This window comes from Eleutherodactylus coqui, chromosome 2 (assembly GCF_035609145.1).
Source record: "Eleutherodactylus coqui strain aEleCoq1 chromosome 2, aEleCoq1.hap1, whole genome shotgun sequence".
Lineage (NCBI taxonomy): Eukaryota > Metazoa > Chordata > Amphibia > Anura > Eleutherodactylidae > Eleutherodactylus > Eleutherodactylus coqui.
The window spans coordinates 266260290-266327442 of record NC_089838.1 but is presented as its reverse complement, the minus strand read 5'-3'; the positions used below and the strand labels follow the sequence as shown (position 1 = coordinate 266327442).

The 67153-nt window shown below is 45.1% G+C and overlaps 1 protein-coding gene across 7 annotated transcripts; it reads right to left on the bottom strand.

The window, feature by feature from the left end:
* Positions 1-23822: 23822 nt before the first annotated feature.
* KIF23 (kinesin family member 23) lies at positions 23823-60479 on the bottom strand. Of its 7 annotated transcripts, none has more exons than XM_066592958.1 (24): positions 60367-60479; positions 50863-50932; positions 48926-49054; positions 48211-48316; positions 43173-43309; positions 42664-42779; positions 42420-42590; positions 38455-38487; positions 38110-38222; positions 37765-37886; positions 35510-35612; positions 35336-35415; positions 33884-34003; positions 33641-33800; positions 33361-33528; positions 33112-33269; positions 32851-33024; positions 29817-29999; positions 29012-29278; positions 25873-26106; positions 25477-25568; positions 25268-25349; positions 24779-24849; positions 23823-24431 (listed from the first exon to the last, which is right to left on the bottom strand). In XM_066592958.1, exons 1-24 carry the CDS (start codon positions 60378-60380, stop codon positions 24416-24418), a joined length of 2919 nt encoding a protein of 972 aa, XP_066449055.1. In that variant the 5' UTR covers positions 60381-60479; the 3' UTR covers positions 23823-24415. The 7 variants fall into 7 exon arrangements, with proteins under 7 accessions (XP_066449055.1, XP_066449058.1, XP_066449059.1 ...); XM_066592961.1 differs by having other exon boundaries at positions 29853-29999; XM_066592962.1 differs by lacking the exon at positions 29012-29278.
* Positions 60480-67153: the final 6674 nt, after the last annotated feature.

Here is a 67153-nt window from a genome sequence, read left to right as displayed (position 1 = left end):
GTTCGGGTTTTCGTTATTCGGAACGAACTTCCCGCGATGTTCGAGGGTTCGTTTCGAACAACGAACCCCATTGAAGTCAATGGGCGACCAGAGCATTTTTGTATTTCGCCGATGCTCGCTAAGGTTTTCATGTGTGAAAATCTGGGCAATTCAAGAAAGTGATGGGAATGACACAGAAACGGATAGGGCAGGCGAGGGGCTACATGTTGGGCTGCATCTCAAGTTCCCAGGTCCCACTATTAAGCCACAATACCGGCAAGAGTGGGCCCCCCCCCCCCCCTCCCAACAACTTTTACTTCTGAAAAGCCCTCATTAGCATGGCATACCTTTGCTAAGCACCACACTAGCTACAACAAAGCACAATCACTGCCTGGATGACACTCCGCTGCCACTTCTCCTGGGTTACATGCTGACCAACCGCCCCCCCTCCCCCCCACAGCGCACACCAAAGTGTCCCTGCGCAGCCTTCAGCTGCCCTCATGCCACGCCACACTCATGTCTATTTAGAAGTGCGTCTGCCATGAGGAGGAACCGCAGGCACACACTGCAGAGGGTTGGCATGGCTAGGCAGCGGCCCTCTTTAAAAGGGGCGGGGCGATAGCCCACAATGCTGTACAGAAGCAATGAGAAATAGAATCCTGTGCCACCGCCATCAGGAGCTGCACACGTGGGCATAGCAATGGGGAACCTATGTGCCACACACTATTCATTCTGTCAAGGTGTCTGCATGCCCCAGTCAGACTGGTAATATGTACCTTAACAGTAACCGCGTTGGTGGTAATGTGGTGGTGACTGCGGACCTAGTAGCACGGTTGTATTTTGTTGGTTTTCGAAATGCGGCCAGGATTAAGTGGGCCGTGGCGGGGGGATGGTGTGGGGGCTCTCGTTGTGTCGGTAAAGGTGAAATTCTTGGACTGCCACCAGACGAACCAATGCAAAGACATTTGCCAAGAATGTTTTCCCTGTTGGAGGAGGAGGGGGATGTTTTTGAGGCACTACGTGTCCTCTCCACGTGTCCGTGGTTATATGCACCTTTACAGTAACCGCGTTGGTGGGAAATGGCCTCGCCGCCATCATGTCTTTGGGAAGCCTCTGTTTCCACACCCCAGAGACATACCATTAGCAGCGGTATAGGCAGAGGCCAGAATTCGTAACATTTCAGCCGTAGCATTAGGACAGGCCCCACTAACATATCACTAGCAGCATTATAGGAGGAGCGCAGTCTTCGTTCCATGTCAGCAATAGTAGCACTCAAGACAGGCCCCAGTAACAATTCCGAAGCAGCAGTATAGCGGGAGCGCAGTCTTCGTTCCATGTCAGCAATAGTAGCACTCAAGACAGGCCCCAGTAACAATTCCGAAGCAGCAGTATAGCGGGAGCGCAGTCTTAGTTCCATTTCAGTAGCCTTAGTATAGCCAAGGCCCAAGTTACATTTATGTAGCTAAAGTGTAGGCCAACCCCACACACCTTTCTGTACCATGAGTGCAGGCGAAGAACATACAAATTGCTATGATTACACTGTAGGTGAGGGCCCCAAAAATTTGGTGTACCAACAGTACTAATGTACCTCAGTAAAAATTGGCCATGCCCAACCAAGATGGCAGGTGAATCGCTTTGGTTAATGTGGCTTAAGTGGTAACTAGGCCTGGAGGCAGCCCAGTGTAATGAAAAATTGGTTCAAGTTAAAGTTCCAACGCTTTTAAGCGCATTGAAACTTATAAAAATTGTTCAGAAAAATTATTTGAGTGAGCCTTGTGGCCCTAAGAAAAATTGCCCGTTCAGCGTGATTACGTGAGGTTTCAGGAGGAGGAGCAGGAGGAGTAGGAGGAATATTAGACACAGATTGATGAAGCAGAAATGTCCCCGTTTTGGATGGTGAGAGAGAACGTAGCTTCCATCCGCGGGTGCAGCCTACGTATTGCTTACGTATCGCTGCTGTCCGCTGGTGGAGAACAGAAGTCTGGGGAAATCCAGCCTTTGTTCATCTTGATGAGTGTTAGCCTGTCGGCACTGTTGGTTGACAAGCGGCTACGCTTATCTGTGATGATTACCCCAGCCGCACTAAACACCCTCTCCGACAAGACGCTAGCCGCAGGACAAGCAAGCACCTCCAGGGCATACAGCGCTAGTTCAGGCCACGTGTCCAGCTTCGACACCCAGTAGTTGTAGGGGGCAGAGGCGTCACCGAGGATGGTCGTGCGATCCGCTACGTACTCCCTCACCATCCTTTTACAGTGCTCCCGCCGACTCAGCCGTGACTGGGGAGCGGTGACACAGTCTTGGTGGGGAGCCATAAAGCTGGCCAGGCCCTTAAAGACTGTTGCACTGCCTGGGATGTACATGCTGCTCGATCTACGCACATCCCCTGCTACCTTGCCCTCGGTACTGCGCCTTCTGCCACTAGCGCTGTCGGCTGGGAATTTTACCATCAGCTTGTCCGCAAGGGTCCTGTGGTATAGCAACACTCTCGAACCCCTTTCCTCTTCGGGAATCAGAGTGGGCAGGTTCTCCTTATACCGTGGATCGAGCAGTGTGTACACCCAGTAATCCGTCGTGGCCAGAATGCGTGCAACGCGAGGGTCACGAGAAAGGCATCCTAACATGAAGTCAGCCATGTGTGCCAGGGTACCTGTACGCAACACATGGCTGTCTTCACTAGGAAGATCACTTTCAGGATCCTCCTCCTCCTCAGGCCATACACGCTGAAAGGATGACAGGCAATCAGCCGGTGTACCGTCAGCAGCGGGCCAAGCTGTCTCTTCCCCCTCCTCCTCATCCTCCTCATGCTCCTCCTCCTCCTCCTGTACGCGCTGAGAAATAGACAGGAGGGTGCCCTGACTATCCAGCGGCATACTGTCTTCCCCCGCCCCCGTTTCCGAGCGCAAAGCAGCTGCCTTTATGGTTTGCAGGGAATTTCTCAAGATGCATAGCAGAGGAATGGTGACGCTAATGATTGTAGCATCGCCGCTCACCACCTGGGTAGACTCCTCAAAATTACCAAGGACATGGCAGATGTCTGCCAACTAGGCCCACTCTTCTGAAAGGAATTGAGGAGGCTGACTCCCACTGCGCCGCCCATGTTGGAGTTGGTATTCGACTATAGCTCTACGCTGTTCATAGAGCCTGGCCAACATGTGGAGCGTAGAGTTCCACCGTGTGGGCACGTCGCACAGCAGTCGGTGCACTGGCAGCTTAAAGTGATGTTGCAGGGTGGCAGCGTCCGTGTGGGACTTGCGGAAATGTGCGCAGAGCCGGCGTGCCTTTACGAGCAGGTCTGACAAGCGTGGGTAGCTTTTCAGAAAGCGCTGAACCACCAAATTAAAGACGTGGGCCAGGCATGGCACGTGCGTGAGGCTGCCGAGCTGCAGAGCCGCCACCAGGTTACGGCCGTTGTCACACACGACCATGCCCGGTTGGAGGCTCAGCGGCGCAAGCCAGCGGTCGGTCTGCTGTGTCAGACCCTGCAGCAGTTCGTGGGCCGTGTGCCTCTTATCTCCTAAGCTGAGTAGTTTCAGCACGGCCTGCTGACGCTTGCCCACCGCTGTGCTGCCACACCGCGCGACACCGACTGCTGGCGACATGCTGCTGCTAACACATCTTGATTGCGAGACGGAGGAGGAGGAGGAGGAGGAGGAGGGTGCTTTAGTGGAGGAAGCATACACCTCCGCAGATACCACCACCGAGCTGGGGCCCGCAATTCTGGGGGTGGGTAGGACGTGAGCGGTCCCGGGCTCTGACTCTGTCCCAGCCTCCACTAAATTCACCCAATGTGCCGTCAGGGAGATGTAGTGGCCCTGCCCGCCTGTGCTTGTCCACGTGTCCGTAGTTAAGTGGACCGTGGCAGTAACTGCATTGGTGAGGGCGCGTACAATGGTGCGGGAGACGTGGTCGTGCAGGGCTGGGACGGCACATCGGGAAAAGTAGTGGCGACTGGGAACTGAGTAGCGCGGGGCCGCCGCCTCCATGATACTTTTGAAGGACTCCGTTTCCACAACCCTATACGGCAGCATCTCAAGGCTGATGAATTTTGCTATGCGGACGGTTAACGTTTGAGCGTGTGGGTGCGTGGCGGCGTGCTTGCGCTCCAACATTTGCGCAAGCGACGGCTGGACGGTGCGCTGAACTACACTGCTGGATGGGGCCGAGGACAGCGGAGGTGAGGGTGTGGGTGCAGGCCAGGAGACGGTAGTGCCTGTGTCCTGAGAGGGGGGTTGCATCTCAGTGGCAGGTTGGGGCACAGGGGGAGAGGCAGGGGTGCAAACCGGAGGCGCTGAACGGTCTTCGTCCCACCTTGTGGGGTGCTTGGCCATCATATGTCTGCGCATGGTGGTGGTGGTGGTGAGGCTGTTGGTGTTGGCTCCCCGGCTGAGCTTTGCGCGACAAAGGTTGCACACCACTGTTCGTCGGTCGTCAGGCGTCTCTGTGAAAAACTGCCAGACCTTAGAGCACCTCGGCCTCTGCAGGGTGGCATGGCGCGAGGGGGCGCTTTGGGAAACAGTTGGTGGATTATTCGGTCTGGCCCTGCCTCTACCCCTGGCCACCGCACTGCCTCTTGCAACCTGCCCTGCTGATGCCCTTGACTCCCCCTCTGAAGACCTGTCCTCCTGAGTAAGCGTTGCACACCAGGTGGGGTCAGTCACCTCATCGTCCTGCTGCTCTTCCTCCGAATCCTCTGTGCTCTGCTCCCTCGGACTTACTGCCCTTACTACTACCTCACTGTAAGACAACTGTGTCTGATCGTCATCGTCCTCCTCACCCACAGAAAGTTGTTGAGACAGTTGGCGGAAGTCCCCAGCCTCTTCCCCCGGACCCCGGGAACTTTCGAATGGTTGGGCATCAGTGACGATAAACTCCTCTGGTGGGAGAGGAACCGCTGCTGCCCAATCTAAGCAGGGGCCCGAGAACAGTTCCTGGGAGTGTTCCCGCTCCTGAGCAGGTGTCATTGTAGTGGAGTGAGGAGGCTGGGAGGAAGGAGGAGCAGCAGACAGAGGATTCGGATTTGCAGCAGTGGACGGCGCAGAACTGCGGGTGGACGATAGGTTGCTCGAAGCACTTTCTGCCATCCAGGACAGGACCTGCTCACACTGCTCATTTTCTAATAACCGTCTCCCGCGTGGACCCATTAATTGGGCGATGAATGTGGGGACGCCAGAAACGTGCCTCTCTCCTAATCGCGCAGCAGTCGGCTGCGACACACCTGGATCAGGAGCTCGGCCTGTGCCCACACCCTGACTTGGCCCTCCGCGTCCTCGGCCGCGTCCACGTCCTCTAGGCCTACCCCTACCCCTCAGCATGCTGTATTACCAGTGATTTGATTTCACAGGCAGGAAATAAATTGGCGCAAGACTGCAGGCCAAATATAATTTTTTCCCTTTTTTGAAAACGAAAGGCCCCACTGCCTCTAGTGAATGTATAATCTAAGTTTAATAACTGTGCTGTTTTCCTGCTAATGTGTCACAGAACGTGAGGGTAGCAGAGTTATTAACTGTGGCAGAGCAGGTATTTTTTTTCCCAATTAAGGAAAGCAAATGGCGAAGCCAGCAGTAAACCGTAGCTGGGTGCGTCTGATTTTTAAAGGTTGCACATGCAGCCGACACGTGTCCACCGCCCTTAGGACGGACAGAGGCAGGACAAATAGAATTATTTTCCGTTTTTTTGCACCAAAAGGCAGCACTGCGTATATTCAATGAATAATAACTGTGTTGTGGCCCTGCCTACACAATTCTTTCCCTGCAGTATCAATGGAGGGTGCAATGCTCTGCAGAGGCGATTTTGAGAAGTAAAAAAAAATGCAGCACAGCTAACAGCAGCCAGCACAGTACTGCACACGGTTAAATATGGCCCTAGAAAGGACCGTTGAGGTTCTTGAAGGCTACACTCACTCCTAACACTCTCCCTGCCTATGCAGCACTTCTGTCCCTAATGCTGGGTGCAACGCTCTGCAGAGCCGATTTTGAGGGGAAAAAAATTGCCACTGCTAACAGCAGCCAATACACAGCTATCAGTGGCCCTAATAAGGACCTTTGGGGGGTCTTGAAGCCTACACTAACTACCAATTCTTTCCCTACAGCAGCTCCGGTACAAACAGCACTGTCCCTCATCTAACTCACACGGCATCTGAGGCGAGCCGCGGGAGGGGCCGACTTTTATATTCGGCGGACACCTGATCTTCCCAGCCACTCACTGCAGGGGGGTGGTATAGGGCTTGAACGTCACAGGGGGAAGTTGTAATGCCTTCCCTGTCTTTCAATTGGCCAGAAAAGCGCGCTAACGTCTCAGGGAAGGAAGTGAAAGTAACCCGAACACCGCATGGTGTTCGTTACGAATAACGAACATCACGAACACCCTAATATTCGCACGAATATCAAGCTCGGAAGAACACGTTCGCTCATCTCTAGCTAGCAATTTTCCTTTTACAGACGGCCTGCTTCATGCATTGCCAATGCTGCAGTGATCACAGGACTGTCTTTCCCTTTGCAGTGAGGAAGGAGGGGGAAGTGTTACGTGAACCAGCAAATTTGTAGAAACATTGACTGGGATCTGTAACATGACAATCATAACTTCGTACTCATGAATCAGGAAGGAGGCGAGATCTGCAGTACAAACTGCTGAGTGGTAAGGAGAGGTTCAAAAAGATCCTGCACAATGAGGCCCTTAGGAGAACATCAGTAAATGCATCCGTAATCTTTTCTACGTTTGGCTCGAAATGAGCGTTCAAAAATGGCAAGACAGCTCAGCACATCTAGATCATGCCAGTAAATTCCCACATTCTCCTGTGTGAGCAGAGCCAGTAGAGTGTGCAAGGAAGAGCCACTGGGCTGGATCCCAGGTTCTTCAAAAAATAGTTTTGTTCCAGCACTTAAAAACAAGTAATTTCTATTCAATCCAGAATCAAAACATGAATACATGTTATAGCGTTCTAAAATGTAAAGGAGCTACGCGTTTCGGCTGTGATATGCCTTACTCATAGTATATACTTGTAACATGAACAACATGTACAAAAGAACTTGGTCACCTGATGGATCCACCCTCATTAATATTAAATCAGAGCAAAAATTGAGCTGTTTAGAAAAACAGGTCTGTGAAATCATTATCCAGCAACCCTTGTGTCTTTTCTAAAAATCACTTGCCTAAAAACCAAGCGACTGTCGGTCTGTTTTAAATAGGCAGTCTTTTATCTATCAACGACGCCCTGTTTGCTCTGAATGGAGTTGGCCGGCCGGATGAGATCTCCAGCGCACTCCGCCTCCTTTACAATTAGTGCTTAAAAAAAGACGAACGATGATCGTAAAAGTACCTTTTTAGACCTCTTCACCAATTCCAAAATTTATCCTATTTTTGTTATATTGTGATCATTGTGTCAGAAGTTCTTGGCGTAAGCTGGTAGACACAACCTTCTGTACATGCTTACAGCTCAGACAGAACACAAGTTCCAATAGTAGTAAACCAGAAAAGTCCGGCACATCCTTAAATCAATAACGTCCTTTATTGCATCCTATTAAAACTGGTACAAAATTGTACACAATGCTGCAAACAAAGGCCGCTATGTCCCAAAACGCGTAGGGGGGGTGTTGCTGTAATATGGATGCTATTCTGTACCGGTTTTAATAGGCTGCAATAAAGGAAGAATTTCATTGATTTTTGGATGTTCCTGCTTTACTACTATTGATTGGGATGATCACTGACAGCTGTTTCATGTACTCCTGACATTTCATGGCTGGATCGTGGGTCAAAGCAGCATGTGGTGAGCTCCCTCTGCTTTATTTCACAAGTTCCAATATTTTTATAGACTATACTTCAAATACACTGAACATTAATAAAATGTCTACTTTCTGAACTGTTCTTGCTAAAACTATGGCCAAAAGTATGTGAACACCTGACTCCCACCTACTGGATATGAGCTTGTTTGACTTCCTATTAATACCCATGGTTTCGGAATAGGAAGTTGGGCCCCATTTTGCAGCTAAGCGGCTGCAAAATGGGTCCCAACGCTCTTTGCTTTTTCTAATCCTTGTAGATTCTGAGTCCTCCAAGTGAATAAACTGGATGCAATGGTGCATCCAAGATAGTGGCCCCAATCCATCCAGTAAATAACTCAGACAAATAGGCAGTGGACATCAGCATTCCAAGTTGGCAGAAACATAGCAGCAACATTTCATTGTTGCTACTTTGGGTGTAGGTACTAGCCTGGCAATAATTGCTGCCAACCTGGAATGCTGATGTCCATTGCCTATTCTGTCTGAGAAGGCTTTCCACAAGATCAGGCACACTCAAAAATCTTTTGTCTGGGTGTAAAGCTCAGACACCGATGTGGGAAGACTCACAATCTGCTTCCCATTTCATTCTGAAGTGCGATAGGGTTGAGTTCTGGGCTCTAGGCAGCCATTCAAATTCATAAATACAAGTCTTTTTGGATCCCGCTTTGTGCACAGGAGTACAGTCGTGTTGGGAGAGCGAAAGGTCTTCCCTGAACTGTTGCCACAACATCAGAATTCTACAGTTTTCTTCTATCTTGTCAGCCTTAGTGGGTGGGGTCCTAGTTCCTTCTGTACCAGTTCGTCATTCATTTACACAGGCTATCTCACCAAATCAACACTTACCTATAAGATGGGTGATAAATGATTGCTGACCTTTGGAACCCCCATAGATCATGAAAAGTGTGCACCCGCTGGAGCAATCGTGTGCATGCATGACCACCGCTGTGGTAGCTTCTATGGGGCTGATGGAGATGGCTGACCACCGTGCTTGGCTATTTCCGAAGACTGTGAATGGAGCCGTCCTCGTTCACGCAATCCACCCTTCCATTCACCCAGTCAACTCTGAGTGCACCATTTTTGCAATCCCTGGAGGTCGCACCAATCAATGATTTATCACCTACCCTCTTGGGCCGGCTTCACACAGGCGTAAGCTCATTTACGCTGAGTACTTGCTCGATGGGTGTTGTGGTTTTGCACATGCCTGTGCATGTTTTACTGGATTGTGTGCGCATGTTGTGTGCAAAAAAACACAAGCATATTCCCTTTGAGTTAAATTAGCTTATTATGTGCTAGGTTTGTGCGCAATACACACAAAAATACAACATGCGGTGTATGTTTTGCATGAACGATATGGGTGCACGAAAATACACGTGAATGAACCCATTGAAAACAATGGGTTCTAACACTGCAATGCTCACCTATTGCTGTGTGCTCCTTAAATGACCTGACCCTGATGCTCTGTCTCTGGATGCAGTGGTTTGACCTTTTTCTTGGTCATCCTGTAGTGCAAACTGCCCCACTGTAAGCCGGCTTTTCATGACAATGCTTCAAACCAGCCCCATTCTTTATCTGACCCAGACCACAATGAAGACTTCTTCAAGTGTACTCTCCTCATTCTGCCACTACCCTTATTACTCTGTAGGGGACACTCAGGAGCATTAAGTCCAGTCCTCTCACCATAATCCATCCATTCCTTCACTGTGCCTACTGCAAAATGCCCCTTTTTCACACAACAGTAATAGAACCTCTGCAACCCCCACAATAATAAAAGCCCGTGTTATATCCTGACTATACTGTTTAAAGCCCCATCTGCCACTCCTTGTCTAATGAGCTGGTCTTGTATACATCACGGTGCAGGTGACGTTCTGGCGGTGTGCAGCCACAGTCTGGGCTGTTGTACCCTTCTTGCTTGTTCTGATGCAGGAGAGGAGAGTACAGGGGCGCTTGTCTGTGGATGCTCACCACCAGCACATTGCTTACAGGACCCGGTCATTATGTAGGCAGTACAGCGGCAGGCTGGGCTTATAAAAGTATAAAACAGTTTGCAGACTACCTTTCGTGACTCCCCCATCTTATCTCCAGATTTTCAATGGTGCTCCCGTTCAGACGTTGCAAACACAGTTGAAAGTGGTGCACCTGCCACTGCCAGGAGTCCCAGTGAAGGTGCACGGTTTGATAAGTGGTCATGGTCTTAAGGACTGTAGTTGGGAAACCCTTTGCTATAGACACTGTCATATTGCGCACGCTATACACAGAGAATAGAACTCCTTGTTCAATGGGTTCATTCACATTTTTGTATTTTGTGTGCATTTTGGTCGGTCAAAATCGAGCATGCTCTAGTTTTCTGCAATATTTGCGCACCAAAGGTCCCAATAGAAGTCAATGGGGATGTGCAATACACAAGGAGATGCGTGAAGCATAACTGTGCAGGAAAACCCATTACTTATCTATTTAAATCTGTGCATCTACATTGGTGCAAAAAGTACAGTAAAATACACTGAGCGCTAAAAAGCATCAATCATTCTGCAAAAACTCTACACTCATGCTTGTGGCAATACACATATGCTTAGGTCATGACTTGGGCCCCCTTTACATACATACATACATACATATATATATGTATATGTATAAACGCCTGTTGGTTTAGTTCAGGTTTCCTGTAATCAAGAAGAAATGTGATTTAAACCCAAATAAAGCGTTTCTTGGATTTCGTGTAGCTTAACGTGCCTAAGAGCTCCTTCACTCGACCGTGTTTGTGTGCGCAAAACAGAGTATAGAACCTATTGATTTCAATGTTTTAGATCTAATAGTAATGAGCGCACTTCATGCGTGCGAAAAAAAAGTAGGACCTGCACTATTTTCCAGCATTTTCCGCAGCCAAGGCCCCCTATAAGGCTATGGGAGGTGCGCAAATACGCAAGTAAAAGCCTGAAACACTGCGCAAAACATGGTAAAAAGAACATGTCTGGACTTAGGGTAATTAACCTTTTGTTCTATGGAAAGGGTGCGTCACTCACGTGTGTGAACTGGCCCTGTGTGCGCAGACACGCGTGCAAATGTACCTCACCCAACCTCCTTCATGCACAAATAAGTTGAGCTGTGGCAAGCATTTTTGCGCATACTCTTGTGCGAAGGAGCCCTAAAACTGAGCAAGTACATAGTCTGCAGTCCGCTGCTTGGGTGCTGAGCTTCTAGGACAAGCTGCGGTCATGTGTGTTGCATCTGCAGAATGTTGTCTTATTTTATACTTCCAATAAAGACTATTTCTGGGTGCTCACAGCTACTGTTCTGTACAGTCCTGGCATAAAATAAGTGCTCCTGTACTGGCATTCTCTGGCCCGTTGCAGCACGGCTTTTATTAACTCTCCTCTCTGGACTATATAGCACTGATTGAAACCTGAGAATGGAAAGATGTCATGCTGTTAGTGAAAAGTGCTGGCAGTATGTGTGTCTGTGCCAGGAGCTGCCAGTGGAAATAACTGGGCTAAGTAGAGAAGCTCAGGTCCAGACTGGAGCCTTGCACCATAATTAGCTAAGACCCATTCTAGCGCTGAGCCGACGGTGGAATGAGCAGCATCTGACCCCTGATTCTTCGTCTATCCAGTAGCAGTAATTAGCTGCCCTCAGCTCATCTAGCTGTCTGCATTACCTCCGAGCATAGCAGCGGGCACATGTGAGGGCACAGACGGCTGCCCTAGGCACTAATCTTGTCAATATTCAGAGGGTTTGACCTGCCATTGACAAGGCTGGGAGCATCTAACTTGTATAAGGCCTGTGTCCTAAGCTACCAATTATATGGATATTTCTCTCCCGGTCTGACTTCTGTTTTCCCATGCTAAATATGACATCAATTAGCCTGTTAAATTGTCAAAAGCTCAGTTCAAAGAATGAGTTCATCTCTCGAAAAAGTAGCGTGTAGGATTTAATTGGAGGTGGTAATGCGCCAGGTTATTTGGGGGTGCCGAGGCAGAAGTCACACCCAGCGCCTGCGATCCAAGAGGGCATCTAGACTTTTCTGCCAGATACGCAAACAAAACTGAAATGGATCAAAGGAAGGAAGGGGGGGGGGGGGGGGCGGTCTAGATTGTGCATTTAGGGTCCAGGAGCTTCAGGTTATGCCTCTATAGGCTATGTGTCTTGTCGTCTCTTTAACCCCTTAAGGACATGGCTTGTTTTAGCCGTAGGAGGTTAACAATTTTTAGGGGATTTTCATCTACAATTTTCAAAATCCGTGACTTTTATTTACTTTTCGGTTAACATGGTCGTACGGGGGCTTGCTTTGCGCATGACGAGTTGTAGTTTTTATTGATACCATTTTTTGGATACATATAATGTGTTGCAAAACTTTGTGTGTGTGTTTTTTTTTACTTCCTGCCCTCTCAAAAAAAAAAAAAAAAAAAAAAAAAAAAGAATGGATTAATTTCGTTCAATTTTTTTTTGATCTTCTATAGTGTTAATCATGCAATATAAGGCCACTCTCACACATGCATTCAGAAAACGCCGCTGGAAATTGCAGCATTTTTACCATGATTTTGAGCTGCATTTGTGAACGCATGTCACAGCGTCTGACAGCACTTTTTAATGCACCACATCATTCTGATGGGTGATGAGGTGCGTTAAAAAGCGCAATAATAGAACAGAAAGCACTGGAAAATCGCCTTCGAGCTCAGATCTGCGACCCCCCCCCCCCCCCATTTAAACCAATGGGAGCGTTCTACCACGGCTAGCGCAGTACTCAGGACGCCACGCTAATTGCAGTAAAAATCGGTACGTGTGAGAGTGGCCTTAATTACATGATAATTATTTTCTACGGGCTGCTACGATTACAACAATGCCAAATTTATATATTTTTAGATTTTTTTCCCCACTCTTGCACAAGAAAAACTTTTTTTTTTATCGCTGCATTCAGTCCAATAACTTTTTTATTTTTCCATTGACTGAGCTCTGGGGGGGGGGGGGGGGGTAGCCTTTTTTTTGCAGGACAGGCTGTAATTTTTTATTGGTACCATACTGAGGTACATATGGCTTTTCTGATCCCTTTTATTGCATTTTTGGGGGGTGGAATGAGCAAAATAAGCATTTTGGTTCAGGTTTTATTTTTACAATTTTTTAGTTGTGCAGGATAAATAGGGTGTTATATTTATTGTACAGGTTGTTGGATATGATACCAAATTATCCGTGTTTTTTTCTTTTCTTTTTTTTAAATACAAAAATGGGAAACTGTGCAACAAATGGGTTTTTATGTTAAAAAAATCTAAATAAATAAATTGTATGCCCTGTAGGGGGACTTGAACCAGAAAAGCTATGTTCACTGATAATGCAGTGCAGTATTTCGCTATTGTAAGCAATAATGCATTGCAGTACAAAACACATGGCATCCAGTTGCCATTGCAAACCATTGTCCCTTTGCGATTACATAGCGGAGGGCCGATGAGGTCACAGAGGGAGCATGCTGCCTCTGTGAACACTTTACATGCCCCAATCTACGTTGATTGCAGCATGTAAGAGGTTAACCACGCAGATCGCTGTTGCAGCAGAAGGACAACTGTCCGTCACAGCCGGCTCCCACCACAGGATGGCGTGGGCTCACTTCTGCATCAAGGACATACTTACATCCTGTGGTGTTGAGGAGCTATTCCCACAGACCGGTCACATCACATTTGTCAAAACCAGCATTTCCCAACTCCAGTCCTCAGGGACCCCAACAGGTCATGTTTTCAGGATCTCCTATAGTAAGAACACCTGTGACAATGTCTGAGGCACCGACAATAATTACATCACCTGTGCAACACTAAGGAAATCCTGAAAACATGACCTGTTGGGGTCCCCGAGGACTGGAGTTGGGAACACTATTCTTAACATCTAATTAAAGTGTGTTCGTATTACTGCTGCCCAGCCAGCGCTAAGCTTGGTGCATATTGCATCTACCCACTATGGGATAAGCTCCCAACATGTATGTAAATTGCAGCCACAGACCCCTATTCACCCTTCCGAGGCCAAGACACTGTCCTTATAGCCCCTACCAGGCTCTTATGTTCAGCTGTATAAGAAAGTGCAGTCCTTGTGAGTGATGCAACGTGTCGGAGCCTTCTGTTAGGGGTACACTAGACCTTGTGGGCATGTACGTCTACTGGAAGGCATAAACACGGAGTATACGGAGCATTTGCTGCACACGTCTGCCTTTGACCTTCATTGTAAAGAGATATATCTGTTTACTAGACTCTGGCTGTTTACACATGGCCAAGGTGCACCCATAAAAATCAGGTGCAAAGAGCCTTGGAGAGCACACGGGAACCGTCCTGCGCTCACTGTTGGTCAGAGAGCACCACTGCTGTATGTCCTTTCTTGTGAGTGAAAACAGGTGAGAATAGGACATGCAACAATTTTTGGGGGGACTGTATTAAAAATCAGCCATAAAAATAGTCACATAGGCTGGTAGCTGGTGTAGTATGGGGCTGTGGAATACACGGACAGCACATGGCCCAAAAAGACAGCTGTCTGAGCGAGCCCTTCTGGGCCTTTTGCATAGCCCTATAATCAGGCAAGAATGTTCCCCCAAATATTCTTGTGCCCAATCATCAGGCCATGTAAAAGGGCGAACCTTCAGCCAACAATCAACTAGTTTGTGTGAGTATATAAATGCTCGCTGATCGGCCGGACATTTGTCGGTGAAAATAGGGAGATGGCAACGGACCAGTGACAGTTCTATTGGGATGAACGATCGTATCAGCAACGATCCGTCCCATAATGCAGTCTAAATCACTGTATATAGAGAACCAGTAGACAAGCGCAAATTGCAAACCTTAGGAAGCCTTAGTTCAGGTTTACACGCGCGTACGAGCATTTGCGCCACGTTTTTGTACGCACAACTGCATTTTTTATTTACTGCACTTTTTTGCACAGTAAAAATAGCCAATCACTTTCAAGAGTTCCAAATGTTCCGCAAGAAAGTAGAAGATGCTGCATGGCTTTTTGTGCAAACGGAATGTGTATGAGTGCGTGTGCACAAACCCATTAAAATTAATGGGTTCTACTCCCTGTGTATTCATAGAATCATAGAATGCTGGAGTTGGAAGGGACCTCCAGGGTCATCAGGTCCAAGCCCTGCTCAGTGCAGGATTTTCTAAATCATCCCACACAGATGTCTGTCCAGCCTTTGTTTGGACACTTCTATTGAAGGAGAACTCACCACCTCCCGTGGCAACCTGTTCCACTCATTGATCACCCTCACTGTCAGGAAAGTTTTTTCTAATATCTAATCTGTGTCTCCTCCCTTTCAGTTTCATCCCATTGCTTCTAGTCTTTCCTTGTGCAAATATTTTCGTGCACAAATACGCCCATGTGAACCCGGCCTTAGGCTTTTTAATGCTGACAAGATACAGGATCTGGATGTTTTAAGCTATTAAATAAATACTGAAAAGGCACCATTGACCATAGGAAGCTTTGGGTATGGCACTGGATGTAGCCAATCAGCATTGAGCCTCAATTCTTCCAAGGCAAGTTCAGAACTAAAACTCGAGCTCTGATTGGTTCTTATAAGTAACAAGCGCAGTTTTTCTGTTATGGTGCCTAAAGATGCTCTGGTTTATTTGTTCTAACCACATGTGGGTCACCGCTAATTACCAGCAGAACTCTGGACTTGCTAATTAAAGGGTTGTCCGGTTACATACTGATGTTTTAAAATTAAGTCCAAATTAGTTAAAACAATAAAGAAAGGGGTACTTACTAGAGATGAGCGAGCGTACTCGCTAAGGCAAATTACTCGAGCCAGTATTGCCATTTTCGAGTACATGCCCGCTTGTACCAAAAGATTCGGGAGGTGGCGGGGAGGAACGGGGTGAAGATCTCTCTCGCCCCTGCTCCCCCATGCTCACTCCCGCAATTCACCGCTCACCCCAACCGGCCCCTGAATCCTTTGGCACGAGCGGGCATGTACTTGAAAATGGCAATATTCGCTCGAGTAATTTGCCTTAGGGAGTCCGCTCGCTCATCTCTAGTACTTGCCCATCGTCAGTGCCTGCGATCCAGTGCTGTAGACCCACGATTCTCCTGACATTTGTTGACAGTGGAAGTCAGGTGACCACCATCTGCCAATCAGAGTCTGTAGCGTCATTGTTCCGAACCCTTTGGGGAGAATTGTATGCACAGCAGCAACTAGAGACCATCAAAGTCTATTGGTGTCTTGCAAACGTCTTTCAAGGCAAGGAGAAAAATTGCACAGCCCGAGTATGGTCCGGATAAAGACCAAAATAATCATCTTGATAAAGACCTATTTTTTGTCAGAGCGAAACGTCGCTGGTTTTGTCTATGGAGGAATACTGAATTGAGTTTTATTTCATCTTATGCTGCCTGGACCCTATATTTCATTTTGATTGTTCCGAACGCTTGGCATCATGGTGCACAAGATGTGAATGCTGATACCAGGTGACCTGGTGTGACACAGCGGCATCTGGTTGGCAGGGGGTGGTCACATCTGGAGACTCACAGGGCTGCAGCGCTGGATTAATTTTGAAATGTGTATGTAACCAGAGAACCCCTGCAAGTCCAGATGCCACTCAGCAATTAGTGGTGATCCACTTGTGGTTACAGTAGACCCCCACATGGGCACCTTAGACAGTTTTGATAAATGAGACCTATTGTATGGATTATACATATGATGTGAATTTCAACAGCAAGGTGAGCATGCACAAGAGCTCATTTATCAATGATGGCTCCGTATATACAATGTTTATAAGGGCCAGTGGCCACCATGAGTGGGTGGGTATCGGATGCCTGTATTTACCACATCGCTGTGCCATACCCTAACTGACACCAGTGAAGATCAATTTACTAGAGTTTCTCAATTATTAGGTGATAAGGTGGTTCCTGATAGTATAGCACCAACATATACTGCTGCTCTGTACAGTAATTGTGAGCGCTAATGATTGGTGATCTAATTTACCTTGCTCAACCGCTCAATAAGATTTTGGATTGCGGGAGGAAAAGCATTCAACCACAGCAAGAACATACAAAGTGCATACAGGAGTTGTCCTCCACTAGCTTCTGTCCGTCTTAAAGAGGAGCTACTCAATGTTGCTTATGGTTGAGTGGTTTATAGACACAAGCACTACTGTATAAGGGCTCTTAGGGTTATCATGGGCCTGGTCCAGCTGGAGTCCAGGACTCGGGAGACTCACAAGATCTGGGGCTGGCACTGCCCCGCAGCATGGCTACACTATTGGTTCTGTCGTTGATAAACCTGTCACATGGCTTTAACATTGTGGACGAAGTTCTCCTCAGCATATGGGAGACTAGAATCAACATAATGAAAAAAGCTTTTATTAACAGAACAATGGTGCAAATGGTTCTTGTTCTTACAGGGTCAACGCCACAGATTATCTACGGCCACATGTGGGCACAAGACTGATACTGCCCTGTGATTAGCAAGCTGCCACTCTTTCCCAAGTATACAGAAGTAACAGCATTTCCCTGCATGGCCACCAGAGGTCATCCTCTACCCTTGCAGTACTGCATGCAGCAAAATAATAATTAATGTTCCCACCAAGGCGACAAAAACAGGAGAGGAGAAGCGGGATCCCAGTTACTAGTGCTGACCATTAGGTCTGCAAACGCTTCATAGTGTAGAACCTCAGTATAAGGGCTCCTTCAGATGACCATGCGCAATTACGCATGCTTCAGTGCAATGTATTTGTTGGATGAGGTAGATTTGTGCACATATTGGCGCATAGTACTGTACTTTTTGCATACGCAGGGCCAGTTCCCATGCTTGCACAACACCCCCCAACCCCTCCGCCCTAATTTAAAGACTATTCAGCCTAATGAGTTCCAGATGTTTTCTGTTTTTCACAGACTTGTGCAGCGTATTGTGCATTTGCGCACCTCCTATAGACTTCTATGCTGCGCAATACGCAGAAAGACAGAGCAGGTCCCATTTTTCCCACATGTGCAAAATGCGCATGATACACGTTAATGAGAACTAACCCATTGACATACATGGGTGCTGCTCTCTGCGTGCGTATATTTTACATGCACAAATACGGTTGCATGAAGGAGCCCTAAGGCTGTATTTACACAGGCGATCTCCATGCACCGATTCTGCGCGTCGCGAGACGGACAGAACTCACAGATGACTAGAACACATTTTCAATGGTTTCATTTACATGAGTCATTTTTCACGCGCGCCGATAGTGAAAGAACAAAAATCGCATCATGTTCTATTTTTGGGCGCTTATTGGAACAATTTGCTATTTTTCTCATGTAGATGATAAACACAAGTAAATTTGATGCATATAATGGATTTTTAATGAAAAATGCATCACACACGCTTACAAATCGCACGTAAAATTGAAGGTAAATGTGTGCGATAGAAGTCTGATTGTCTCGGGATATCATCGGCAGTCATCCTTATAAATACAGCCTAGGTAGGTCTGCACAGCCAGTCCAGGACCAAGGAAGACGAGGCTGCGAGGAGCCAGGGGGCTATTATCATACCAGTAGACATTAGCAGGGGGGCTGGTCATGAATTTGGACCTGTCTGTGACAGTGATGTATTTCAAGCTCCTAGTGTTGAGTTCAGCTCAGAATACCCTCCTTTGATCATAAACCATTTTTAACCTCAGCATCTCCCTCGCTACTGCTGATCCGGCCACCCATGGAGCAGCAGCAACGTGGCTCTGGCTGAGAATATCCGTGCTACAACAAACTTGTCTGGAGCAAAAAAAAACCTAGAAAATGTATTTCTTATGGAAGAATACCACCTAGATTCAGATCAGAATACTAGCGTAGTACCTCTGTTAATACTTTGCTTACCTCCTACTGATCCCAAGTTGCGGCTCTGAGACATCAGGATACGCTCACACTATGCAAATTTGCTGCAGAAGTTTCTGCGGCTGAAAACTCTGTTCTGTAGATCTGGATAGGGCCGTGTCTCCACCTCGTGCTCGTTAGAAACGCCATTCAGCTAGAGGTGACAGATTTATTGTGGGCATCTACTAATGCAGGCTGTATTCTTAACTATCAGCTGTGCTTAGAAGCCATTGAAAATGTTTAAAGGGGTCATCCAGGACTAACATATTGATGGCCCGCCTTGAGAATAGATCAATATCAGATTGGCGGTAGGTCACCGCTCAGAACTACCTCTAACACTACTCAACAGCATTTTCACATCTGGTGTGCGATATATCAATTCTGATGGATTATTGGGTGTAGAACCCAAATTTACCTTTAAAAATGATGCATCACGTAAGATTTTTGTCATTTAGAATTTTTTTTAAAAAGGTTTTTGTGTTTGTGCCCATTTTCTTGTAAATTATTTATATAAAATTAAATCAGTGACTATGCTGAGTGGGAGCAGAAGTCCCAGCCCTTTCCAGGATAACCCAAACATGTTCAATGGGGGTTACAGTCCAGTGAGTTGTGGGGCAAGGCAGTGTTCCTCCAACCACTCCCTAGTGATCTGAGCTCAATGACATGGAGGGTTCTCCTGTTGATAGATGGCAGTGTAGTTGGGGGAAGACTTCCTGAAGTTATGTGTACAGATGGTGAGCTAACCAGTCCTTGTAGTGTTCACCATTCAAGGATTGTGGTGTGGTATGATCAATGGTCCTAGTCCATGCCAGAACACTTCCCAGACCATGGCACCGCCACCATTGGCCTGTTGAACCCCAACAGTGAACCAACGGGATATAGCTTCATTCTGTTTATGGCATATGCAGACCCGGCCATCGGTATGGTTCAGCAGGAAACAGAACTCACCGCTCCAGACAATATTCTACCATATGTCCAAGGTCCATTGACCTCTTTGCTGGGCCCATACAAGGTGGTGTTGGCGGGTCATCCTAGTCAGTCTTTAGCTACTGAACACCAGTTGCCACAAGGTACGCCTTATGGTCATTGTGGAAATCTGTCCTTCCTGCTGTGTCAGTTGGTTCACTGTGGCACATAATTGCCAAATTATCATCCAATGCTTGCCTCTAGAATAAACCACACATGGCCTGCTGACGTGTAATCTTCTACTGGATGTCTGTCCATGCTTTAACCAGTCTCAGTATACGCTTCATACCATTGTTCAGGAACAGCCAACAAGTGCGTCACTTCCAGAAACACTGGCGCCAACAATCTGCCCCCGGTCAAGTTTTTTTTAAGTCACCACATTTACCCATGACTGCCAGATGTTGCCTTCTGCTGTGCAGAGGAGGAGAGGTCAGCACATGGTCTGAGAGCCCATCAGGTAGTACTGCATTACTTATCAGATGTTATGTGCCAGCCGTTCCTACTGTGGGGATCGTTTAGGGTATAAAATGTATATAAGACGATCCTTTAACGGATATCTAGTGCTGCTAATCTGGGTTGGGGGGGGGGGGGGGGGGGGGATGAGGCAAGTTTCCTCAAATGGCCACGAGATTCTTGAGAGCCTTACAAAAAAATTGTTGGCGTCTCAGGTACATGATCATATCAATCATTATTACGTTTGTACACCCCATTAAACGTTTTTCTCTTTTCTTTAAAACGATTTAAACATTCATGTCAGGAAATGGCAGCGGGTGTGATCAAACATTTATATTCTAGTGAGCATTTGTTTTCTATTTCATGTCTTAGGGTATCGCTGTGCAAAAAGAAAATTTACATCTACATACAAGTGATGAACAATATATAGTAGAGATTAGCAAGCATACTCGCTAAGGACAATTACTCGAGCAAGCATTGCCCTTAGCGAGTATCTGCCCACTCGGAAGAAAAGATTCGGCTGCCGGCGCAGGGGAGCCGCGAGTTGCAGGAGTGAGCAGGAAGGGGGGGGGGGGTGCGAGTGATCTCCCCTCCGTCCCCCCCCCCCCCCCCCCCCCTCTCCACTGGCAGCAGAAGCTTTTCTTCCGAGCGGGCAGGTACTCACTAAGGACAATGCTCGCTCGAGTAATTGCCCTTAGAGAGTATGCTCGCTCATCTCTAATATATACCCATGTAGCTGACAAAGTCTGGCTACCCAAGCTTGAAGGGATGTTTGAGAGCGCTTGAGTTTTCATTGGCTCCACCAACAAGTTGTAACAAAATTGTGAGACACCATCAGCGTGAGAGAGGGGACCTTCACATAAAATAGATCGCATTTTGTTTTAGGTTCCATGTTCTGATTTGCAGCAGCTTCCACAGGAAACCAATGAGGTTGTGCTGTAGTCATCCAGCAATTATGTTACAATTCATGTGATATCATGGAGCGGATTGTCTCAGCGCTCCCCAGTAAAGCATAGGTTCATAATGTCCTGCTGGGTTTGTTAGTGGAAAAGAATTCTGCCACAGATGTAAATGACAGAAGTTGTTGGGGGAGTGTAGAACTGGAAAAATGCCAAGAACCTAGGTCATGGGTCCATAATCAAGGCTGGTCTTTAATCCCTCCATTCTAGTCATGGGGGAACATCCTTGTGTGAGAACAGTAATACCTTGTGAATAACATTTTTCATGGAAACCAGTCAGGCTGAACTAGATGAACATTGTCTCCCTTCAGCCCAACATACTAGGTCACACCTTTAAGCCTCCTTCACACGGGTGACAGTCGCATGATTTTGTACCGTTGCTACAAATCACATGTGTGTGAAGCCCATGGTTTCCTATGGGTTCCTTCACACGAGAGGTTTTGTAGCATGCTACAAAATGACACACAAACCTCGCAGGTCCGGCGATATTCCCACGACACGTGAGGTTTTGTAGCCCATGTTTCCCTATGGAGCCTTCCTTTGTTGCATTGCACAAAAGCGCGGTTTGCATGCGATGCAAAATGCTACTGTCAAAGCTATAATCTAAGCCCTAACTGACACTGACACACACACACAGTCAGCCCCAGAGAGTGTGGAAGAGGTGATGTATACTTTTTTTCTCCTTTAGTTACAGATAAAAAAAACAAACAAACAAACAAAAAAATAAACACACACAAAAATCCTTGCACGTGATGCTACGAAATCGTACAATTTTGTAGAGTCACATGCAACTTTGTAGCGCTCCAAAATCGCAGTATTGCTGCGAGAAAAATCGCAGCGATATCGCACGTTGCAGCGATGAAGTCGCTGCGATTTTCTCGCAGGGATGTCGTGTCGCCCGTGTAAAGGAGGCCTTATGGGAATGAACGCATGCAGCCTGTAGAAAAGAGTCAGACTGAGCTCCAACTTCCACTGGTGACAGCATGGGAACAGGGAGTCCAGGCAAGCCTAAAAATTAGAAGCCTGGACTCCTCGTTCCATGTCTTACAAGAACCATAGCATACTTTATGCTGCTTATAGAACAGACCCTCTGAACAGAAAAATCCATGGCATTTACAATAGCAGTGACGTGGATGAGATTTAAAAAAAAAAAAAAAACAAACAAAAACTCGCCCAGCAGCTGCAGAAAAAATTAAAACTTAAAAAAAAAAAAAATCCACTGTGGAAATCGACCAGCGGAGCGGATTTTGGATCCGCAACACGTCATTTATAGCAGTGGATTTTCAGTGCAGATTTAACCTCTTGAAATTAGGGGGTAAAGTCCACACCAAATGGTGTGGTTTATAAGGCAGGTTTTCTGAAGCAAGTTTGTCTCACATGTGTTTCAATAGCCTTAAAGGGGTTGTCCCGCGCCGAAACGTTTTTTTTTTTTGTTTTTTGTTTAACCCCCCCCCTCCCCCCCCGTTCGGCGCGAGACAACCCCGATGCAGGGGTTAAAAAAACAAACCGCTCAGCGCTTACCTGAATCCCGGCGGTCCGGCGTCTTCATACTAACCTGCTGAAGATGGCCGCCGGGGTCTGCTCCCTCCGTGGACCGCAGCTCTTCTGTGCAGTCCATTGCCGATTCCAGCCTCCTGATTGGCTGGAATCGGCACGTGACGGGGCGGAGCTACACGGAGCCGGCATTCTGCACGAGCGGCTCCATTGAAGAGAGCAGAAGACCAGGACTGCGCAAGTGCGGCTAATTTGGCCATCGGAGGGCGAAAATTAGTCGGCTCCATGGGAACGAGGACGCCAGCAACGGAGCAGGTAAGTAAAAAACTTTTTATAACTTCTGTATGGCTCATAATTAATGCACAATGTACATTACAAAGTGCATTAATATGGCCATACAGAAGTGTATAGACCCACTTGCTGCCGCGGGACAACCCCTTTAAGTCTTTTGAAAAGTAGATCCACCAAAATGCATTTAAAAACACATAGAAAACACATATAAAGCCCTCTTAAGAATTCTACATGTTCTTGCATGCTTATAAACAAAGCTTGCGGTTCCAGGCATTCATTGCTCCGGTTATAGCTCCCTCTACTGGTTTTGTGATATAATTACATACAGCTAACTTGAATTGTCTGCAATACATTGGAAAATGTATTTCCTGCAGACTGAATCTTGCCAGATTCCTGTAGTGTAAGGACGTATTCCTACTATGCTGTGGGTTTCTGTCTGGCTGTTACATCACAGCATTGTGACAGAACCATTCACCATTAGTGAAAAGGACACTATGGTGTCAGTTTGACAGGGCTTCCGTTTCAATGATATTTGAAGTCTATTCTCCAAATATAACAGAAACCCTGTCAAAACACTAAAGTAGTCTGTTTGACTAAAGGCTCCCTTACACAAGCATTTAATGCATAATACGTATGCAGGTTTTGCGTGCGGATTACGTGGTAACAAACTTTACATTACTTTCAACAATACCGCATACACAGCGTGCAAGAACGCATGCATGTATACACGCCAAGATACTGTATGGGGATTTGTCAGAATGCAGCAGGACAGTGTATTGTGTACTGCTGGGTTCTCCCCTTGCTGGTAAACCCTTGTGTGAGAGCCCTTATGACAGTAAATAGTTGTGTTAATTGCCTATCACAATGCCGTTTTTGAAACTGCGATGGAACCACCGGGCGGAATCCCACAGCATAGTGAAAAGCGCTGTGTGAACGCTCTCTAACCATTAACAGATGATATGGTGTTGCTTCAGAACACATACAGAATATTCCCAGTTTCTCCAAACGTGGAGCTGGAAGCTTTGAAGAAATGACAAATATTTGTGTGCGTGTCTAACGGGTCTGAGCAGCGCAGGAAGATTCTGAGCCAGAAAGGTTTTTATGAAAATCACTGAACGTTTATTAAATCCCTATTACCAGCCTGTACAATGAATACACACTGGTTTCTAGCTCCCACTGACGTTAGTAATCCTGTACAATACATGGAACATATTAAATAGACAGTGTTTCTGAATGAACAGCTTTGGTAAAGTGCATGTTCGCTACTTAGACAGTAGCATTTCTTCTAAATAAGAGTACATAGAAAAATATATAAAGATAATAAAATCCCTTTCATGACCAGTTAAGAAATGTGTATACAGTCTAGGTCAAAAATGCCAAAGCTATAGACGCTTCGATTACAGCTCACGAAAGGTTGCATAAAACCCATGAAGCAAAACGGGATTTAAAAAAAGAAAAAAAAACCCACACAAAAAAATAAAAATAAAAAAAAAACCCCACAAAAAAAAATACAAACACAAGACCGTTTGCCAGGTAGTAAGTTCAGGGTGGGCAGACAGGATAACAGCTTCAAGTTGTTCACAGATCAGCTTGTGATAAGATATTTCCTGTATCATTTATGTACAGTCAGAGGCCTGACCACCCGGGTGTCTTGGAGCTGAATAGTGTCCATTAACCTTTACCAGGCACTCATGGTTTTCTGCGCCTGGAAATGAGAGAAATGATGAGAAACAAAAGCCATGTGCAACTTTCACCTGCAATATGAGAGACTAACAGACAGAAGTCCCTGTACTTAAAGAGTAACTGCAATCTTCAAAAACGTTTGACATGTGAAAACTTTGCTGGGAGTCCCACGCGGCTGAGACTCCCTGCCACTGCAATGCATCGATTACTCACAAACCTTCAGCACATCGTCAATAGAGGTATGTATAGACTGCTGGAGCAATCATTTGGTCAATGCTAGAGAGTGACTATGTGCTTCAATTTCTCAGACATCTTTTTGTGTACTACAGGGTGTTAAAATGCAGGAAACGAGAGAGAATGGCTACTTACTTAGGAATTGCATGATGTTGGTACCCAGGTCCAAAGTTGGATCCAGCTTTCATTTCCATGGCAACAGAACACTACAATAGAGGAAGTTGTTACTGGCATTAAAGGGTTATTCCCATCAGAGCCAAGCAGGTTGTATTACACCATGTCAGTACCCCATTTCATTGCGCTACACCATTTCCTTAACTCCTATGGAAATTACAGAGAACACACAATACACCCTCAGCCATTTCTGTGTTTTTGCTCATCTTTGGCTGCTGCAGTTAGGCCAGAAGGGGTCAGTCTTTGATATAGATATGGGTCCCACAGCTATCAGACTTTTATTGAATTCCCCATGAATATGCCATAAAAGTCAGAAATGGAAATAACTCTTTAAAATGTATATGAGTAAACAGGAAGGCATTAGCGCTATTAAGCATCACACACTGAAGTACCACTGTTAAGATCAATACTGCAGATTATAACTAAAAAGTTAGAGAGTCATATACATACTCTGGTTTCCACATCCGTCCACTCAGAATCCGTGTTGTTAACCTGTTGGGGCTGATTCAATTCAGCAGATCTGCGCTTGCGGCTATGAGACCGGAATTAAATTAAATAATTTTTTAAAAAGTCATCACCTCACAGCAAGATGTGTCTGTAGTATTTACATATTTAGGGCCTATAAAGTTTAGAGGAGATGTTAAAATTCTGAAACCCACCTGCTGCTGCCTGGAGGGGATTCTTGTCGGAGTGTTTCAACGTCAGTAAATTGGACAGACTGACCTCCCCCTCGCGTCCGGTAGACATCACCCTGAAATGTTGAACCAACCAACCATAAATACAAAGACATACAACACAAGATACACCATCTTGTGCGCACCAAAGTGTGACAATAGAGAACATTTCATACATATGAAGTACATATATTACACGGGTCCTTCGTTTTGCACCCTAAAATTTAGGCAGGACAGTGCATGTGTACCACAGTGCGCTTTGGCAGCAATAGGCATATTTTGGTACAATTTGCAAACCCAGCTGTTTAGTGTACAGACAACGAAGTAAAAGTTTCCCACTCACCCCTTATTTTGCTCCCCTTCTCCCTTTCAGATGGTTACCTTAATGATTTTAGTTTCCATCTCCCCATCAGAGGCCAGCTGCTGGTGTGTCAGCATGTACTTATCACACTTTGACAGCGCCTTTTCGCTGGCGACAGATACTTTGATGGAGTTGGGGACATGAGGCTGCATGATCATCTCCGTCTCCACACTACCGGATGGCTTATGGTCTACCCATCTCTCTGCCCCCGCCGAGTGAGAGCGGCGGTGTCTGGAGTGCACTGGGGGAACGTTCTAAGCAAGACCAAATCAAGACAAAGAATCATTTACCAAATTATTCAAAGAGCAAAAGACAGAAGCAGTCAACAGACCTGATAGACCCCCGCAGACAACTCTATAGGAAAGAACGATACAGTTCTCCAGCAGTTTACAGACAAGTGTAGGATGTATTCACTCAGTTTGCACTGCAAGGCTTCAGCTCCTCAACAGAACACAAATACATAGCGCTGTGTGTAGCTGTAAAGGTAGTTCCAATGTCAGCAATGCTCACCTGATACCGCTATGATATACAGCGCTGTATGGGCATGTGTCATTTTTTTTCAGACTAAGACGCACCCAACTATAATAAACGATGAGCGGTGATCTGAACGACGAGTGTAAACAGCAGCCGTTCAATACTGAATGGAGAGGGCTGGGGAGAGCAAGGAGTGAAATCTTCTCCAGCCTCCTCACTGCGAGCCAAGAATACTTGCTCCTGTGCGACAGCATGGGGGCGAGTAAATGCGAGGACGAGTGTCGGGTATAGTTTGCTCGACAGTCGTCCGGTGTAAAAAAGGGGCTTAACACCAGAGGGAGTTTTGGAGGCAGCTGAATGCAATTATGTATAGATCTCAATAAAAGCAGCATGCAGCAAGCTCCCAATGTCCCTCCGGTGGTAGCCAAAAAAAACCAAAAAACAGTACTTGCGCTTTAAAATTTATGGGGAAACCGTTTAAAACACCTCCATGTCCAAAGCTGGCCTTACCCATTACGATCAAGTGGCACAGAGCAGTGTACAGCTTAAAAAGTCAAATTTTTTTGCACAAGTGGGGCTTGCTCCAAATAGTTTTTCCCCCCACTATGACTATACATGGCTTTTGGAGCTCTGCTTAGCACATTAAAAATAATCTAAAAACATTTTTGGGACATGTCAAGTAAAAAATGATTGACTTTAGGCTGGCCGTTTCCCACAACTCCTCTAGAAACACACTTAACTGTGTGCACAGATTTTATTCTCACTGTTAAAGGGCCCCGTTACACAGGCCAGTAAATCTATCAGATTTCTGCATCCAGCGAAAATCTGAACGATCAGCGTAAATGCATGCACCGACTGAACGACAAGCAAGAATTAGTTGGCTTCTCATTCAGTTTCTGCATGCAGAAGACTGAGCTACATATCGGCCCACGTAATCATGCAGTCATTCATCTATGAACAGCTGCCCGTTTCCTGTGAATGGAGGCGGATGGTAACTATCCATGGCGCATTCTGCCTCCATTATCTGAGCAATGCTCATTCCTGTGCAAAAGCACAGGAATGATTATAGCTGGGAAGACCTGTCCTGTATTTGCGCCCAACAGGCTGTTCCATGTAAAAGGGCCCAAAGAGAAAACTCACAGGAAAATCGAGTCAGGAGACGTCCGTACATGTTAGATAAAATGTATTGTATATGTCTGACTTCCAATTCGTAACAACTGGTCGGTCAGGAATACTTAGTGGTGGTGGAATACTCCTTACTGAGGTGCATACTGGTTGTGAAAACATCTCTTCACCTTATAACTGGCATTCTTTTACATCCATTTGTATGTACCTGAAAGTATATTTACTAACACATCCCCATTTTTCAGGCCTGTTGAGCTGTTCTGTCCATTTGTTGCAATAAAATCTAATACACATTAGCATGCACCATTTAAATTAGTTAGATTTAAAGCAAGGCATGGGAGAGGGGTGTTAACACAGTTTGAGATCCCCCTTGCTGAACATGCATTTCTCCACAATTAAAAGAAACAATTCTTAGAAGCATCTTTTACCCACAGATGACAAAGGGCTTCCAAGCATTATTATAAAAAAGGTCCACGACTGCTATAATTGTACTTCACATGCAAGAACAATTATACAGAGCTTGAAGGGGTATGTAAAATTCAGTGCAGATATTTCTTATATTCTAAGAAAAATAACTTAGTTGCATCAAAGGTTATAATAACCAAAACTATATCATTAATGGAGGTTCCATGAAGAACTGGAGGAGGGAGAAAAAAATAAATAAAAAAAATAAAAATCTATCCAGCTTTTTCCTTGAAAAGCACAAATTCAAGCCTCATGTGTGATACCACAGCAAGCATACCCGCTCATGACCCAAATCACCACTTGAGGTGGAGAGTACTCAACGCTATACAACTCCTAACCAAAAGACAACAGGCCATCTGCCCATAGAACACTCTTTGAGCTGTTCTCAAAGACAACAGCATTGCACCATATTGATGGATAACCACACATCAATATGTCCAAGCTGCAGCAATGCCATAAAAGAACAAAAAAAATCTGTAATGAAATGGATTTGTGGACGGCAAGTGAAAAACCAAAAGATACTGCTACACAACTGGAGCTTTTGCAGAAGCATGCAATGTTGTCATAATTACAAAATAGTGACCATCTAGACAAAAGGTAGGCCATATATCAATTCCTGTGCACAGAATCTTTTCAGAAATCCATTTCTTTAAAGCATCAAGACAGAATTGGTAGCTGCCACTGACAAGCAGTATAAAAGCAGGAAGCAGCCATTAAGAGCTCCAATGAGCAAGTCTGTTTGAAGAATAACTAGCCTATGTAAAGCAAATTATCACACAGAGCATTGCTACATTCAATGCATTTGGGAAGTCTTCAGCCCTTTCTTTCCCTTTTAGAATAAAATCTTATAGTTTTCCCCATAATTGTTTTAAACCAAACCAAACCAAAACAAACACACCCATCTATACAAGCTCTCATTGTGGTGCGTTTAGAGCAGAATGATGGGGAAAACTTGAATTTCTTTGTTAAATTTGCACAAGTTCACAATACAAAATTTAAAAAGAAAGCAAAAACAGGGTCTGGAAACTTTGCAAATGCATGGTAAGTCTTATTTTCTGATGCTGGCCATTTTCATGTACAGAAGACCTCACTAACCCTGAGAGCCTGATCCTCTTGTAGCTCAGCCTGTACGACGGATGCCTGATACCCTGTGTTACTCTTCCTAGCTGACTCTGGCTCCCACCGTCTTCTGCGGTTGGGGGCTACCTTGCTTTCTGAATAGTGCTGCGGAGTTTTCTGCTCCCACTGTGAAACGCAGCTGGCCACAGATATGCTGCTGCAGGAGTTTGAACGCCTGTGCAGTTGTAAACGAGCAGGGGTATCAGGGTTGTGGGGAGGCTGAGAAACAGGGTTACCAGGGTACTAAAGAAATCAAACACAAAGTAAATCAATATACGACATGATTAGGCACGTTCTACAAAACAAGATACCTAGCAATGCAGAAGAAATTTAGAGAGACCATGTGTAATATGGCCCAATGGGGAGAGGTTAGCAACACGGCTGTTCTATGATCGGACTTTAAAATTCACATTCCTATATGTATGCAAGAGCATGGACATACTTCATCTTACCGAATGAGACTAAAGAAATTTGTAAACAAGAAATCCTGTACAAAGAATTGCCTGTTGTAATGATATCACATACTGCTGTGGGGGGTGGGGGGAGGGGAGAACCCCCCCCTCCCTAAAACATTTAAAAAACAACAACTTTTTTTTAATGAAGACATGCGCTGAATATGAAAGTAATGTATGTACTTTGGTTAACAGGTGGAGTCCCCTCAGTGAGCCAAATGCAGACAGACAGTGTGACAACCCCCTACATGCAAACCCATCCCCAGATAGAACGTGTGCCCATAAAGCCATCACCACCCAACACCTTATAGATTCCACGTTACACATACAGATACAGGAGAAGGAGAGATGGATCTGACTGGAACCTTCGGCTCTCTGTCCTTTTCTCTAGACGGCCTTTCCGGTCTCTCACTTTTAGAGTCTGTTACAATTGCTTTGAGCTGTTTTAACTTCTCATCTTTCACCCACAGCTTATTCTGCATCTCTAGCTGTTTAGCAGCTACACGGCGCTCCTACAACAAAAAGGAAGAAGGAACATTAAGAGTTCTGCCAGCTTAGAAAAAGTGGATTATTTTCTTTTAAAAACTGCACAACAGTCCATGCGTTGCGTCTAGTACGCCAACGTAGCAGTAATACAACAGTCTAAACAGGTATGACTTTTTTGGGGAAGTTTTAGAATCCTGAAAAACCATTTTAAAAAGAGCTTTACTGTAATAGACATTTATCTCCCATCCCCAGAAGCCAGGTCTCCCACAATCCAAGAAAGGGCACACCCCAAATGAATTGAACAGTGGTGCGCATGCTTGACCACCACTCCGTTCACTTCTATGGGACAGGTAGATGGACGCCTATTTCAACGTTCTTTCGTCACTTAGAAGTGAATAAAGCAAGTGTCAGCCATGCGCACCAGTAGTGCAAATTTTGATCCGGAAGTAAAGCGGATTTTGGCGAGGATTTTCCACTGTAGAAAATCTACACCATTCCTGCTACAGGTGAAAATACCCTGAGCAAACGTACATGCACAGTGGAAATGGTACCGATTTTTCACAAATAAATATGAAAATCAAAATCTGCACTATTGTTGTGGATTCTGCAGCAGTTCCGCAGCAGACGATTTTACCCCTTCAATGGAGAGGTTGAAATTGGCTAAAGATCAGCTGCAAAAACAGCGTCAAAATCTCAACACATTTGGATGTGGATTTTCCACAACAGAAAATCTTTGCCAAATACCGCAGCACAAGATTTGCCTCAATCTTCATATTGATCCACACCAAAATATGCTACATGAGAACATACCCTGAAGTAGTTTTCCCACTACTTAAAACACCTTCACTTGCACTATACTTCCTTGTTAATTCACAGTGGTATGTATAATCTATATAGTACTAAATTGAGCCCCTCACAGATCTAGACTGAAAAAAATATTTATTGAAAAGTGTTAAAAAACCTGGGCTAACATAGGACAGACAGACAACGAGAAGACAAAAATTCTGGGACTGTGCTGAATTCGCAGCTTTTTACATTGCAGGTGGTCAGTCAGAATATCCCCTCCTCGATGATATAGTAGCACCAATAAAGATAGCGATCATATGTAAGATGTATACGAGCCAGATAGAGGTGCCTTTATATCTTGGGATAATGTATTAATATCCCTTATTTTATGGTTCACAGTCATTGCCCAGAATTTACCACATAAGAGGTTTTCCTAGATCACAATATATCTAGTTGTATTGTAGTGGGGGTTAAGGTGCCTCCCCTCTAGTTAAATTGTGTGATACTGAAGATCTCTTATAGCTGAGATATTTCAATTAGTCGTCCACTTTCAGGAAATCCACATAATAGATCTTTAATGGGATATTCTTTATGTGTAGATACCCCATAGAGCTGAGGGTTTTACTGTCAGATATTCTGCTCCAGTTCATCAGGAGCTAATTACCCAATCAGCCTAGTTTAATACCTCTCACAAATTTTAGGGACTAACTGGATTTGTAGATCCTGTTGTATATTGCTTAATAAAAGCAAAGCATCGACACCCTATACACAGGTGTTCGTATTCGTGTCAGTTATATGGCTCGCATAAATTTGGCTATCCATGTCTTTAAGACGCTTATAGTGTATTGCAATACATCGACTGCTGTAGATGGCAAGCAGTATATATCTCACTTGGTGGTGATTTTCACAGACACAAAGTTTATATTGGCATAACTAATCTCTGATAAATATTCCGTTCCTTTAATAAAGGAACCCAGCACGCAAATAGCCAGCCGTGGATTGTCCGTTTAATAAGGTGTTACGTCGGGCATAAGGCTATAATAGCGTGTCAAATAGATATTGAGGAACCAACGCAGCTACGGCTCAGTCTGAAGCTCCTATAATAGAGGAACCCAGCACACAAATAGCCAGCCGTGGATTGTCCCTTTAATAAGGGGTAACGCTGGGCATAAGGCTATAGTAGCGTGTCAGATAGAAATTGAGGAACCAGCGCAACTATGGCCAAGTCTAAAGCTCCTAGGTAGGTCACTCTACAAACGAAGGCAGAGTGGCCCCTTGCTAGTTCACTAAATCTGACGATAGAGTAGCCAAAGGATAGAGGGTGCGAGCAAAAATAACAAAAGATAACGCCTGTGGCTCTGATGGTGAGCGACGGGTATGTCCTTCAATGTTAGGCCAGGTTTTTAACATTTTTTCAATAAAGATTTTTTTTTAGTCTATATCTGGGAATACTTCCTTGTTAATACTAGCAGGTCATGTGACTGCTGCAGCCAATTATTGGCCACAGCAGTGACGTTCTATAGCAAGCGATTGGTTGCAGTAGTCATGTCCTAGTCAACATGAATCAGGAAGGGCAGAATGGTTGTAAAGCAATTATAAAATGTTGGGAAAATCTTAAGACATCCCAGTCTAAAAAAAAAATATACATATATACATACATACATACATACATACACACATACAGACCTTGCTTTAACAGGTTGGCAATATTAGTCTAAAGAGTCTTGTGCCATGGTAGAGGATTACTTTATTAATGGGTGTCTGACCACTGGGACCTCCACTGATCCAGCATGTCCTAAACTGAAAGCAGCAGTCACACATGCGCACCGCTGCTCCATTCATTTCAAAAGGAACTGCCAGGGATAGCAGATTTCAAGCACTTGTACTCTGATCATTTCAATGGGACTACTGGAGATTGCAGACTGGTAGTGCACATGCACAACTGCAAAGGGACACACACCGGAGCCCCATTCTCAGGACCAGTGGAGGTCCCAGCAGTTAGACCCCCACCAATGTGAGTGTTGTCCACCACACACACTTGGGTGAGGAACAACTTTCTATCATGATACAACACCTTTAAAAGATACTCACACATTCCTTCTCCCATTTCATGGCATTCTCTGATGCCATTCCCTGCAACCGTGCTTCTAGCCGCCTCTTGTCAGACAGCTGACGCTGCAATTTCTGTTGCTGTGACTCAAGGTCTTGTTGTAAATTGCGCTTTTCACCTTCATAGATAGAGGTAGTCTTCTCCAGAATATCAATCTAAAAATACATACATAAAAATGAAGGCCATTGAATCCCAAAAAAGAAAAAGTAGCTAACACACGGATTGGTTGTCCGCACACTCACTTTGTACTCCAGAGTTTTTACTTTCTTTTCAAGTCGCTCTATTTCACTTTTCTGAGAAATAATAGTTCTCTCCTTCTCAGTCACTTTCCCCTGGGCTATGTTCTCCTTTGCTGCAACTACGCCATTGAAGTCTTGTAACATAGACCTGAAGGAGGTAACTGCAGGCACAACCATATATAAGTGAGTTTTGCAAATATGCAGCAAAAGGTCAGTATAAATAGATGGTCAGAATCCAGGTATCCATCTCACCACTCTTTGTGAATTCTTCACTCATCATTTGTCGAATACGTCGTCGTTTCTCAAGAGCCTCAATAAGCTGTGGAAGGGTTTGGTTATCATTGGCATCTAGAAGCTCGCAGGATGGAATAGGAGGGAAGCTTTGAAACAGCAATTCTATTGCCGTCTGCTCCTCAGACTCTGTAGAAACATATAGGGAAAAGAAATTAAAAAAAAAAAAACAAAAAAAAAAAACACAACCCCCACCCCCAAAAAAACAACCCCCAAAGAACAGGATATAGACTGCACTTGCCTCCAATGACAGGACCACCACGCTCCTCCAGTCTACGAGTAAGTTCTTCTTTAAATGCTTGGTTCCTGTATCGACGCCCAGGAGTAAGACCACAAATTGGTTTGTCTACAGGTCGAGCAACTTCAACTTCCTGGGTCATCTCTGCAAATCGCATAACTTGCTACAAGACACGAGAGACGTAGAGTTAGGCAAGAACAAAATAAAGCCTTTCCAAATCAGATAGTCCCACTCTCCAAGACTCACCAAACTTTCTTCATGGTCATCAGCTTTGGGATTAACACAAACTATCATTCGAACCTTCCCTTCTCCATCAAAATAATTCTTGAAGAGATGAGTTAACTTGGAGTCTCGATAGGGAACCATCTAGGGATAAAAGTTGCATTTTTAAAATTGGTGAAGCAATAAGGATAACTTCGGGCCACCAGCACAAAAAAAAAAAACCCAAAAAACCGAAACGCTGCGTCTGACGGTTTTCAGCACAGTTATAAACGCAGCCAAGCAAGTTGAAAAGACACCGCTGAAACGCGCCAACCCCATTTTACCACGTTTCAGGGGCGCTGAAAATGAATCACATTAATTTCAATAGGCAAAGCATCAAGGCAAAGCATCAAGCGCATTAAAAGAGGACAGTGCTTGAAAAACTCAGCATTAAAAACGCTTGTCTGAAGCCCCATTGAAATCAATGCTAGTGATGGACACCATTTAGCACTGCAGAAAAAAAATAATAAAATAACGCTGCATTTTTTTAACGAGAATGTTAAAAACGCATGTTGCCAAAACACAAACTAGTGATGAATTTCTAACATTAGAGAGTCCCTGAAAGTGGCCCAAGTCATCTTAATGGTGTTATCACTAGTAACTTGTTCAGCAGATCGAATATAAGTTTTGCCTGCAGAATTCAATATCTGATTCATATACCTGCATGTACCCCACTCAAAAAGACAGAACTGACCTAGTCATATTACTTCAAATGAAGTCTATATACTATTCCTCTGTAGCAAAAAAAACCTGGTATAAAGCTTATTGAATTAGTCAGCAATGCTTCAAAGAAACTCCAGTGGTTGGGTAGGACACAAAGATGAATGTAATAAAAAAGCAACGCAATTGTGTATATTTGTCATTAAAAGGGTTAAAAAGTACCTGTACTTCACCTTCAGAGTGCCTCTGCTCAGCCAGCCATTTTTGGCCCCTTTTGGTAGATGAAGGCAGCCCCACATACTGCTACATAAGAGCTATATGGGGCAGTCTTCAGCTGCCAGGAGCCAAAAACTGCCAACGGAGAAGAAGCGCACCACTTAGATGTAAGTTTTCCTGTAAGGTCCCTCTTGATAAGAGTGGGGAATTTTCAATTAGGATGAAGTGTTTAATATTCATGGTATTTAACGATTAACAACTCACTGTCCAGTCCTAAACAAGGAATTTGCCTAATGAACTAAAATCAGCAGTTCTGAAATCTATGTCCGAGGACTGGAATTATAATGCATTTTGAACAATAGAATAGGAAGGGGGGGTATGGACTCTGATAGCATGTGATTTCTCCTCAATTCGCAAACTCAGTGAAAGAGGAGCACAAGATTGAGTGAGAATAGATTAACCCCTTGCAGTTGCATCTCTGCTGGGAGAGAGAGTAAGTGAAAAGGAACACTTAGCCACAAGGAAACAGATGAAATAAAATCTGACAGCACAATCATTTACCTTATTGGTTCCACACATTTGGTTCTCTCGTAGAGCCTCTATACAAGTTCTTAAGGTCATAAGGGATTGGTTTATATTTCCTGAAACAAAAACATCTGGATAAGTATATGACTTACTAAATCTCTATTATACACTCATATGTACAAAACCAATTTTCAACTTTCCAGGCATTACCTGCTTCACGTAGTCTGCTGCCTTCAGCTTTTGTGCGATTTGTTCTCTCACTCCCAGCCAAATCAACAAGTGAGAGTTGGCTCACTGTTATCTGTTCCTTTTCCTGGAGCAAAAGGAAAAAAAATAAAATAAAAATTAGAGAAGCCAAATATGACTTAAACCCAATGTCCACGGGTGGATCTGAATTGCGGAATCCGTGCAGGGGATCCAGTTCAAGCCGCCCATAGGGAAGCATTGGCGTTGACACTTCAATTAACAGCTGCAGATTTAATTTGCCATGCGCAGAAAGGAAATCGCAGCATCCTTTATTTTACCGGAGATTCCATGCGGATGGCCTTCATTGATCTCTATGGAAGCGAGTGATCCGCAATGCAATTGTGGATTTGTAGGCAGATACCTCTGTGGTTGCTTTGAAACCAAGCAGGGAGGTGGGGAAGCGGGGAAATGCAGGCACTTTAGGCTTGCGATTTTTTTTCCCCCTTGCAGACGATCCACAGTGCATCTGCCAGGGAGGGGTGGAAGAAACCGCATCCGGGATCGTTGGTAAGCATTTAAAAATAATTTCTGCAGACACACATGAAAATTCAATATTGCCAAATTAATCCCTCTAAAGTATTTAGATTGTAGGATTACTTCTATACATGCTTGCTTTTTTTTTCTTCTTTAAAACAGAATGCAAAAAAAATAAAAGGAAAAAAAAAAAAAAGTGCAAGCATGTATAGAAGTGATCCTACAATGAGGGAATTGCATATGCAATCATCCAATATAATTCTGCTGATGGCAGACCTAGACAAAATAATTTCTATGGAATTAGTGCCCCAATGAGGACAAATCTGCAGTTTCACAATATTCTTAAGGGTGCTGTTACACGAGCGTTTCTTCCCTACAAAATGCAGGAGTAGATACTCTGATTGTTTGCATCTGGATTTTGTTCAATCACTGACAAGTCCAGCTGTCAGCTGCAAATCAGTGTTTCTCACACAGCAAAACACAGGGGAGAAAAGCTGATGTAATAACAGCCTAAGGCCTCCCTCACACAGGGAGTTTTCAGAAACGCAGCGTTTTTCAACGCTGCGTTTACTGCAAATTCCGCCCGGTTTCAACAGCGCTGGCATACTTCATGCCAGCGTTTTGGCTGCGTTTTCAGCACAGCTTAAAACGCAGCCAATGATGCTGAAGAGAAAAAAAAAAAAAGCAATACTCACCTAGCCGCTGCAGTCCGGGACACGGCCGCTGGTCTCTGCCACTGATCCAGGCTTCCCCTGCACTCACAAGTCTATTGTTGTAGGCCAGGTTTGAGAACCCAGCCTCCAGCAATAGAGTGCTTTGATTGGTTGTCGGCGCTGACTTGATGCTCAATCACAGCCCTTCATTGACTGTCTCAGCCAATCAAAGCTTGCCATCGCTGATTGGCTGAGGCAGTCAATGAAGGGCTGTAACTGGGCATCGATTAACATGCCGATGTTAGGCGTTTTTCATTCAAAAACGTCTTGCATCAGCACGCGTTTTAGAGGATCACAAGTGTTTCCTATGGTCTTCAATGGAAAACATTGCATGCAATGTCTTTAAAGGTCCCATTGAAAACAAGGGGAGAGGTGTTTCGAGAGAACACACACACAAAAAAAAAAAAAATAGGACATGCAGCGATATTTAACCTCACAGCACTGAAATTGTTCATGTGAATAGCCCCATTCAATAGAATGGAGCTAAGTCTCAGTTTTGTCCGTCTAACTCGACAGCCACCCCCCCCCCCCCCCAAAAAAAGGGCTCAACTTGGAAACCACTTTATGTGATGCAGCAAAAGCATTGGAAAGCACCCAGTCAAATAAATGAGTGAATACATAACGCCCTTTTACTCTGAACAGAAATCAAATGAGTCTTGTTAGCCCAAGCGAACAAGCTGGTGAGGTTATCACCAGCTCATTCACACTTGGGCAACCTGCTTATTTCTCATTCACAAATCATTCAGCGTTTTACATTACTAGGTGAAGCACTGACCGATCAGTGTTTAAACTGCACAAGCCCGTGCTGGCTTTTAGGCAGGCTGAAACTGAACGACGAACAAGACGCACGCGATTCTTGTTCGCTTGCGTTTAAACTGAACAATTATCGTTTAGCTTTGCTCGTTTGAGTGATTTTCTGAATAAGTCTTGTGTTGGGGCAGCATAAAACATGGTAGCATCAAATCCCAAATAGGGGACAAATCCCTTTAATTAAGCTGCATAAATTGTCCACAAATATAACAATGACATTACCTGCAAAACATTTTCTCCATCGGCATCAAGTGGAGCTTGTGCCAACTTTAACATGAATACACTGTGGGAACGGCTGGACTCGCGGTTTAACTGTGTGTTTGCAATTCTTCTTCTCTTCTGACCTTGAGGAGAGAAGAAAAAAAAAAATTGCTAACTTCTCAGCTAGTTCCTTGTAAGGTTATTTTTTTTTGTTTTAAGAAATTCAAAATTATAACCTCATTGTCAATCACCAACAGAAGCAGCTTGAGCCTCAATATTTTCTTTAAATACATATTTGTAGACTGGAGATCTTTTCTTTCACCTTCCGAAGATAAACATTTTTGTACAGTAAACTAAAGTTCTCACCTTTCCAGAAGACATCAAAGGCCTCTTCAGTTGTTTTAACTTCAACTTCTGTGCACCCTGCAACATACATGTTGTGGTTCTGGTCTTCGCGCAAAATCTTAGACTGAGGTGGTCTAAAAACAAAAGCAGGAAAAAGTCAACATGAGTGCGGCCCTAAAAGTTGGAAATGTATGAAAAGAAAACAAAAACAACCACAACGGTCATGAATGGTTGATGAGCAAGAGAAGCTACATGCAGGTCTTTGGAAAACATACAGATTTGATACAGGAAAGTGTTACTGGGCATGGTCTACAAAACTAGGGGAGAGCTGGGTAATAAGGCAAAAGCTATGTAATGTAAACATACATAAACTCTGCATTCTTTCCTGGTGTGTTCCACCTGATAAAGGAATAGCAACAGGTTATAATCTTTGTTGCATCATTTCAATCAAAAGGAAATATATGTGCTGCTGTTATCAAAGGAGAGGGGGAGTGGGCACAGGATTTTTGTTACTTAGGGTGAATGCCCACGGACGGATTTCTACTGCGTTTCCCACAGCGGAAATCTGCGTTTGAATTCCGCAGCCATTAGGTTCTATTGAACCTAATAGCTTTCGGCCTTCCAATGCTCACATGTGGAATTTTACAGTGGATTTCTGCAGAGTGAAATAAATTATGGCATGTTTTATTTGCCACGGATCCCAGATTTATGCCATGATCACCAGCAGGCATTTTTTTGTTTTTAATCGCGGTACTCCCGCGGCATAAATCTGCGACACTCACGGGCATGAGCCCTTACTGTAAAATCCCTTTGTCACATTCATTGGGGTACACAACTAAGACCTTGAATATGGCTCCTGCCAGTAGGATGCAGGCACTAAGCAAAGAAAGTTCGCCCCTCCTACCAGCTATACCCCTCCTGCAGGCACTAAACTAAAATCAGTTTGTACATAAGCAGTAGAACAAATTAGCATATAAAGGCATATAAAGTAAAAACCAGGCCAGACCCCTTTTTGAGAAACCACTATAGTTCTAGCAGAGAACAGTTGAGTGGGTTCTGTGTCCCCCAATGAATGTGCTGAAAAGGGGATTTTATGGTAACAAAAGCCCTGTTTTCTCATCCATGTCATTGGGGGGACACCACAGCAAAAACCTGGGACGTTTTAGAGCAGTACCCAAGACTGAGGGGAAAAGAAAAGGTGGTGTTTTTAGCCTGTTCCAAGTGGGTGCAAGTAATCGACATGTCCACCAGTGGCTGCCAAGTAAATCTTTCTATAGAACTTAGAGATAACGAAGACTAGAAAGCATTCCTATCACTAGGAAGGTAGAAGTTGCCGATTGCGAAGAAAGCGCCTGCAAGTAGGGAGGTATCAATTAGGGAAGGTGATGCCCTTGTCCTTTAACAGGTACGCCCTGCTGAGAATAAATATGGACTGACTAGCCGGTGGTGGGTACAGTCAGAGCCATTCTTGCCAAGGACAACAGATTCCTGAAGAAGCTGAGGGAAGAGACAGATTCAATCCCCAAAAAGGGGCTGAAGAGGTGAGAACGTCAAAAAATAAAAATCGAATAAAAAGAAAAATTACAGTTAAGTTACAATAAATATTCCTATACAAAGCAATAAATAAAACAGCATATCGTATAAATTGATCAATAAAAATGTTGAATGCCATATTTGATTATGAAAAAGGACAGTACAATAAAAAGGTTGTTGTGTCAGGCTAAGAATATTTGAATCGAAACCACTAGAATAAAGCAGGATAATATTGTGATAGCGATTTACTAAAAATACACAAAAGACAAAAACGAGCAGGAAAGAAACGCATATTAGGACTTTAAAAATATGCAGGACGAAAGTCATGTTCAATGATGAAAAATTTATAGAGCAGTGGAAGGCAAATGGTTGTGTGTAAAATATTAAATGACTAATAGGAAGAGGACTAGAAGGAAGATACAAATAACAAGTCTATAAATAAACTATACTTTTATTATTTTAAATCGATTTATACGATATGCCATTTTAATAATTTTTTTCTTATTTATCCATTTACCAATTTGTTTAGGAACATTTATTGTAATTAACAGATTTTTATTGTTTTATTCATTTTTTGCATTTGCAACATATCCATTATATTTTGCAACTACTTCTAGGACCTTGTATATCTTTTATGTATTAGTCCCACCCAGTGTGACTGAAGAAAGGATTCACCCCGAAACATATCTTATACTGGTTTTAATATACTTAATAAATGAAGTTGGATATTACATCCTACCGTCCCACTATCTTTTCTGGAGAGTAGTGCCTATCCACCAGTCTTCCTTTAATTTTTCACACAGGTGGGTGAGGTAGGTCAGTGCTGCCATCTGCCTTGAGTGGCCTACACTAGAGAACGAATTAAGTAGGTCTGGTGCCTGAAGGACAGAAGGCTACTGAGAAGAACCTTGAGGATGATCCCAAGGCAGGATTCTTGTGGGATCTTCCCTCCAACAACAGGAGGGCATGCCTGGAACCCCTCCCACCCTTAGGGGGGTAATAATCCCATTGCAAAGCAAACTGCAAGCACAGAACCACCATGTCCCATGCAGAATCTAGTGGTAAAACAGTTACACGTCATTAACGGAGTTAATGTGACTGATTGAGACTGCAATCTCTACCTTACAATTGCTCCACCCACAGTGGAGGGTGGGGTGGGGAAGATGAGGTGGCCTAAACTTGCAGTGACCATCTAATCTATCAAAACAGAGCGTTGAACAGCAATACCATTCTTCCATCTATAGATGAGGCATTGAGGCCGCCTTGCACTCACATGCTGTATATGTCTTCAGATACAGATTCCAGCACTAGTTTGTGACATGGTGGCCTGATAACTACATTTGCAATCATGATGAGCGGTCTAGTGAGACTGGTCAATGAGGGGGCAGGATACCTGCTATACTTTTATCATGAATGAAACACCACACCACTTTATTCCCATATGGACAGGGATAAAGAGGTAGATGCAGCTTGACAATCACGTAGTCAAAGGGGATACAGTCTTGCAGAACTAGTTATTCCTCTTATAAAAGGGGGTAATGAGAACAGACACCGTTTGCCATGACTATAGTAACATCCGATACAGAGACTCACAGTACAATTACTCCTACCATGGGAGAGGGTAAATAGGTGGACAACGGCCACGATAATTGTGTAGTCATGTCGAACACAGTATCACAGTACTAGAATTACTCCTAAGGAAGGAGATAATGAGCACAGACGCTGCTGCCATAACTGTGTAGTCAGTTCTGCTTCAGAGACTCCAAGTATCCCTCCTACAGAAGAATAATGAGGTGGCCAATGGTTGTAATTACTGTGTCATGTCCAACATGGAGACTCACATGAAGAGAAGGGAGAATCCTAGGGCTGGTAACAGAGCCGGATGCAGCTGACAGCCTATAGTGTTTCAGAACGAGGGGCAGGAAAGTTCTACCTCCCCTCCAGCATGCCAAAGGGAGCGCCGCCTCTGTGCCCATTGGAGGCGCGCCACCGCAGGAATCAGTGTCATGATTTCTATCAGTGTCCCACCTCCCAACCACAGCTTGCAAGAGCCGTGAAGCTAGGATGCAAACCAGCGGCGCTGACCTGGCCGGAATTGCCGGGTGCAGCGCTAAAGGCCAGAGACCGCTGGAGGTGGCAGGGGTCAGACCGGGAAAAACAGATGAGGGAAGCCATTGAGGGAGGGCCAGGGCAGCACTGCAGGGAACTACCCTACTAGGCCCAAAAAAATAAAAAGCAGCCAAAAGGAGGGGGGGGGGGGGGGGGAAATGGAGAACAGCAGAAGGAGAGGACACCATACGTACCTAATCCAGTTTACTCACATAATCTTCATCCTCTTCGCTTCGGCTTCCTCAGAGCACCAGCAGGGTCAGCTTTTCCCACGATTGTTACTCAATATATGGGGCAGCAGCCAGAAATTTCAGGTGATCTCATAGCTGGTGGGAAGCACAATGGTGCCACTATATTCCACTTTGCGTTCTTGGAGGAGGGAGTAACAGCGTGTCTGATGCAGTCCTGTTCGCACTTCTCACTTAGGGATAATCAGGGGACTTACCTCATCCCCAATTCCCACTCAGAAGGAAAAAAGTAAACTAAAAGCAGAAAGGACCTGTAGAGCATGAGGTCTTCGCTTAGTGTCTACCTCCCAGAGGCAGGAGCTATACCAAAGGTCTTGCAGTGTCACCCAATGACACAGACGAGAATTATAGTCACAAGGACTTTATCCTTCCTAAACGTACAAGCAGCACTGAAATGACATAAGTTTAAAAAACAAAGTAAAACGCAAACTATTCACTCACTTTGGTTTTATGGGATCAATAGGAACTTCCTCCAGAAGATCATAGATGTAATTATTGTAGATTTCAATGTAGGAAACAAAGACGCTGTATACGCTGTCTTCATCAATGTCTTCTACTTTGCATCCATCCTCAATATTTATCATGTCAGCAAACTCCGGTTCTGGTTTCTGCCTGTAGAACATCTATATGAATATTGGGGAGTGATTTGTCTAAAATACAGTTTACATATGCCTGCCCAACATACCTGCTTAAAGGAGTCTTTGGGACTATCTGTGGCTGAGCATCCCTCTTTTGACGGTCTAATAAAGCTTCCACCATATTCTGCACCTCTATGCCATTTTTATCATCAGTCTTAAAAACCTAAAAAATTAAGAGTCAGAGATTCTCAAACAAAAACACAGGCTTGAAGTACATGCTCTCACCACTAGTGTTAGGCCAAAGGCCCATGGCCTTATGCTAGTTGCGCCCGACAATCTTAAGTGCAACTCACATTGAACAGCACACGGACATCCACCCGGGTGCTGTCCAAAATACACAGACACGGCATATCGTAGGTCCCATTCTCATCCATGAAGGACGATAATGGGACATGCCATGATTTCCATGTGAAAAACTGCATGTATAGTATCATAGGCTACAATTGGTCTGTGTGTTGTCCATGGAATACACAAACAGCACATGGCCTGAAAAGATGACCTTATGGAGATGTGGGCATTATCCAGTAAGAGAATTCTATACAGTTAAACAACTTACATATCTCTTTGCCTGTAAATCACGGATGCTGTTGAAGATCATATGGAGACATCGAGGAAGAAGTCCTCCTTGTCCTGGAGACCCAGTCATTGTGTATGTTTTTCCACTTCCCGTCACCCCATATGTGAAAAGTAAACCTGAAAGTGAAAATTGTTTAGTTGGAAGCAAAAAGATAACCATTTAAGAAAATATCATCTCGTTCAGAATCTCCTGAAGCCATTTTTCAACTTCTATAGACATTTGACAGAGAACTTTGAAGTTACAAGAAAAAGCTCTTCAGAAACTGCATCTGACATTTTAGATTTGGACCTGGAGAATGGGAACCTGTTAGCTAGCTCTGGCCCTCCATTAGTAAGTGCTAGAGATAAATTGATACAAGTTTATACACGGGATCTATTACAGTCCTTCTTGATTGTGTGCTAAGGGTCTGTCCAAGAGGTTTACCTGGCACAAGCACAGTTATGTACATGTTTTGGGAGTGTGAAATCTTGTGACACATCCTTGACTTCCTGCAGACTTCTCTGGGAGCACTAAGAATTATGTATTCCAAGGTGTGCTTCTTTGGACTTGTGAACAACATCCTGAGGAATGCACACCTCACACAAACTGTTGCTCTTTTATGCCAAGAAAGTAATTTCTCCTCTGTTATCATTGGGGGACACAGCTCTGACCTTGGGTATAGCTTCTGCCACTAGGAGGCGACACTAAGCACAAAAGTGTTAACTCCTCCCACTAGCTATACTCCTCCTGCAAGCAGCATGCTAGCTCAGTTTTTAGTTTAGTGTCTATGAGGCAGGACTGTCTCTCCTGCTGAGACTATTTTTTATTTATTTTTCATTTATTTTATCAGTTTTTTCTCCGGAAGGCCAGGGCATAACGGGGAGGCAGGACTCTCCCCGTTAACCCACCGAGGGCGGCGACCTGACGTAACTACAGACATCTGTTATCTGCCGGGCCCCCTCTGAAGAAAAGGAGGCACACTCGGCCACCAAACTGAGTGTGACCCGCCAGCCATAGAGCCCCCCCCTTATTTATGGTCTGGCATCCACTGCCCCACCAAAGGCAGGCGATGATGGGGAGAAGCTCTGCTGGAGCCCGGGAGCCACTCTACCTCAGGAAGGAGGTAAGTATGTGGGTTTGTTTTGTTATTGCCGCCCGATGTGCCTTGCGCTGCTTGCTATGCCGCCTGCTGCGCTACTCGTTTCCCGTTGCGCTGCTTGTTAGCTGCGCTGCTAGTTATGCCGCCTGCTGCGCTGTTACAGGGTGGCTGCGGCTTATGCACCCGCAGCACCGATGTTTATGCTGAGCCCGCGGCTGTCTTGGTGGGCGCCCGTGGCTTATATGCCGCGGCGGTATGGTGGGCGGCCTTTTTAAACTTGGCGCAGTTGTGGCCGCGACTGATGCGCTGTCGGCGGCCGCCCGCTTCCAGGGCGGCTGCGGCTTAGGCACTACCGGTCGGACTCGGCCATTTTGTTGGGGCCGTCCGCGGCTGCTGTGTTGGGCGGCCGCGGCTGATGTGCCACTGGCCGCCCGTACTGTCTGCTGTGCTGCCGGCCGCCCGCTGTAGTTCGAGATTAAGCAGAGAGAATCTCATCTTACAGATAACAGTATGCGATCTCTTGTCAGTACTCACACAGGAGTCTCTGGACTCATTTTTCCTCACGTCTGTCCCTAATCCGGTTGAACTCCTCTACAGACAATCGCACCACAGTGTCCGTGTCCAGGAGGACACGATGACAGCGGCCGGCAAGGGTCACATACTAGGTGCGCTCTCGTTAAGGAACGAGACTACATCCAGCCGGAGAATATCTTGCCCTACGTACAACAGGGTTCAAACTGCTTGTCGGCGGTACCCCAAGCGGCTGAGACCGGGGGCATTTCAATGCCCGAAGCAGCGCATACACTGGTTTGAGCAGGGGTCAGCTTTGTCCCCTCAGTAGTTTCCTGCACCCTGAGTCGCAGTTCGGGACAGAGACGCATATCAAGTGCGCGCTCTGCTGCCGTACTGGTCTACAAGCTGATTATCAGCGGTACCCCGGCCTTGATGTTAGGCCTGACCAGGTTGCCCTGGGCTAGCCCCCCGCTTTTCCCTACAGGCAACCAGACCGCTATGTTCGATGCCGGGATAGCACGCGGACAGGGTGCGGCTAGTACCACATCGGTGTGGGGTCTCGCTATTGTACGAGAGTTGCATTCCCCCAAAAATTAGTCACCTTATGGACATGTATTGGGCCTTGTGTGGAGCAAGGTGTTAAGGCAGCAGTATGCAGGCCAAAACTCTTAGGGAAGTCAAACAGCCGTTGGGCTTCCTTCGGTCTGGCTAAGTCTTGTGGTACCCTTCTGAGGAATATACTATTCTCAGGAATTCTGTGAACACGTCGTATTCGCCTCCACCCCACAGAAGCTTACGCTCCAGACGTTTTTCATAACGGCTAGCCTCCCTGGAGTTCCCACCTGCAACGTCCTACAGGCAACTTAGGGCGATCTACGATGACAGAAGAGCCGCATACTTTTTAGGCCCCCACCACAGACAGAAGTGACGCGGGGCGCCCCTCCGGCGGCGCTTTGTAATGCCGAGTTTGTTTCTTTCGGGCGTTCTCTGAACTACAAGGCATGTGTACTCTCTAGGAATGATGGACTGCTAGTTCTACAGCCGTGTCAGTAGGACGTGGATAGCTCTCTGCAGGAGACAGAGCTCCTGCGGACCCTGGTGGGGTGCAGAACAGGCCACGTTTCTCCAATTGGGGATGGGGAGACTGACCGTTGGAGTGCTCGGTATTCTAAACGGTCGCTAGTGTCGGTTCAGGTGTAGGGCGCTGATCCTCAGCAAACTGGGCCCTCCTAGTCGCTTGCGAGACTGATTGTATGGGAAGGTAAAACGTCCAATGGGGTTAAGACTGACAGATCCAGCGACTCGCTGCGACTCTCCTGCATTGTTCTCCCTGCATTATGACTTGCAGGACAGCGTAAGACAATCCATACTTGTACTGTCTGCAATTTTAGGGTTCCTCCATCCCTACTGTGGAGGTTTCCTCAAAGGGATCAGTGAGTCTCGGACCAGTGTACCCTTGCTGCCTTGTGCAGTCAATTTTTCTGTACCCAGTGGAGTCACACGGTTACATTGCATCCCAGCACGGGGCCAGCCCTAGTTGATCACGAAATGGGCAGAAGTCCTCGCTAGCCCATGGGGCCATGCAGAGGCGGACTCCGTGGGCATTGTTGCAGAATCATGGAACCAAATTTTTCCTCTCACGACCCTTTTTTCAAGTTACAGCTAATCAGACAGCCGATGCCATGGACGGAGGCTGTCAGCATATACAGCATCAAGGTCATACGGCAGGCCTTCCAACCGTGGTCAACACAGGACTCCAGCATGAGACGGTTGCATATCTCAACAGGTCGTTTCTCCACTGGCGTCTGGAGTCGAATGTCCCTTCATCACGGAGGGACGGTGTAGGAGAGATCGAATACCTGGAGGTATACGGGACCTGACTTACAACTAAGTCGCCTGGTAGAAGGCCCACAACCCTGATGTTTCGGCGCCTATGGCTCCATAGCTTCATCTTCGGATGCCTATTGAGTACGGATGGTACAGGAAACGGTCGTTATCTACCCACTGTATGGCCTACCGCCGGTATCAGGATCCACTTCGGTGAGGCACCTTCTCGGTAGTTCCAAGGAACGCTCCAGGGCAGGTTTCTCGGATGACTACACCGGAGTACCTCATGCAGGTAGCATGCTTCAGTCACGCTGGCGCACTGCCGGTAATCCCGGCAACTCCGACTGGATCCCTGCTTTTCCAGAGTGGACTCCTTACAATGACTCTGCCTTGCAGCAATTCAGGGTTACTATGCCAGCAAGGTCATATTCTCAGGCCGTATTATTTGGAAGGCGTGTGCCTCGTCGGAAGCTCCTTGCCTGGGTTCTGTTTTTTCTTCCCTCAGAGGGTGGATGGGGCCGTTACTTAGGCCCCTTTAGGCTCTGTCTGAGCATGTGGGATACCTAGCCATCCATTAACGCTGGTCGCAGTTGAAGGACACATTGCTTCCTTACACATGCGATGCCTTATATTTTCCCGCCCCCTTGGGTACTGCTCTAGAACGTCCCAAGGTCAGAGCTGTGTCCCCCAATGATAACAGACGAGAAAACTAGATTTGGTAAGAACTTACCGTAAAATCTCTTTCTCGTCTTGTTCATTGGGGGACACAGCACCAACCAGTCTGGTATTGGAACTGTGACGTATACTCCCTAGGGGAGGGTCCTCGGTGCAGTCGCACAAGGTGTTGGAATGAGTTACAGTTCGTGAGAGTTGCTTATTATCTATGTTATATCCTACTGGCTGCTCCTACTGCTTGCACACAAACTGAGCTAGCATGCTGCTTGCAGGAGAGGTATAGCTAGTGGGAGGAGTTAACACTTTTGTGCTTAGTGTCGCCTCCTAGTGGCAGAAGCTATACCCAAGGTCAGAGCTGTGTCCCCTAATGAACAAGACGAGAAAGAGATTTTACGGTAAGTGCTTACCAAATCTTGTTATTGATTAACTGGTAGAATTCTAAGAGGCATTCCAGAAATGCTGATCAGTGAAGTCAACAGCATACTCCCCATGTATAAGTTAATGTATACATGGGCTGTCTTGCAAAATCTAATAAGATATGGGGCCATTCAAAAAACAGTCCCATTATAGTACTGGGTAAATCTGACTCATTAGTGCTAGAGGTTTATTTTTCTGAAATTTCTTTTCCTTGATTTTGTTCACCAGGTCACGCTGCGTGAGGTTGCGTTTTTTATTTAGTTCTCCAGTTGGAAATCTGTTTTGTTTTTTAAAGTATATAAATAAAATGAGGCTCTTGTACTTAAGGGATATGTAGAAACCCCTTCGGTACATTAAAAAAAAAAAAAGAAAAATAAAGATCATAGACACAAAGTAATGTGTCTCCATCTATGTCCCATTTATTTTATACATTCATTTCTGTGCTTTCTCAGTACAATTTGCCTTTAATAAAAACAAACAAGTCATCAAGTGTCTAAAAGAACTTACCATTTTTACCACGAATTAGATCTTCCACCAGAAGCTTAGCAACAACATCAAAAAGGTCTTTTTGTGTATGATGTGTTCCAAAGACTTGTTTGAAGGAATACTGGGTCTATAAAGACAGAAATAGGTGCACCGGAACATTACAAACTGAAGCAAAGGCTGATAAGTTTGACAATTATCCCCGATTGCACCACAAACTCTGATTTTCTGAGACGCAAGTGACCCGATTCTGCAATGAGGGCCTTTGACACTAGCATTGGCTGAAAAGCATTCTTACAATAGAGTTTAAGAGATTTTGTGATGCTCAGCCTCTATGTATCACAGTATGTGTTAGTTTACTCATCTGACAACTCAGTCTCCAGCCTCTCCCTTTCCTCTAGTAAACAAATCTCTTAGAAACTTTGTTTTGGTCATAATGCAACCTAGTCTCCATCTTTCCTGAATGACTTCCAGAGTCGTTAGAAGAGCTTCCTGCTCACTTGCTAGTGAACAATGTTCTTGCTATATACTGTGATATATAGAATTTGTACAAGCCAAACAGCACAGATTTTTAATGAAATCCTAACATAAAAATGCTTTTCCGACAAAAATACATGAAGTACACAAATAAAAGCTCCCAAAGCTCTACATAGCCTTTAAGTTTTGTCAAATAGCAACAAATTGCATACACAGATACAAAATTAGCAAGTTATTTAAGTTATACACATTAAACTCTCACCTCTTTATATTCTCCATTTCTGTTGACTTTGCAGCCATCTGGGGGGTGCAGCTGCACAGTAGTCTCATTGATCACTTCAATGCAGCATTCCTGATCTGAAGGGCTGAGTGGACGCACCCTGCAATAAACCTGGTGAAGTACAGAGACATTAGATGATGTTGCAGTTTTTGGAAACTGTTTGTACTTAAAATATGTAATATATGCATGCTTTTAATATTTCCACACAGAAGTCACAAGAAGCAGGTGAAGTACAAGGGGCTGCTGATAAGTCTTTGTCTTCTTTTTTGTTTCTATGGTAACGAATGTTACATCACATAAGAAAGCCTTGTGTGTCTAATATATATTTTCAAAATTTTGTGTTTGTAGCTTATGGCAACAGTGATCTAGGCACACGGCAAAACAAAATGGCGGAGTCTAAGGCGATATTCACAGCAAATGAGAGCAGAGAAGTGATAAAATTCTTGTTTCTGCAAGGAAAGTCCACGAAGGATATTCATGGTGATGTGGCAGACATTGGGGATGGGGGGGGGGGGGGGGGGAGAAATCAATGCCCTTCCTATTCTACAGTTAAGAACTGGGTTGCCAAATTTAAAACGGGCCACTTCAACACCAATGATGAGGAACGTCCGAGAGAGGTTGTTGTTCTGGAGATCGCCGATGTTGTAGCACAACCTCATACTTGAGATTCCGCGAATTTCAGCTAAAGGAATAGCAGACATCATGGGGATTTCTCGTGAACGTGTTTGTGTCTTTATCCATGAACATTTGAACATGAAGAAGCCATCTGCAAAGTGGGTCCCCAAATGTTTGACAACAGATCAGAAAAGCATGTGAGTGAAAACATCCCGGTCCATTTGACAGCGTTTCTGGACTGATAAGAACTTCCTGGATCGACTGATCACTATGGATGAGACCTGGATTTATTTGTATGACCCTGAAACCAAGGAGCAGTCAAAAGAGTGGAGACACTGTGGTTCTCCTCGACCATAGAAGTTCAGGGTGCAAAAATGAGCCACTAAGGTGATGGCGTCTCTGTTCTGGGATAAGGAGGGTGTGCTGCTAGTGGACTACCTTCATAATGGTTCCACCATCAATGCAAGGTATTACATTGAACTTTTGGACCAATTGAAGGCAGCTCTGAAGGCCAAAAGGTGCGGCAAGCTGTCCAAAGGAATCTTGTTCCTGCAAGACAACATCTCCGCTCACACTGCACAAGCCATCACGGCAAAACTGGTGGAGCTAGGCTTCCAGCTGGTTGACCACCCACCTTATTCACCAGATCTAGCTCTCCGACTATCATCTGTTTCCAAACCTGAATAAACACCTCAAGGGTACCAAATTTCACACCATTTCTGATGCCATGGCTGCTATGGATGACTGCACAACCGAAATCCTTCTTTTTGCAAGGCCTACAGAACTTGGAATACCGATGTAAGAAGTGTGTTGACATCAGTGGAGAGTATGTGGACTAAATGTAAAGTTTCATCTTCCCTTCTCATTTCTTTCTGGGTAAAGCCAAAGACTTATCAGCAGCCCCTCGTATAACAGCTCCAAATTCCTCATTAGAAACCTTTAGTGAGTACCTGTTTCAACTGACTTTTCAAAAAAAGCCACTGTGTACGTGGTTAATGTCACAATTTCTGACCATTATATAACTTTTATTCTGCATTTATTAGCAGTTTTCATACTCTGCAGGCTCCTTATATTGTTAGCTTTCCCAATAAATAGATGGAGATTAGCTGCTTTGTCATCTCTCCCTTTACAGCTGACGTACACACTAAACGTGTCTGTGGAGTTACATTAGGAGCTTTCCTGTCGTCCATACTAAATGTTCATCACAAATATGACCCCAGCTTAAGGATTTGTAAAAACTGAATACCAAAGTGAGATCTAGCAGCCTTTTTTTAAAAATAAATTTTGCTCTAATGAAAACTTACACCAACTGGATCCTTCTGTCCATTGTTAGAAGGTTTCTTGGCAAGTGCCCTCCGTGGAGGTTTGGTTCGGCTGCAGATAAACAAAAACAAACAGTATTAAAAAGTGGTTACTACAAGTATATAAAACACGTGCACTTTGTAGCAGGTACATCCATTTTTTACTCAGGGCTGCCACTCTCATTTTTTTCCTATTTAGTGGCTTCTGGGAACTTTCTGTACCACAACTATAAGCCGACTATTGTCTTCTCCCATAAGGCAGCTTTCACATGAGCGACAAAATAGTTTTTTTCACGATGCTAGAGTGCTACAAATCACATGTATGAGAAGCCCCTGCTTTCCTATAGCTTCCTTTACATTAGCGATGTTTTGTAGGCTGCTACATTGCGAGAAGAAAAAAAAGTTGGGGCATGCTGAATATTGGCGCAATTTGCTATGTTTTGTAGCCCATGGTTCCCTATAGAGCCTTCCTTTTTTGTTGCATCACATGAAAACACTGTTTTCGTGCGGTGTGAGGCCACTTTTACAGTAGGAAGTCCTACTGTTTGTTCCTAAACTAAGCTCTATCTTCATTTAAAAAAATGAATCCAGTGCTTCCTGGATTGGAGTTTAAAAATCCCCGCCTCCAGGAAGCACAGTCCCCGATTGGTTCTTTAGTGCTGCGGCTCAGCCAATTACTGGAGCACTCGAACCAATCAGCCATTCAATGCAATGGCTGTGATTGGTTTATCGGGCGCAGTGATTGGTTGAGCCACGGCACTCGAAAACCAGACCACTGCAGATCCTGATGAACCAATTATAGCCGTTGCATTTAATGGCTGTGATTGGTACATTAAATGCTGCAGTAAACGGCTCTGCCGCAACGCTCGAGAACCAATCAGAGCCAGTGCTTCCTGAAGGCAGGGTTTTGAACCTGTTCCGGGGACCTGTGAGAAGTAGTGCAGTGATGCAGACAACGCCTGTTAGGTGATGTATTGTGGTTTTATTTTAATGCAGTCAGGGCTTATTTCCAGAGTAGGGCTTATATTTCAAGCCCCCCCCCCCCCCCCCCGAAAACCTGGGGAAAAAAACAAAAAAATGGCAATATCGCACATAACAGATGTGATATTGCTGTGATTCTGTCGTAGCGATATCGCTGTTGCCCGCGTGAAAGCAACGCTATGGAAAGCGCGCACAGCGTTCCCCGTGGACGGTTGATCTCCACAGGGAACGCAATGCAAAAACGCCTGGACAGGCAGCTAGCTTTACAAGCCAAAACTATTATGCTGCTACATATCAATACAGCCACATAGCGAAAACTAACCTGCACCTGTCAGTGCACACATGCACATATTTACTACGTATGAAATAGCAGTTGCCACCTCTGCTGCATCCCATCCCCAAGGCAGAGATGGAAAAGAGTGGTAGAAAGCTGCAAGCAAAGAATTTAACCCCTTATTACCAAGGCTGCTTTTCATGTTAATGACCAACTAATTCTTTAGTTTTTTCCTGGTTGCATTCCTAGAGCCATAACACTCATTTTTCAGTTGACGGCCATATGAAGGCTTGTTCTTTGTGGGGTGAGTTATTTTTAATATCTGTGGTACATAAAGTGTATTGTATCATTTTTATTATATACATTTTTTTTGCAAAAAGAAATTTATTTATTTATTTTTTTAACAGCGTTTAGCCTGCAAAATATTTAACGGGATAACATTATGGGGGTCAGCATGATTCCGGCGAAATGTTTATCCAGTTTTAGGTTTTGCCATTTCTGTACACTTTTTTAAATTAAAATATTAGCTTTTGTTTTGCCTCATTCCAAGGGTCATAATGTTTGTATATTGTCAAGTTTCCAGGTTCCAGAGCAACCCATCGGGACGCCATGATCTGTCAGGCCTTTACAAACTGCGGTCACACTGAATGCAGCATGTAAAAGGTTGAACAGCTAAGATCGGTGGTTTCATCGTAGCACAGCCCAGGAGACCGGGGTGGGGTGTGCTACATCATGCAGTTTAGGGCCTGCAATGACTTCTGGGCAATGTAGTTTCAGCAACAGCCTGAGGATGCAACAACTGATGGTTACATCTTCTATGTTACAGTGTGGGAATCACTTTTTTTAAAAAATAAAAATAAATAAAATTAAGCCAACCTGGAAAATCCCTTTAGGGATAATGTCCCATGAAATGTAAATGCTGCAGATTTTTCATACAGAAAACACATCAATAAGGCTAATTGGACATGGGCGAGTGCAATATCGGGCCATGAAACTGCCAGATATCGCGCTTGGCAACAACCTTGCATTGTGTGCACCTAGCACGCAGTGCAATGCTGCCGCCGGCCCCGTTAAAAGTAATAGGCGGTGCAGGGGTATGCCCAAAGATAGCACAAGGTTTTCCCTCATCACTCAAATCAATGGGGTTAATATTTATGCGTGATTAGTGCATCTCACAACACACAAATCACGCGTGAGAATCTGGGCCGTGTGTTGACGGACTTACCGTACAAGTATGTGGAGGAATATGATGCTGTGGAACCTGCCGCATGCTGACCATTTACTGCGGTTTCCCACAGCGGATTGCACCCCGTTATGAAAGGAGTGAAGTGTGTGCAAATTTGTAGCATTTCTGACCTGAAATTCACAAACAAAAATTGCTTTTTTGAATCAGGCCTGTGGGATCATAACCCCAGGGTGATATTCATCTCATATTCCTTCTGTTTTAGCAGGGAAGACTTTAAAGCTGTGCAAGGAACTTGAGGGAGGAGGGATTATTTTTCTTACACACCCAGAGCCAGTACATTCCTGAGCAATGAGAGTTATCAAAGAAAACACCTAAGCTGCCTTAAAAAGCAGAGCAGTGTGCGCCGCACTTGGTCCTGGCCTCCAAAAGACACTGAACCGCTCCCACACAGAACAGGCATTATTTCCTTTGCACTAAAAAGACAAATACCTTTTGTTCTAGATGAGATGCAGAGCTACGGTAATATATCATTTTAACCTTGAGGTTTTCCAGTAACACTGGGAAAGGAGGGGTAAATTACAAGAAAAAAACCAAACTCAAACCCATATGTTCGTTGACCCACTTTCGCTCCTGTCCAGTAGTCCTTTAAAGGAGATGTCCCGCGCCGAAACGTTTTTTTTTTTTTTTTTTTAAACCCCCCCCCCCGTTCGGCGCGAGACAACCCCGATGCAGGGGTTAAAAAACCCACCCGCACAGCGCTTACCTGAATCCCGGCGGTCCGGCGTCTTCATACTCACCTGCTGAAGATGGCCGCCGGGATCCTCTGTCTTCATGGACCGCAGGGCTTCTGTGCGGTCCATTGCCGATTCCAGCCTCCTGATTGGCTGGAATCGGCACGTGACGGGGCGGAGCTACACGGAGCCCCATAGAGAAGAGGAGAAGACCCGGACTGCGCAAGCGCGGCTAATTTGGCCATCGGAGGGCGAAAATTAGTCGGCACCATGGAGACGAGGACGCTAGCAACGGAGCAGGTAAGTATAAAACTTTTTATAACTTCTGTATGGCTCATAATTAATGCACAATGTATATTACAAAGTGCATTATTATGGCCATACAGAAGTGTATAGACCCACTTGCTGCCTCGGGACAACCCCTTTAAGTTTGATTGCAGCGGTCATTTGCCTGTTTACCCATGTGACCACTGCAGCCAATGACAGGCTCTGATCAGATCGTCATCAGTTCAGTCAATGGCTCACAAAACATGGCGCCGAAGGGGCACTCTGGCACCGCTGAAGCAAATTAATACATCAATTGGGAGGAATTAAAAGATAAAGTAAATCTGTATACCCCTTTAAAGGTTTTCTACATCTAAATGATCTTTGCAACACAATGCAGGCAAAACAGGTATTCTTGGCGCTTCTGTGACATTGAAGTGTTTATATTAAAGCGGTTGTGAAGCTTTAAACTACTGATGGTCTAACCTCACAACAGGCCATCAACAGATTTGCTGTGGTTAACGTCCCGGGACTCACTGATCAGCTGTTTGCCAAGCTGACGCGCTCAAAAGCAAAAGGATGTGAAAAGAACTGGTATGGAGGCGCAACACTCTAAGCTACTGGAAGATGTAGATCAAAGTCCAATGTGTGATGGTGAAAGCACTTCTTTTTTATTATTTTTTCAGAAATTAAAAACCAGCAATGGAATACGCGTTTCGGGGAAGAACCCCTTCGTCAGTTCGGCTGGATAGGACAACAGGATGCCTAGGGGTGACACGATTCCAAAGATGTATAGAATGTGTCGGAGGTCCTGTGTGCAGGAGGACAGGGGAGAAAAAAAATGCTTTAAAGCATTTTTTTTCTCCCCTGTCCTCCTGCACACAGGACCTCCGACACATTCTATACATCTTTGGAATCGTGTCACCCCTAGGCATCCTGTTGTCCTATCCAGCCGAACTGACGAAGGGGTTCTTCCCCGAAACGCGTATTCCATTGCTGGTTTTTAATTTCTGAAAAAATAATAAAAAAGAAGTGCTTTCACCATCACACATTGGACTTTGATCTACATCTTCCAGTAGCTTAGAGTGTTGCGCCTCCATACCAGTTCTTTTCACATCCTTTTCGCTACACTTACGCCCACACTGGTGGAGCGTCATCTGGTTGGCAGCACCTCCACCATTCAAAATACTCAATCATTGAAAACTCTTTGTACTCCATAAATATTCCACTACCCTCACTGGGTCTTGCTCCACCCTCCTTTTTCATTTCTTGCGCTCAAAAGCATGGAGCTGATGAGTGATTGCAGACAGAGTTGCCATTCACTTCAATGAAAGCGTCGCAATACCACGCTAGGCCACTGCATTGGGAACGGAGCTGTCTGTTTCCTGCACACATCAGCTTTGTGCACAAGGGCACTGGTTTGATGAACAGTTCATTTACAGGGATAGCACTGAATATCTTGAGGAAAGGCTATAAATAGTGTAAAGTAATGCCCCATTTGCACGGTACGACTGTCAGCTAAAATGATATGGATGAGCGGGCGACATCGCCGCTAGTTGCTCACACTTGTACAGAACGTTTAGAAGGGCAGATCATGGCAGAGTATCGTTCTATGTGAAACGCTAAGCGGGGAGCGTTTAGACGCAGCAAGAAGTCACCAAACCAGCCATGATTTTATGTTAGTTGAAAGTGAGCAATAACGAAATGTAAAATAGTAAACGATGGCTATATAATTAGATGTAACGATTATCACGAATTTTCACTTGTTTGCACCAATTTTGAGCGACAATCGTTGTGTAAATGGTCATTTAGATGGCCCCTAAAAGAAGTTTTTCCAAGAAATTAAGTTTTACTCCATCAACAGTGTAGGGAATAACTGTAGACTGAGAACAGCCTGACTATCTAAGTGCCCTTTCCCTCCTGAAGATATCACATCAGTGCCTCAAAGTGGAACCAATCTGATGTGCCTGGAAGGACAATGGTACATGAAGAAACCCCTCAGGGCATTTCTAGCCATTCAGTTTGGATAATGTGTCAGCACTAAATGGCTATATTCAGCTATTCTCCTATGGAATAGACTTTGCAGCTAAAACCCACCGTTTTGACATTTCTCTAGGACTCTCAGATTAGAGCTCCGATCCAGGGGTAAGATTGCTGGGAGCAGTAGTCCGACATTGTGCCAACCCTGTAATCAGGCTGCAGCACATGCAGATTTGTTACAGAAGTATCTGACACTGTCCAATTTATCTGAATGAGGCTTGTAGAAATCCTGGCATAAGAACGGGATTAACCCCTTGAGTGGCGGGTTTCCTACCACCCTGTCGTGCCCACCAGGGCAGGTTTTTAAATGGTCTAATCATTGAATTTCAACTAATTTTGCAGTTGCGTTCCAAGAGCCATAACGTTTTCATTTTTCCATTGACACGGCCATATGAGGGCTTGTTTTTTGTGGGACAAGTTGTACTTTTTGATGGCATCATTTTGTGGTATATATAATGTATTGCATAACTTTTGTAAAAACATTTGTAGGGAGATTGGGGGGGGGGGGAAAAGAAATTCTGCCATTTGTTTTTTGGATTTCATTTTTACGGCGTTCAACATGCAGAATAAATAGTGTGATAACATTCTCTGAGTCACACGATTCTGGCGATACCGAGTTTATACAGTTTTTATGTTTCGGGGAGGAAAAAAAGAAATAGGGAAAAAAGAAAAAAGGGGCCATGTCATTAAGGGGTTAAATAATGTACCAACTTCCTTCTCTGGGTCATTACGACGCAGGGATACCACATGTGTGATTGTATTTTACATTTTTTACAAAGTAAAGGGAGACAAGTGTTTTTATTTTATAATGTTTTTACTTTTTAAAATTTTTTTGTCCCTTTAGGGGACTTCCACAGGGACCCATCAGGACCCCCTGATCACTTTCTGGAGGTCTGATGGTGACACCCCTTTACATGCTGCAGTAACAGCCCTTTACATGCTGAAGTCACAGACTGCAGCATGTAAAGGGTTAACAGCAGAGATCAGAGGTTTTCTCTGATCTCTGCTGTAAGAGCTGGTACCTAGCTGTCCTCTGACAGCCAAGCATCAGCTCTCCCTGCCACAGAGACCATCGGCTTGCTTCTGACAACCCGATGGTCTCTATGGCAACCTATAAACAAAGCAGGAGACTTAGAAGCAGGAGATTGCCGGCATATCGGCAAGATCTTCTGTTGTTCAAAGCCCTTGCACTGCTCTGTGTGGGTCTGTGCAGGCAGAGCACAATGCCACAGCCTGTGGCATTGTGCTCTGCAGCTCCCATAGTGATACATAGCCCGGAAATCCTCCGGGCTATATCACTATCGGCAGTGGAGCTCGTCTCGGAAAATTTCCGGGCGTGCCACTCAAGGGGTTAAAGGATGTTCAATCACAGAAGTTACTGCAGCAGACCTGTCACCTGTAAACACCGTCACCTTTGTCTCAAACGCCATGCGGGCTTCTGTCCATCACAAACTCCATTTACCAACGCTTCACATTGTTAGTCTTATGAATATGCAAAAATCACCTGGATAGCATGTCAGACTAATCTTGGCTTTGTTACAAAAAAGTATGAAAAAAAATGATAATATATCTCCATCCATCTCCATACGCACCTTCCTTTGCATGGACAGATCTCTTGAGTTCCGTTTTCAGCACCGTCACGGTGTCAAGTGGGAGGTTCCAGTGCTCACTCAATGGCTGATATCAGGCTGTTATGGCAACAGGACACCCACTTGTCACACTGACAGTGCCAGGAAGCGGACCTAAGAAGATCGAGCAAAGGAAGAATAGTGCCATAGAGTCGGGAAGCCTGCAGCAAGTGAACAATGCAGCTAGCTCCACTACCTTTATCCGGTCCTCTGACTACAACGGAAGCCGTCCGTGTGGGATCCGCACTGAAATGGAGCATGCTGATTTTTTTTCCCCTAACCAAAAGGTCCACAAATTAATTCTGCATAATTTATTTAGTTTGCAGACACCCATGCATCCCTATGGGCGGCTTGAATTGCAGGTGACCAGCGCGGATTCAGAATTTAATATTGAATTATTGTTGATTTTCCAGCCACATCTGCTGGAAGTTTGTTCCAAGCATCTACTACTCTTTTAGTAAAATATTTTTTGATGTTGCTTCTGATATTTCTCCAACTAATCTCAGATTGCGCCCCATTGTTCTAGTGTTTAGCCTCCTAATAAATACACTCCCCCCCGAAACATCTTTATACCATTACCATATATAAAGGTTTCCACCATGTCCTCCAGGCTGAGGCACAGTTCTGTATGAGAGCTACACATAAAGGGGAAGTAATGTGTAATCAGCACAATCGGCAAAGCTGCTTTATTGTATTTAAGAAACTAAAATTTGAATTAGAATCACCAGAGACAGAAAGAAACAGGAAGAACGAGCGCTAAACCTGGGGGACTACAATGGGTTGTAGGCACTGAAACAGGGGTTGGCAACCAGTAATCCACAGGGGTCCCTGCTGCAGTATCCCCAGGACGGCTCATCACCCTTCAGAACTGGACAGCCCCTTTAAGGCGGGATGTAACGACACTAACACCAGGCAGGTTCCTTTTGTTCTGTCTGGTCTTAGAACAAGATCCTGTTTTTTGTAAACCAGAAGCCGATGCAACAGGATGTGTGTCTAGTTCTGAAGGTACTTTTTTCTTAATCTGGGGAATGATGGGGGAAAGAAGTAGTGTCCATAGAGAACAGTGGGCTCCAGCTCATGTCTACACGGCAAAATACAACATGCTGCGTTGTCTTGCACTCGCGAATTACACAATTCCAACACGCTACTGTGATCGGAACTGCGGAAGGCAATGTAATAGATTACCTGTCCCCCTACAGCTGCGCCCCCCTGCCCGTCCCTCTACAGCTGCGCCCCCCTGCCCATCCCCCTACAGCTGCGCCCCCCTTCACATGGCGCCCCCCCGCCCGTCCCCCTACAGCTGCACCCCCCTTCACATGGCGCCCCCCTACAGCTGCACCCCCCTTCACATGGCGCCCCCCCGCCCGTCCCCTTCACATGGCGCCCCCCACAGCTGCACCCCCTTCACATGGCGCCCCCCTGCCCGTCCCCCTACAGCTGCGCCCCCCTTCACATGGCGCCCCCCCGCCCGTCCCCTTCACATGGCGCCCCCCCACAGCTGCACCCCCCGCCCGTCCCCTTCACATGGCGCCCCCCCGCCCGTCCCCCTACAGCTGCGCCCCCCACATGCCACCCCCTTACCCATCCCCCGACAGCTGCGCCCCCCCCCCACGACACCTCATTGCCCATCCCCCTACAGCTGTGCCCCCCACATGACACCCCTTTACCCATCCCCCTACAACTATGGCCCGCCCCACCACCCCCTGGCCCATCCCTCTACAACTGTGCCCCCCAGATGACACCCCCTTACCCATCCCTCTACAGCTGTGCCCCCCCAGATGACACCCCCTGGCCCATCCCCTTACAGCTGTACCCCCCACATGACACCCCCTTGCCCATCCTCCTACAGCTGTGCCCCCCACATGACACCCCCTTACATGTCCCCCCACATGACACCCCCTTACCCATCCTCCTACAGCTGTGCCCCCCACATGACACCCCCTTACCCATCCTCCTACAGCTGTGCCCCCCACATGACACCCCCTTACCCATCCTCCTACAGCTGTGCCCCCCACATGACACCCCCTTACCCATCCTCCTACAGCTGTGCCCCCCACATGATACCCCTTTACATGTCCCCCCACATGACACCCCCTTACCCATCCTCCTACAGCTGTGCCCCCCACATGACACCCCCTTACCCGTCCGCCTACAGCTATGCCCCCCAAATGACACCCCCTTACCCATCCTCCTACAGCTGTGCCCCCCACACTACATCTTCTCGACCCACAATACTGCCCAGTTATAACGCCGGCACTGATAATAGAGGGCACCGCCGCGCACTCCTCCCCGGCTCTAGTATGGAGTCCCAGCTGTAGTAACACTTGGTAGATGTAGTCCTTGGAAACACCTTGCCTATAAGGACGTTGCCATGGCGGCGGTGGCCCCAACAACAGTACTTACGCAGGTTTCATCATGTCGGCCGTTACTCGGTGTCGCAGCTGGCCGGCTGTCTGGCAAACCCCTCGCTCTCGGACTCTCACACAGAGCTGGACAGCTTCCGCTTCCCGCGCATTGTATTTTTCAAACACAGCCAATCAGAGCGCAGAGAAACGTCACTCCAAGCTCTGGAAATAGAGCGTGTTCCTAAGGGCTAGACAAGCCGAAAGGGTCGTTTAGCAACGCGCGCCACCTAGTGGTCAGTAGAGAAGTCACTCTCATGGTGCGAAGCATCTGTAAATGGATAAATAAGCCAAATCTGTAAACGTACATGCAGGTCCGTACTGCCCGGTCAGCTCTTTCAGCCCGCTTTCTGTCTCCTAGGGTTGCATGGTTTCAGAGCCTCCATCATTAGGAAATTAAAACCATCGTTAGGAAATTAAAAGTAGACAGAAATTAAGATTGCCTGGATGAAATCACATTAAGGGCTAATGCTTATGGATGGATTTCTGCCACGTTTCATGCGGCAGGAATCCGCGGCATTGTCCCAGAGCTATTAGTTCTATTGAACCTAATACTTCAATGTTCACGCTGCGGAATTCACCGCCTAATTCCGCAGCATGAAAGAAACCGCGGCATGTTCAAGTTGCCATGGAAAAATGCGCGGTCGGCTTCCATTATAGTCAATGGAAGCCATCCGTAATGCAATACTTCTGCTATGAGCACAGCGGAAGTATCGCATGATTATGCGTCACCACCCACCGGCGGCGCGTCGTGCTGTGCTTCATTTGCGAGGCGAGACTCGTGTGGCGGATCCGAGAGATGAGTATGTGGGTTTTAGGGGGCACCATGTCGGACTCCTCTTTGATATTCCACTGGCAGAGTCCGCCATGGCCGTGGGCATGAGGCCTTAGGCCGGCTGCACATGACTGGGTCAGATTCCGCATGCTAGAGCCCGCAGCAGAATCCAACCCTGTGCCCGGCCGGCATCTGCGCGTGCCTGCTTTTCTTCTTCGCCGGATGTACTGCGGATGGTCTGCATGGCTCACCGTCGGACATGGACAGTACAGGTTTTTTTTTTGGTTTTTTTTTAAATCACAGCTTTTCCCGCGTTGTCACTAGGCGATTACATTAAATCCGCGACCTTTCCGCAGTGTGTTTGTGGATGGACCGCAAGTCGAACGGCTTCCATTGACTTCAATGTAAGCCATCCGGGTGGAATCTGCACAGAAATAGAGCATGCTGTGACTTTTCCTCCGCGAACCGAAAATCGCAATTGTGTTTTTCCATAGCAAGCTATGGGCGGTATATATTGCAGAATCCGGAGAGCAACACCCGCTCCAGATACCACAGTACAAATCTGCCCGCGTGTAGCTGGCCTTAAACCACCCTTCGGCCTGGAGAAACAAAGATGGCCTCACCGCTTCTCTGACTACCTGAGGCACACGGTGTATTAGTATATATCCTTAGTAAGACACTACACGCTGCTCTGACTGGCCAGCGGTGCTCATGTGGGCAGCACTGGTCAATGAAAGCAGGTATAGCATCTGTAGGCCCTTTTAGGCTACATTCACACGGATGAACGGAAGAAACCCGGCCCGATATCGCGTTGTCAATGTGCGTTTTACCTGTGACTGCCTCACTTCAGTGAAATTGCGATCCTCTGGCGCTTGTTTCATGCGTGTCAATCGGAATGCGACTTAGATGGGAAACATCGCACTCGCGTGTACATCATACATGGCGTGCAATGTGTTTGACCGTCCCACTGAAAACAATAGCTGACGCGTTCCGAGGGACGCAGAAAAATAGGACATACAGCAATTTTTTTACCTCGCAGCATCGCAGTAAGGGAAAACATCACTCGTGTGTATGACTACATCAGTTCATATCTGCGCAACGCACAAAACGCGCATATGATTTGCGCTCTTGTGAATGTAGCTTTACACGGAACAATTATCATCAAGAAATCATTTAACCTCTTAATGACGTGGCCCCTTTTTCTTATTCCATTTTAGTTTTCGTTTTTTCCTCCCCCCCTTCAAAAAAAATCGTAACTCCTTTATTTATCCATCAATGTCGCTGTATGAGGGCTTGTTTTTTGCGGGACGTGTTGTATTTTTCAGTGGTGCTATTTAAAGTACCATATATTGTACTGAAAAACTTTTAAAAAATTCTAAGTGGAGTAAAGTGAAAAAAAAAAACACATTTCACCATCTTTCAGTGCATCTTGTTTCTATGGCGCACAAACTGCAACAAAAGCGACATGATAACTTTATTCTATGGGTCGGTACGATTACTGCGATACCAAACTTTTATAGTTTTTTTTTTACTGTACTACACTTCTTTTTTTTCAAAGACATTCAATTTTTTTCAATTATTTTCTGCGGTCATTTTGTGTGTGCAATACCTTTTTTATTTTTCCATCAATGTAGTTGAGCGAGGGCTCATTTTTTGCGGGATGTCCTGTAGTTTCTGATAGTACCGATTTGGAATACATATGACTTTTTATTGCGTTTTTTCTGGGAGAAAGGGTAACTAAAAAAGTGCATTTCTGGCATTCTTTATTTTTTTTTTCGGACGGCGTTCACCGTGCAGGGTTAATAATGCACTACTTTGATAGATCGGACTTTTACGGACACCGCAATACCAAATACATATTTTTATTTTATAACTTAGATTTTTTAATAATAGATATGGCAAAAGGGGGGTGATTTAAACTTTTATAACTTTTTTTTTACAATTAAAAAACGTTATTGATTTTTTTTTTTACTTTACTTTAAAGTCCCCCTGGGGGACTACAACCAGCGATGCTTTGATCGCTCCTGCAGTATGATGTAATGCTATAGCATTATGTCATACTGCCATTTAACAGGCAGTCTATTAAGCCACCCCACGGGGATGGCTTGATAGGCAGTCTGGTAAGGGAGCCCTGGGGCCTTTTAGAAGGCCCCCAGCAGCCATGACACCTGCACGGCTCCCCCGATCTCACCGAATGGCCGATTGCGGCTATTGCCCACGGGTGTCAGCTGTATTAAACAGCTGATGCCCGCACTGTATGAAGAGAGCTTGCCCCTGCAGCAATAACATCATGGTTCATCATTCACGTGACCATTGGAGCCAATCACTGGCCTCAATGGTCACATACTGTTCGTGTACACGATTTCTAAGGACAATGATTTACTACACTCGAATGATGAGCAGCCTATGACCACTGCAGGAACACTTGTACTTGGCCATCTCCAGCAGTCTCATTGAAATGAATGGAGCTGGGTTGCGCACAGAATGCTCCGGTAAATTTTCTAAGTTTTGTAATATGACAACATATATTATCAAACTTTCATAATTATAAAAGCTCAATGCATTTCAAAGTCTTCTTTGACTTCTTCATCAGTAGTAAATGATTTGAAGATCCCTAATGATGTAAACATCTTAAATGTAGTCTTGATCACTATGCACTTTCCATTTCTTTGACTGGGACTCCATTGTCGTAAGAATACGTTCCCTCCAAACATATTGGTGATATTAGAACTGCAAGGAATAGCAAAGCAAAAGCCATCTACAGTGCAGGTACCACTCACAAGACATTGAAGGGCGCAGATACTGGTCTGATTATTGAATGACCAAGCCAAGCAGGTCAGCTGAGGTGGTGAGTTCTCCCTCCATGGAAGTCTTCAAACAGAGGCTGGACAAATACCATAAGTCCTCTCTTCTCCATATAGGGAGCCCAGTACTATGAATAAAGCATTATAGTTGGGGGGCAGAAGCTTTAAATTACACCTCTGTTTGCAAGTACCAGCACTTATCCTCTAGTTACATAAAGTATGGCAGTAGTCTGGTCATATCCTTCTATAGCAAGTGTGTTCTGCGGATTTCTTTTTTTAATACAACTGATGCGTAAGCCTGGTGTGAGGGCTCTGCATTATTATATATTTTAAGTTCAAAGCGGTAAAAAGAAAAAAGACCCCCGCGCTCCGAGACCAAGAGTTCCGTGACAAAGATTAAATAACTTTTATTGCGACGCGTTTCAACGGTACAAAGCCGTCTTTCTCAAGCATTACATACATATTAAAATACACACCTTTATATACATAAATAAATTAATCCTTACTCACTACACCCGGCTCGGATAGACGCCGCGTCCCGGCGCCATCTTGAAACCACGTGGAGTAATCCAGCATACATTTCACATGATGATGTGTACATCATCTATTTCATAATAAAACAAAACCTTTTCACCATTGTTATGATCTCCATTAAAACCAAATTCCATAGTCAAAAATTGAACTTATTCCGTAAACTTGTATATCAAGCAACATATCGTAATTATCAGTAGAACATTGTCTCTATTCTATACAAAAATTCCTTTTCGTTGTATACTATCAAAATATATTTGTAAACAGTTGTAGACTCAAACCATAAATTGAGTCTACAACTGTTTACAAATATATTTTGATAGTATACAACGAAAAGGAATTTTTGTATAGAATAGAGACAATGTTCTACTGATAATTACGATATGCTGCTTGATATACAAGTTTACGGAATAAGTTCAATTTTTGACTATGGAATTTGGTTTTAATGGAGATCATAACAATGGTGAAAAGGTTTTGTTTTATTATGAAATAGATGATGTACACATCATCATGTGAAATGTATGCTGGATTACTCCACGTGGTTTCAAGATGGCGCCGGGACGCGGCGTCTATCCGAGCCGGGTGTAGTGAGTAAGGATTAATTTATTTATGTATATAAAGGTGTGTATTTTAATATGTATGTAATGCTTGAGAAAGACGGCTTTGTACCGTTGAAACGCGTCGCAATAAAAGTTATTTAATCTTTGTCACGGAGCTCCTGGTCTCGGAGCGCGGGGGTCTTTTTTCTTTTTACCGCTTTGGATATCGGAAGCCTGAAGGCTTTACACCCCGGGACGTCTCTCCTGCAGACACAGGATTGAAGACCAGGATCTTTCTAAAGGCAAACTTGGATATCGGGTGCCGGTGGCTTCTTTAATTAGGAGCGCACTGTGCACCAGGTGAGTTTTCACTCACCAACCTTTATATTTATAATTTTATATATCTTTGGAGGCGCTGAGATTTTATTTCTTTTCTTCATATATTTTAAGTTGTGTGTCTAGTTAAGTGTTGTGTTTTATGTTCTTTATGTGTTTTATGTTCTTTATTACATTTTTTTATATTTTCAAGTCACCTAGAGAGCCAGGTTTTATTTATTATAAATTGGGAGTCTGCGTATGCAAGATTTCGCAGTGTGCTTGACTCCTTGACCATTTTAAAAATTTTATGAGCTACCCTTAAGATTGTGTATTATAATTAGTGTACAGCACTACTGAGCAGTAGATATGTGCATAAATAGCAGCAGATAACTGTGCATCAGCTACTGCAGATTATCTGTGTGAGTCTCTCCCTCTCCCCTTACCCTATGCTCAATGAGCATGACGACTCATCGCCCCTCCTTCCCTTATTATTCTGCCATCGTGCTGGCTCCAGTAACATACTTGACAGCAGGCAGTGGACAACGTCTTAGAAGGAAAATAGACCTCTTAAGTTGGACAAAAGTAGCCCACGCTATGGATTTTAAACTTGGCCATGAAAAAAATGCATGTGTGAATAGCATTATAGATTTTCATTAGCTCAGTATTACAGGTTGCAAAATACGGATTAAAAGAAATCTGTGACCTCTGAACTGCACCATAAACTAAGTTATGGTGATTTTTAGGGAGGCGACAGATGATCCGGGGGATGTATTATTTTTATACTCACCCGCTCCCCCCGTGTCTGCCAGTGAAGTCTGGGTGGTATCTGAAAATGTCATTCTTTTCAGACCGCTGTGTGCACACTCTCATAGATTTCTATAGAAGAACACATGCACAGTGATCTTTAAAAAAAATGAAATAAATATCACATTTTCACACAGCATGCTGACTTCCCCGGCAGATACCACAAGGTCAGGGAAAGAGAGTTGTAAGTATATATAAATATATATATATCTCCTTGCTCCCCCCTCACCTCACCAAATAGCACCAGAATGTGATGCTGTTCAGAAGTGACAAGTTCCCTTCAAAAAGGGACACAGTTATCATCGTTGATCCCTATAAAATACATTATGGGTCTCGAAAAGGAAGGAGCTGGGATTCCAGGGAGGCATGTTTGGTACTCACCTGGTCCTTTGTTCCAGCGCTGTATTCCTGCAAAGTCAGTGCACACCGGCAGCTCAACTTTTTCTGCGCGAGCATTTCCCATTCATCTCTATGGGCGATGCGCCGCAGAAAGAGTCAAGCTGCCAGCGTATGCCGACTTTGTGGGGATGCAACGATAAAACGAGGGACCAGGTGCATATGAAACATGTCTCTCTGGGCTCCCCATTCCATCACCTTTGAGCCTCATAATGGGGCTCGAAGGTGATGACTGTGTCCCTTTAAACATGAGTTTGGAATATGCTCCTCTAAGAGTGGCCCAATACCAGTTACCTCTTACTTAGCAGTGAGGCCGTTGGTCTCCCTATGGCATCAACACCTGGGTGCTGCTATCTATATAGACCATATAGTTATAACCTTGGCATTCTAAGGTGTACGGCTTGCTTTACATCACAACAGAGTTCATTTTTTGGCTTTCCTGCACTTGTCTAGCATCCATGGTTATAACAGATGTACAGTATTCCATATTATACATTATGCATAATACATTATATTCAGCAGTGCAATTAAACTTAAGAATGGTTGTTATGAAGCAGAGTAATAGGGCACTTTGGAAAGGGAGATGAGAGAAGAAACAAAGTAATCTAATTTAGCATTATT

Bases quoted from the DNA above. Each gene is read 5' to 3' on its own strand.
- KIF23 (XM_066592958.1), bottom strand. The intron at 42,780-43,172 runs GTAAGTTGTTTA...TTAATTTTTTAG, and splicing joins ATTTACAGGCAAAGAGATAT to GTTTTTAAGACTGATGATAA. The intron at 33,270-33,360 runs GTGAGATGGATA...TTGTGCCTGCAG, and splicing joins TGAAGAATTCACAAAGAGTG to TTACCTCCTTCAGGTCTATG.